Source organism: Bacillus rossius, assembly GCF_032445375.1.
Source record: "Bacillus rossius redtenbacheri isolate Brsri chromosome 4 unlocalized genomic scaffold, Brsri_v3 Brsri_v3_scf4_2, whole genome shotgun sequence".
In the NCBI taxonomy this organism is placed as follows: Eukaryota; Metazoa; Arthropoda; class Insecta; order Phasmatodea; family Bacillidae; genus Bacillus; species Bacillus rossius.
This window is the reverse complement of record NW_026962011.1, coordinates 31432394-31504482: the sequence shown is the minus strand read 5'-3', so window position 1 is coordinate 31504482 and position 72089 is coordinate 31432394. Positions and strand designations below refer to the sequence as shown.

The 72089-nt window shown below is 40.1% G+C and overlaps 1 protein-coding gene across 1 annotated transcript; it reads left to right on the top strand.

The window, feature by feature from the left end:
• Positions 1-20674: 20674 nt before the first annotated feature.
• Positions 20675-54314, top strand: LOC134541818 (mucin-5AC-like). Its single transcript, XM_063385512.1, has 3 exons — positions 20675-20748; positions 46946-47831; positions 54279-54314. The coding sequence occupies exons 1-3, from the start codon at positions 20675-20677 to the stop codon at positions 54312-54314; spliced, it is 996 nt and encodes a 331-aa protein (XP_063241582.1).
• Positions 54315-72089: the final 17775 nt, after the last annotated feature.

Sequence of the window (72089 nt, the reverse complement as noted above, 5' to 3'; positions counted from 1 at the left end):
CGCGGGGTACCATCTCACCGCGTCCGTGGGAGAAAAGGAGGTCGTGTTCCCTGCAATGCACGGAGCACGCGAGCCGATGTATTGGCGCTGGACCCTGGGGTTTCACAGTCACCAGTCACTCGTTAAAAAAAAAAAAATTGGTTGTCTGTAAAGTCGGTTTGCGGACGATAGTTTAACGTGGCAACGTCATAACAAAACATCGATGAAATGATTGCATACTTTTATGAATAAAATTTAATCATTTTTTATTGAATTATCACTATTTTGTATGGATACAAAGAAGGAGTGAAATGAAATCTACAATTTAATTGATAAATTTACTTTTATTTTCACTCATTAATTCAAATATGTTCATTACTTTAACGAAGAGATTATTTTAACTATAACTTTTATACATGTTAGCTATTTAACTTCTTCCAATCTGTGTTATTCTGTTAAGGATAGGACGATGATAGGAAAAGTAGGAAACGAATGGGAGTGTTTCAAGTTTAATGTGCCTCGAAAAAGTCAAATCGATGGTTGTTCCAATCGAGTGGAAGAGAGATAGATGCGGCGCAAGCGTACAATGAGCGTAACTGGACAAATCGTAACGGAACAATGTGCGTAACGGGACATTGAGGCATCCTTTTTCGTGCGTGCAGCCGGCGTTCATCGGTTTATTAGACGTTGTCACGTCAAAAAATATAGTGAAACTTTTAATAATTTCCCTATTAAAACTAATGTTTCCGTATCCACGGAAAGTCTTAATTCGCATTAAAGACAAGCCTAACTTACTCTTAATAAATAAATACATCAACGCTATGTATAAAGATTCAAGAAATATTTACAAAGTCTTTCAGAATACTTTTAAAATCAACATAGCAAGGTTAATACTAACTATATTTTAATCTGTATCAATCAACTCTAAAAACCTTATCCATTGTCACTTTTTACAGAAAATGGCCTCAGAAAAAATGTTAAATCTCAGCTTTACGATTTATTTGTGAGCGCGAATGGACCAACGCATTCTGACGGCATTGTGCATGTCGACGGTGGATTTTTACTGCACAAAGTAATTTGGCAGAAAAATGAAACGGTGGAAGAGATCATAAATAAATATTTTCGCTATGTAGAAAAACATTACGCAGCAAGCAGCTATATCGTTTTTGATGGGTACCCCGAAATTAAAAAATCAGTTACTGTGACATCAGTACCAGCAGCTACTTCAACTAAAAAAGGAGAACGTAGTCGTAGAAAAACCTCAGACAATATTCCAGAGTTTGATTATCAAAACCATACAAAAATACCATTTCTACAAGAAAAATTTTTATCTAACGAGATAAACAAGGACAAAATAATAAAAACGTTAATGAAAAGATTACAGTCACAAGGATTTTCCTGTAAGCAAGCAGAAGAAGATGCTGATGCAGAAATTGTTAAAACTTCGATAGAAATTGCCAGAGATACCAATAAAACTGTCATTGTTGTGGGTCAAGATATTGATATTTTGGTCCTTTTGAATCAATTAACTTCAAATAATCATGACATTTATTTTCTCAAACCAGGTTCTGGAAATGTAAAAGATCTATTTTCCACGTCTAATAGTTTCAAATATGAATCCTTCAAAAATATCGTTGCACTTCTGCATTGTTTTTCTGGTTGCGATACAACATCTGGATTTGCCGGAAAAGGAAAGAAGAGTATTGTAAATTCATTATTAGACGATAAAAATGTGTCAAATTTGGCCAATATTTTTTATAAAATAGATGCAAACAAAAAAGTCATCGAAAAATTGGATTACAATTAATCAAATCTATTTATAAATGTAAAAAAGATAATATAACACTGAATCAATTAAGATTCCAAAAATATCAATTGGCAAAAATTAAATCATCATTCATATTGGCAAATCTCCCACCCAAAGAAGGTGCAGCAGAACAACATTGTTACAGGGCATATTATCAACTTCAAACTTGGCTAGGTAACGAACTGACAGCAACAGATTGGGGCTGGAAGCAACATCAACGTGGGATTATGCCCAAATTTACAGAGAAGGAGTTAATTCCGGAAATATTGCTCAAAACTATTTGCTGCAGTTGTGAAACTGGATGTAACAGTTTAATAAAATGTGGCTGCCGAAAACATGGCTTGAAATGCACAAATTTATGCTCAAATTGTCATGGTTCTGACAAATGCACCAATGTGGAAGAAAAAAACTTACGAGGAAGTTAGTGATTCAGATGAAATTGTGGATGAAGGACCAGTTCAGACTAAAAATAATATTGGATACGAAGACGGTGATGGTCTTGAAGATTTCGACGATCTACTATAATCGGGGAGGTTTGTCGAATCTAACGATGAAGAAATGCCACCGAAGAGACAAAAAGTAATGGATAAGTGATTAGGGTTCAAGATAAGATTTATAAATATGAAGATTAATGCATTTTCAAATATTATTATGAATAATAATAATTAGTATAAAGTATCTAAATTCAATAGTACGATTTACATTTCTATTCATATATTACGAGATTTTCTATGACATAAATGTAATTAGAATTTAATAAATCAACTTTTTTACTAAAAAAAATTGCAGCAATCACATTTTTTAATTGAAATCCTCCCTTTAAATCCTATCTTAAATATTTAGAACAACTATTTTCGCATGTTTCTTCCAATCTTTATGATTTATGGATTTGTAATTTTTTTGTTTATCAATGTAACATAGAATCTTACGTTTTTCAAGTAATTAAAGTGTAAATTTTACTAAATAGCTCAAAATTGTACATAGTGATTAAAAAAAAATTTCGGACGCGTTTTTTTTCTTTTCTTTGCATTTTCTGAGAACATTTACCATAGTAATGTATATATATTTTTTTACATTATCAGAAAGAAGAGATTTCAACGAACAAAAAACTCCCCAACTTTTTTTAAAAAGCTGATATTTTGACGCGAGAATTTTCGATTGAAAATTAGGGTGTTTTTTTCGATATTAAGTCAAAATAAGGTAAAAAAATAAATATTTCAAATCAAAAAAATTACAGTGTATTTAGAACATAAATAGGTAAGTTTTCACAAAATGTCGTGAAAAAAAAAATTTTTTTTGCATAAGATAAAATTAAAAAAAAAACAAAAACTTATTATTTGAATTTTTCACATAAATTGTGAGGTTATGTGAAAAAAGTGTAATTACAAAAGTTGTATGTCTCTTTATTACCTACAAATTTGTCATTTAATTTTTTTCCATAGGACTTGTAGTTTTGCCGGAAATTGAGATACACCGTTTCTTACCCTTAAAAACTCACCCCCTTCCACTTCCCGACCTCAGATCGCCCGTAAATTATTTTTCCTTTCATTTTTGTTATATTCTCGTCCTTTTTTAATGGGTTTCATCCTACTATCATTTTTATTGGTTTCAAAAATTATCGACCCTGGTTAATAATTAATGTCCATAACCTAAACTTCAAAATTTACAAACGTTTATTCAAAACTTTGTGAAATTCTAAATAAAATTTAATAATGTTCTTCAACAGAAGTGGTGAATAAATTGGTTAAAGATCCAACAGCAATATTTTGTTATTGATGACTAGGCCTTTATAATTAAAAATTTAAGAAAGACATGTCGCTAGTCAACATGATCAAAGACTATATATACATATATATCATAATTTAGATATTACTAGCTATGTTCCCGGTGAGAAATAATTTGATTGTCATTTTTGATTAATTACAAAATAACCCAGGCAAACTGTGTCAAAAAAAGGCTCCTCGTTGAAAAAAAATTCAGTAGTCGGTTTTATTATCATTCCTTTTTTTTTTTGCGGTGCTAAATTCGAATATGGAGTTATCCAACAAATTCCCTGGAGCGTTTTGAGATATTCGCAAAAAAAAAAAAACAGAGAAATTCTCGTACTTTTTTGGTTTTCGATTATAAGTACAACAGTATATGTATAGCGAAAAACTTACCCCTACCGTTTTCTGAGAAGACTAAATGTGCCCCAAATTGAGCTAAAGTGCAGCTCTATACGTCCCATGGTTCTCGAGATACAGAACTTCAAACATTTGTCATATTTACCAAAAATTAAATTTTAAGTTCTGAGTCAAATTTTGAGCCATATATTGGGGAACATACTGATCGTACGACGAAAATTGTTATCTGTTGATAATAGGGACGTACTCAGGGGGACGGACGCCTCCTTCCCTTATATATTTTTTGCCAAGAATGGAAATAATTTGAAAGCAAACAGGTAGCAAAGTGGTTCAATCCTCCCCCACCCCTCCAACTGTCAAAACTAATTCTGCGAATTTTTCATGTCCCTAGTAAGAAAGCCACTATAAGTAGACATCAAGAAATTTGAAAGATATCTGTAAAACATGATTGGCTGGAACTTTCACACACACACATCGCAATCGGCCAATGTCCGTGTTGCCGGCCTGCGATTGGCTGGTTGGACAATGCAGTGTCCTATTGTGCATACATGAGCCAACGGAGAGATGAGAACCATTAGTGGCAACGTTTTACAATCCAGTGTGCTATCGGAATGTTTCGCAAAATTTCCCCTGGCTATAGTTATAAAGGCGTCACTGGCTCATACCTCAGACGTCGCATCGCCTCTAAGCGCACTGCTCTGGAACATATTTACGTTGTCAGCTCACGTCCTTTTTTTTTCTACGTATGGGAGGAATGGACAGGTGCCTTAAAAATTATATGTCAAGATTTTATACATAGATACAATCTTTAAAAATTTTCAAAAATGTGTGTACTATTAGAAATCAGTTTAAAGAACTAATTTAGTTTTTTGTTTAAAATACGTTTTTTTAGTCCTAAACCAGTTTTTATTGTGTTATTTATTTGGATCTCAGCACGTTTAAAATGAAAGCCATATAACATCCCTCTTTGTGCCACTCATATTGAACCAGAACAGTTATAACATCAAATAACTGAAGTAAAGCAAATCTGCACATCAGACCGGGACTTGATCACAGAAAGGGTATTTCCCGACAGATATAGGATTCTCCATAGAATGGGTGTTTCTCACAGAATGGGAATTTACAGTAAAGTCAGACTAGAAATTAACAATTGAATATTTTTTATTTTAGGTTAGAAGGGTATTTAGCTGGGTATGATGTATGTACAACTTATTCTGTTAATTTAAATGAAATATATTTATTACATTAATTTTTTTCTCTTGTAAATCAAAAGAAACAATAATCAAACTATTGTTATTAGAGAGGAATTAGACATTTCATTACAAAATCAAGATATTCTATTTAAAAAATTCAGTTTTTTTATAAAAACCGTGGTTTAAACCATTGTGGTTTAAATCATCTAACCCTGGTTATAAACAAAAAAAAATAACACTTCTAGCATTATCACTTAGCTTGTTAAATTATATTCGTACTAAGACGGTGCCCAAAAGTTTTATGTGGTTTGCATATCAACAAGGTGCCCTGAATCCCACTACCCTATCACTAAACAAGCACTACCCTTTTAATAACTCATAAACACATTGAGCCTTTCTTAGGGTAACATTTAATTAATACCTTCACTTAGAGCATTACCTCGTGAGTTTAACTTTTTGTAGGCTATAAATTGTGATTTTCTGGCAAAAATGTTTCGTGTTAAAGAGTTTACTTAACGTTTTGTAGTTGATGTGTGCCAATTATATATTTTTAACTTGGCCTTCAATTTGCTGTCTGATTCACGGTTGTTAAGTATTCAAGGAGTCGAATTTTTCCTTGTCCTTGTCTAATGGGGCAGCAGCCCGTCTCACAAATTGCGATAAGTGTGCGCGCGGCATAATGAAACCCAACCCTCGTTAAAAAATATTTTGTCGCAGTAAGTATCCGAGTTATAATTATGACATAAAATTATACGGCCCGATCCCCCAAAAACTCAGATGGCGGGGCGCCGCCGCGCGATTACAACCCGCGCCCCCCAGTTAACTGCCCTAGCTCGTAGGGGCGACGAGGCCGGTGATTAGCGTGCCGTTGTCGCCCTTGGCGCTGCTCGGAACACTCCGCGGTGCGGTCAGGTGGGCGCTTGTCCCAACCGGCTCCCAAATTACACCCGGCTCGACATTGTGTGTTTCTTTTTTTCAGCATGTCTCCCGCCGCGTGCCTTCAGGCGCGGATGGGGCCGGCCTATAGGCGCGGCCTCGGAAACACTTATTATTTTTTTTCCCCCCCCCTCACTGCTACTTACCTCGCAGTGTAATACGATTTAAATGAAATCCCGGGACGTGCGAGATCTGGCCGCGGCGATAGGCTGCCCGCGGTGGCACGCGCTCCGACAAACCTGTTGCCTAATGCAGGCTTATTTCTCTCCCCCTTTCCGCCCCCCCCCTACCTTCCCCCCACCACCGAGGCCTGACCCGGCTCTACCTCCGCCTACCGCCGCGGCGCAATGTGGACGCAGGAACAGCTGCAGACCGCGGTCCGGAATCGGCGTGTGTATTAAAAAAAAAAAAAAAGGCTGAGCATTCACCATGTTACGCAAAAAAAAATATGTATTCCGAGGAGGGGGGGAGTAGGTAGTGGTAGAACTACTTTCATCCGTGTCGCACGGGGCGTGCAGTTGCCACACCTCGTCGTGCTGGTGTGTGACACGTGGTTCTCCTGACGCGGAGATAGGTGAGGGGGGGGGGGGGTGGTGTCTGACACACGACGATGAGTCCTGAGGCCGCCGTGTTTCGCTGCGCCCCCGGGCGACCACACACGTGCGCCGGTGTTACATCTGCAGAGAAGGTACAGCTGCGTCGGCGAAGGTACACTCGGTTGTCGCAGTTTTGATCGGGAGCAGTCCCGCGAGAACAAGTTTCATTCCAAAATGTCGCCGCCTGAGTATTGGAGTGTTCTATGTCCACTTTTTAGGTTTTTTATGCTATGGACACGAAATTAATATTAGTATTCATTTGTACTATATCCACACACGTCTACGCACATAAAAATGTTTGTTCATAATTTAAGACCAATATTATTTTGTTCTATGTCATGCTATTCATAGTTATTTGAACTTTAAAATGCTTATATCTCAGTTCCTACTTCAATGGACATAGAACACTCCAATTCTCAGGCGACGATGTATATTTATCCTACTACTCGGAGGCATAAGTCACTATGTCATATAAACCATATTTTTCACGAGAGCAGTTCAAAAACTTTTAAATAGCACCTCGCTTGTTTAATCAATTATTTTCTATCCAAAATAGGTATGTGAATTTTTGATATATCGTATATCTTAATGTTGTATGCCACCAGAAAGAACGTCAAACGGTGGTCCAGTTTATGGTTAACAGTTCTTCTGCCTAAACCCGTGCACTTATAATGTGGTCCATGTGTATAGCAACAGAAATCTCACAAGTATCCATAGCATGCGCAAGTATTTTCATTAATTAAATCCGTCGTGGAAACAAACCGTCTCACTCACCAAAAAAAAAAAAAAAAAAGAATCATGATTCACAGACGAAACGCAAGAACAGTAGGTTCTTTCGCTCCCACAGGCCTACGTGTGGTCCATCAAAGTGCCTTAAGTGGGGAAATGTTCACAATGTACTTAACTACAGAATCAATTCGGGAGAACCTGGTTCTCTTAGTAATACGGCAAAGGCTAGAACCAAATCCACAATCCTTAGTGTTGGGAAATCTTCTTAAATATGGCCGCAAAGATAAAGGTCTTTAAATTATAAAAATTGAAACACTTTTTAGAAGAATTGTTATATAATATATAATTATACATAATTAATTTATACATTATTATGTATATTATGTATTATCTCTTTTATTTTAGAGTTTAGCAATGAAAAACGAAAAATCAATTAGTAATCATTATCATTGTGTATTTTAAACCGCATTTTTATTTTATTTTAAGATATTGGTAGATCTTACAAATGAAGTTTTGTTGTTTCTTTCTCTACAAATTATTCTTTGGAAGTAAAGTAATGTGCTAGACTACAGAATTACAGGAAAAGCAATACATTTGCTACCGAGTAGTAAACAGCTACTTCACTTGAACAAGTGCACTTCACTTATATTCAACTCTGTGGACCTATCTCCTCGCGGGAAGCCCTCAAAGAGACTTATCACTCTCCACATCGGTGATGTTCGTGCATGTTCGTGCATGTTCGTGCATGTTCGTGTGCCCCGCCTCCAGCCGTCTTTCCTGCGACCGGAACATTATAATCCGAGCCGCAATTACGCTTTTCACACCTCTTGGCCATGTACGTAACAGCATTTTATACTTGACAGGCCTTCTTTAAGAAGAGCGCGCTGTTTCCAGTCCCATATTTAGTCGAAATATGGAAAATAAGCGAACATGACATGGTTACAAATGCGTTATTTTGACTCCATTACTGAGAATTTTTTTTTCAGTTGCGTTGAAATTGTAGTGAACTGGTAGCTTTATGGTTGACTTTCAAAACCAAATGTTGTGTAGAGTCTTTTTGTTTTCGTTTTTATCACCACGTTTGCGTAAAATAAAAGATAACGATGGAGTTAAAGCTGTGAAATAACACGAATTACAGACAAGTTTCCTTTTAATGGTAACACTTTTACGAAAGTTTCGTCATTCAAAACAACAGGGGAACGTTCATAAAAATTATTTACGGCTCATATTAAGTACAAAGATACTTCCTAATTTTTTTTTTAGACTTGCTTCCTTTGGTTAACTTTAATACCATATTTTATTCGCAACCATGACTTGTATGCAGTTAAGCGCATGGGGAAAACGGTAGATTACAAGCAATTATGCAACTATCGATTACAAATGGCGAGTAGAAAAGTTCGTTGACCTAATGATTTACAAGGTAGACTTAACAGTCAAAGCTTTCTTGAAATTCTGCAAGAGTACAGTTTTGCTGTTATTTCACTGTAAAAACAAATTCGTAAAATCACTTACACAAATATTTATTAATATCTATGTTGAAATACACGAATTGCAAATGCATGTAGAATTACAGATTAAATAGTGTTTTGAATCTTTTAATGTCCTTTTTAACTAATATTCTGTAGTGTTAAAACATACTTATATTATTATTAAAGTGCAGATTACTTTTCAGAGTAAATTTACAACGATATAGTATCTGCAAAAATAAAAAAAGTATTATACCAACTTGTTTTAAATTTACTTATATCTACTGTTTATATTACTTTATTTGAACATTTTATTATCCTTAGTGCACTATCGTTGAGAGAGAAGGATGTATGACTGTCTTATTATTACGCCAGTTCTGCAGATGTGCTTATATCTTAAGGCGCTAGTGACATCTTCCACTCACTCAAGTTCTTAAGGAGCGACCCGGCCACGCAAGTACGAGGCCTGCAGTGAGAGAGACGCATGTTCTGTATTCATATAAACAATCCAACACAAGAATTATTTTATGTGTAAACATCTTAGCTCTTTGTAGGAGTAATTTCGTGAGAATGGAACGTAAATGCGTGACAACGGTGCTGCGTTTGCGCAGAAGTCTCAGTAACATCTAAAAGACGGTGGACGACGTGTAGCAACATTAACACGTATATCGTCACTTTGTTAAACATTAGGGTACATACCAAACGTATTGGTGTGCCAAATGAAACTTTTTGGTAGTTGAACTACCCTGGAATGTACCTATTTGGTAAACTAAAACAGCCATAGTAAAAAGTAATCCCAAGATTTAAATCACCTAAATATAACTGACTTTACGCTGATTATAAAATATTTTCATCATTATTTCCTGACGGTCTTGGTAGCATGGCGGTATGTTTCACTTTGTAATCAATATGTCCTGTAGTAGGTACAAATCTCGTCGAGAAAAAAATATTTTTGTTACTATGTTACTAACATTTTAACTTAATGATATATAATATTGAATCAGCTCAATAATGTTAAAGTTCGTTTGTAGAAATTACAGACGGATTTCAATCGTTTAAGCAAAACAAATACGCAAACATATACTTAGTGATATGTGTTTTTAAATTTTTCAGGTTAATATATTATTGTGGAAAATTTATAGTATGAACTTTTTAAAGAATTTTAACAATATGGGCTGTAGAATTTCGAATTATAAGTTTGTTGTGCAACATGAGAACACATAAATTTGCTCTAGACCAAAGTTAGATGTTTACACATCGCTCAATTTTTTTTGTGCTAAAATGTGTATTTTAAATAGCAAGTGTATATAAATATATTTTTCCTGCACATCAAAATGTTAATTTTGTCAACTTTTTTCTTCTTCTCGAAACAATGATGTATTTTTCCGACACTGAAGTAACTTGCTATCGCTCTCGACTAGACGCTGAACAGCATAAAATTATGAATGGGCAAACAAAGGGGCAGTAACTATTGACATACAAGCCTTTAATAGCAGTTTTACAAGGCTTTGACTGTTGTAACTCTTCGTAACGACCGCATCACATCACCAAGGAAAGCCCTTTCCTTAGGTTTTTATGCACCCCAAAATGACCCTTCTCATCTCGAAATAAGCACAGCTGACTGTCGTGGCATCGCATACATTAGAGACAGTCCGAGTTCAGTATCGGAAGCCCATACGAAGAGGTCGAAAATACCCTGAACGTAATTTTCCTGCGCGACGACAGTTTTACGAAGGAAGGAGCCACAACTGATGGATAGAGACCGGAAAAATTCGCGGGTTCAATGAACTCCAGGATAGACTCCTCTATCCTCTACAAACTCGGGCAAATATGCCAACTGTTCATTGGCTGTTGACTTGTGAGTCGTCTCGAATGGGTAGCCTGTGATTCGACACTTCTATGAGGGAGGGTCTCTAACTGGCCCTCATTACTCCAGATTAACAAAGAACCAATGGCATAAGCAGCACTAAGGTATAATTATTTCAATTGTAGCATTTCACGAAATGAATCCGCGAATTTTTCAGGTCTCTACTGATGGGTAGAGACCGGAAAAATTCGCGAATTCATTTCGCGATAGGTTAAAATAGAAATAGTTATACCTCAGTGCTGCCTCTGCTATTGGCTCACGACTCACCTGGATGACGCTGGGCCAATGAGAAACACCCAACCAAAGCTTTATCGAATCACAGGCTGGGACGTCTCACAAGACATCAGCCAATGAGTGGGTGACATTTGACCGAATGTACGTAGAACTATGGAGTTCATCCTGCAGGTCATTGAACCCGCGAATTTTTCCGGTCCCTACTGATGGGATGGGATATACGTAACTGTCTCTGTCTCTGTCTCTCTCTCGCCGCGGAGCCGGTACGCCACGCTAGTTCTGCGCGGTCTAATATGGCGACGGCGCGGCGGGCGCGCGCGTGTGTGATACTGGTCGGTCCTAGTAGGGCGACAGCGGTCGCAGTGATGCATGGCTCACGTGACACCGTGTCGCCCGGTCGCGGTCCCCCAGCCTGCTAACGAGGTCTGGTTCCTCCGGGTATCGCTTACCAACGAGAGCAAGACGACTTCTTCCAACTCACTTTAGAAAACTTGAGCCACGGCACGGGTGGAACAGTTAAGAGAGCTGTTCGCTTTGAAAACTAATACAAAAAACCTTTCTCAAGTGATGTCCAGTGCTTAGTCAGAGGCTCGACTTACTCTGACCACATGGTAAAGAAATTCATACGCACGTCAAAAATCACTTTTTTTTCAGTTAGCTACATTATGGTTAGAGACCCGGAAAATTCGCGTGTTCATTTCGTGTTATGCTAAAATTCAAATAATTATACCTTAGTGCTGCTTCTGTCATTGGTTCACTGTTAATCTGGAGGACTGAGGGCCAATTAGAGACCCTCACTCATAGAAGTGTCGAATCACAGGCCAGCCAGTCGAGACGACTCACAAGTCAGCAGCCAATGAACAGTTGGCATTTTCCCGAGTGTGTAGAGGATGTTGGAGTCTATCCTGGATGTCATTGAACCCGCGAATTTTCCGGTTCTCTAATTATGGTCGGGTGAAACCCGCGCTGTCCTCTCCCGTGATTTATTCTGGCCATTTGTTCGCAGATTCATGAGCAACAACACGTAGCCACGTTGCTGAGGAAGTTTTCACACACAGCTGGTCTGTAAATCTTTTCGCGAAAAAATTCACGCCCATAATAATACATAAATTTGAACGGTCACCGTCCAAGAAATAGCCACCGTAAAGCTTGCGGCACTCATATAGCAGATGCATGCTGATTGGCCAGAGCCTCCTCCAATCATAGCCGCTTACAGGGACCAATCACAGCACAGCTATAAATGGCGCTATAGGTAAAAAAAAAAAAACTCTGCCAGAATGGCCGCGAAAGTCTACTTTCTAGAAAGAAAACAGTTTAAATATACTTTCACGAGACTTTACCCAGTTTATTTTAAAATACAATTTCCTTTCCACTTACTGTATTTTAACTCATGGAAAGAGTACTTGAAAAAAAAAATCAATACCACACAGGAAGTTGTTGCCTGGATAAAATAAATAACTGGAATAAAATATCTTTATAATATAAAACGTTATATATTAAAATATAAACTAACGAAAATTAGTTTCCGTGATGCATTTCAAGCCACGCAGAAATTTCTTGTCCATATTTGGAGTGGATCCTCAACGTTACGTTACCGATGGTGGAATCAAGTTTTTCATTTCAAGTTTTTAAAGTATGTCTAAAGGGAAAGCGAGACGAAGACAATATAGTGCACGGTACTTTCACTCGCCACTGTGATTTAAGGTGGGTGTTAAAATGTGGCTAAGAGAACTCCTCCAAACTGGGATCCTGAAATGTAGTTTGCAATGGCGAAAGGTCGCGATATAAAGAACCGGAAACTCTGGCGCATGCGCTCGATGACAGGATTGACTTAAAAACATGTGTAAACACACGCAACTGCATTTTCATCCATGAATCTGTGTCTGTTACAGTCTCTCTTCTGGACTCTAAAGATGTAATATTATAGCTGATCAACAGTATTCAAGTTATGAATATGGAACATAGAAACATTGTGCATTATTATATGCTGGGAAAATGAACTCGCCAGTTGTTTTCTTCGTCTTTAAGTCCAGCTTGTTAGTGAGAAGTCACTACTTTGTAACAAACACCATGGCTTTGAGAGTTGAAGACGATCTTTGTCGTGGATACACGAAAATGTCTTTTTCGCTGCAACCTGAATTAGTTTTTTTTTGTAATCGTTATAATAAATAGGAAAATTGTTGCACCTAGAAGAAAAAAAAGTGAGACAAAATTCCCACAACAGAAGATGATGCTTCAAACATTTAAACGTCATGAGAAAACCTATAGCCTATGTATAATGAGTCATTTCGTTAAAGTAAAATAGCAAATTATTGTAGCTGTTATATCAGTTAAGATAGCAATTACACCATTTAGTTTTTTTATTATATTTTTACAGAGTATAGTAATATATTCGTATATAATTTAAAAAAAAATTACTTTGGAGTTACCACTTCCTAAAGTATAGCCAAAATAAACATAACGTTATGTAACCAGAAGGAAAATGTTTCGTGAGATAATGGACCCTTGTTTTCTTAGTAAAGTTTCTGAAGAAAAAAATATTTAACTACTAGTTTTTCATTTCACAGCAAGGCCTCGCAGCCTCCGCCTGAAGTCTGGCGGGGAATTTATGAGGCCTTGGTAATCGATACGCAGACCTTCAGGCTCTCGAAGATTCACCGCGCTCATGAATCCTCAATGCTGAAGTCCACGGACTTTCCTTCTTGTTGTGCTATGAATTACCTTTATTTCCTAGCCTGGGAAGGCATTAATATATCTTTTAAGTCTGCGTGCCGCCAGCTGAAACGTGCATTCAGGGCAACCGCAGCAATAATTAAGGCATTAATATCCTCGACGGACGAGTGCATATTATGCATCACAAAGTAGCGTTATCCTGAAATTAATCAGGATGGCACCATTACTTTTCCCACGTTTACGTCGCTATAATCACCTCCCGTTAATTATATGCAAACTCGTTATTCAAATCCTTTCCATCCTGTTCATAGCTTGCGGAGACGACTGAAGTTAATCCGGTTGTCTGCAAAGGGCGTTGGCATTAACGTAACTATTCTTTTAAAAAAATTACTGCTTCGTTACCAAAATTTCAATTCATTTACTGTTTAGAAGCTTTGGCAATTTGTTAGCAGGAACACTAATCGACGCCACAAGTCATCAGTAGAGACCTGCAAAATTCGCGGTTTTGATGGCCTTCAGGATCGACTGCACTTACCCCTGTACACTCGGGCAAATAACGCAAGTTCATTGGCTGCCGACTTGTAAGTCGTCTCAGCTGGTTTGTCTGTGATTCGATCCTTCTTTGGTTAAGGATTTATAACTGGTTGAGATTCGTCCAGATGAACAGTAAGCCAATGACAAAATTATCTAAGAGGTACATGTGTTTGAATTCTAGCCTATCGCCGAATGAATCCGCGAATTTTGCAGGTGTCTAGTCATCAGTAGAGCCACGGAATTTTCGCGCATTCATTTAGTCGCAAGCTAGAATGCAAACCTCCACATTGTCGCACTGTGTTCATGATTGGACCACAGTTATCTGGACACGCCCCTCTACGACCGTGAGCGAACGATGTCCAGCTAGGAGAGAAGTAAGCGAATCAGGTAGTGCCAAATAACAAGGATAAAAATGTTCTCGCTAAGAAATCAACCAATGGGAATGTAAACATGGGTCGAGCACACCTATAACTTTAAATTCTATCCAGAGGCCAGAGGAATCCGCGAAATTTCCGGGACTCTAGTCATCAGATAAGTAACCAGACTGTCACTCATGTTAAGCCCCAAGCAAGCTCAGACCTCCGCGGCTCCTGACCCGCGCTGCTGGAGCCACAGCGGAGCGACGGGTGCGACGGGAATGTAACACTTCTCTAACCAATCACGCCCGACACATCCGTGACGTCGGCGTGGCAAAAATGGCGGACGCGACAGACTGTCCGGTTCGAATGTTTTTAAATTCCCGTCGTGTCGCGGGTGCAATGTTATTGTAAATAGGGTGATGGTTTAACATCTGAATGTTGGTTCAGCTTGAATTTCCGGCAGGAAAATGCATGTATTTAATCTCGGGTTAAACGTCACTTCGGCTGAGGATTCTAAACCGATTAAAACTTTCAAACTAAGAAACATACAGAGCTGAAATAAATATGTATTAGTATAGCAGACTTTGCTCGTGGTCGTTACGTATGACTTACCTGGTTAACATGTGCAGTGATGACGTAATGAGCGTTGGTGTGGAGCGTTGAATTGAAGTCAGTGAGAGCTGTCACTCCGAGAGTAATGGAGCTGTTTCCGTGATTGGAGCAATAATTTGCTCGTGAGTGAGCACTGAGGGGTGCTAGTTGAATGGAATAACTATAAATTACTAACTTTTGTTTCGGAGCCATTAATAGAAAAATGCCTAAGCGAAAACGGGTTGTGTTGGATGAAAGAAAAAAAAACATGCCCCCGAGCAGAAACAATTAGAATTGCAGAGAAGTGTCGTAGATATCGAATGAGGCATAAAGTAGCCGAGGAAAAAGGAAAAAGAGTCCCCGAACAAGACGCGATGTAAATATTATAATTAATAAAACTGTAATTGGGAAAATTACTTGGGCTATCCCTTACGAAAGAGTTACGTCCTTTAGCTGCAAAGTCGGTAGAAAGGTGGTAATTTTTATTTTATAACATTAAATTATGTTTCCAAGATAATAATTTGGGATTAAAAATTATGGGCATGAAAAATTTGCACACAACTACCATATGTTTCTTACCACTTTCTGAAGTTCAAGACGATATATATGTAATAATATAACAATATGAATAGGGAACACTCGAAATATGCACAGCAAATACTATCTGAACTCGAGGCCCATTATTACAATTTCCCTTAAGTAACTTACTTAAAAAATATTGGTTGTCTGTAAAGTCGGTTTACGGACGACAGTTTAAAGTGACGTCATAACAAAACATTAATGAAATGATTGCATACTTTTATGAATAAAATTGAATCATTTTTATTGAATTATCACTGGTTTTGTATGGATATAAAGAAGGAGTGAAATGAAATCTACAATTTAATTGATAAATTTACTTTTATTTGGACTCATTAATTCAAATATGTTTATCACTTAAACGAAGAGATTATTTTAACTATAACTTTTATACAATGTTTGATATTTAACTTCTTCCAATCTGTGTTATTCTGTTAAGGATAGGACGATGATAGGAAAAGTAGGAAACGAATGGGAGTGTTTCAAGTTTAATGTGCCTCGAAAAAGTCAAATGGATGGATGTTCCAATCGAGTGGAAGAGAGATAATTTGCGGCGCAAGCGTACAATGAGCGTAACGGGATACATCTTAACGGGACAGTGTGCGTAACGGGATACTTTTTCGTGAGTGCAGCCGGCGTTCATCGATTTAGTAGACGTTGTCACGTCAAAAAAAAACATACGACGTGTTCAACATTGCCATCCAGTACGGCATCGCGATAAAAACTGGCATCTGACAAACTGCAGAAGGGAAGAACCAAGCACGACACATTGGCGGCGGGAGAGGCTAGCACCACTCCTGCTGAAGTCACACGTGTCCTTCTGTTCGGAAGGCAGGCCGGTAGTCCAGGTGGTGTTTGCTGGTCACGTGCCATGCCACGTCACGCAGACGTGGCATGGGTAGGGGGGAGGGGGCTACCACAGAGCTCGTACCTCCGCTGCTAGTCAGGATCAGTACTGCATGGCAGGATGTCTACATTGTGTGTAGGAATGTAATGCGCTAGGGACCGGAAGAATTCGCTGGTTCAATTACCTGCATCAGGATGAACTCCATAGTTCTACCTACACTCGGCCGAATGTCACCCAATCATTGGCTGCTGTATCGTGAGACGTCCCAACGTAGCAGCCTGCGATTCGATAAAGCTTTGGTCGGTCGTTTCTCATTGGCCCAGAGTCATCCAGGTGAGTTGTGAGCCAATAGCAGAGGCAGTGCTGAGGTATAACTATTTGTACTTTAGCCTATCGCGAAATGAATTCGCGAATTTTTCCGGTCTCTAGCTAATGCCCCAATACCTAGGGACCGGAAAAATTCGCGGATTCAATGACCTCGAGGATAGCCTCCATTATCCTCTGCACTTCTCAAGTAAACACGCGTGTTCATTGGTTACTAAATTGTGAGTCGTCTCCACTGGGTAGCTTGTGATTCGACGCTTCTTTGGTCGATAGTCTCTCATTGGCCCAGAGAGCTCCAGTTAAAATGCGAGCCAATAGCAGAACCAGCAGAATTGTACACATGTTTGAATTTCAGCCTATCACGAAATGAATCCGCGAATTTTTCCGGTCTCTACCAATACCTTGTTAAAGTTGTACTTCTTTAGGCGCGTTATAAAAAAAATAAGGGATAATTGTAACGATTAGCGCGCAGCAGGCAAAAAAAATTCACTGAATGAAAATAAAAATAAAATAAAGGCAGTCATGGGAACTGTCGACAGAAGTGAAAACTTAAAACTTTGATTTCAATGTGTAATATTACATCATTTCTACGTCAAATGTAAGAAAATGATTTTGGTATTATATCACTAGCATGTCGGTGATGCGAACGTATAAGATTTGTCCCTATCAAGAATAACTTTAAAATGAGAAGAAATGAGGTTTTATCATTGAAAAATAAAATAAAAGAACTTAAATCCACAAATAATCAACATTACCTCTCATAAATCACTAACTTGGCATTTGAAGGAATTCACTGCGTAAATAAATAAAAAATAAAAAAAACATAACCTCAACTTATGTATCTACTTACTAAAAAATTGCCAATGCTCGCAATATGTACCACACATTAGCGTTAAAATTTCTTTGGAATATAAAAATAAATTTAAAATAACAATTTTAAAATAAAAATAAATGAAGTTGTAATTTTGAAAAGAAAACTTAAATCCACAAATAATTAACATTCACTTTGTAAAAAAATAAACAAAAAAAATCACTCAGCGCGATCAAATTAACTCCTCTTACAGGTACTACAGCATGTCGGTGACAAGAACTCACAAGATTTTACCCATCCAAAAATAGTGCAACACGCACATGATACAGTCGAGTATATACAGTGTATTAGTGTTTATATGCGTATACGTGTACACAGGTCGCGAAACCATCAGTTTTGCCCCTGCCAAAAATTTTTCAACGCGGCTAAAGACGTTTTCACTTCAAAAATCTAAACGTATACAAAAAAGACTACACAAAAATAACAATTATATATGTGCTTTAACTCTTATACTTTATTGATTGATAATGCCTGGTTCATATAATAAAAACCTTTATTTATTGTGAATATTAGTGATATAAACTGTACTTACGAAATTATTAAGTGTATTTTTTATAATTTATGTTAGGTTATACTTCTTTGAAAAAAAATGAAGAAAAAAAAAATAATGAAGATTAATTTTTACGATGTGTGCACACCATGGAAAAACATCATTTTTACAGGATAAAAAAGGCTTCATACAAATAAAAGTTATTTAGATGCTTTTAAATCTTAAATTTAAGTGATTTATATTGAGTACTGTTCCACATCATTAAAAAACATTTATTATCGTGAATATTAGTGATTGAAATTGTGTTTCTAAACTTTTTAAAATGTATTTTTTAGTGCATAAGTGAGGTTATGTTCCCGTATGTATTACATAACGATGTCAGGTTGCTGGAAAGCTTCCATTGTAGTCCTGTCATCTTTGTCAAAATTAGGTAAGAATCTCGGAATTTGAGATACCCAGCTGTAAACTCGTATAAACTTGTAATTTGACATCCTAAAAGTTGTCTCTAAACCTACATATGGTAGGGTGTATGCGGCTATTAAAATCTAAAGTCAAAGGTCACAAAAATCGATTTTTTTTGCCCATTTTTCTTGCAAATATCTCGTTTCCTATGTTTTTTTTTTTTTTTAGCTATTTGTATGTATTATCAATATTGTAGAGGATAAAATTCCCTACAAATTTTGTTCCAAAATGTTTTTATACGTTGAATCGTTTTGGAGATAGAGGGAGGGCGTAGAGCGCGCGGTTAGAGCACCATTTGTCAACCGGTAGTCCCGGTCAAATACACGTCATATAAAGATTATTAAATATTTATAAATACATAATTATTAGTTATTTTCATTTCTTATTTGCTATTACATTTATTTAATATTTTTCATTAATTAAATACTTATCTATTCAATAACACTTATAAACGATTCCTAAAATCACAAAATAATTAAGGGAAAAAATTTAATTACGTTCTAATTATATTATCACTTCCACTAATTACATTTTACATAGAAAATAATTTAGTACAGTGATTCTCAATGAAGACAAACTTTGACACCTGATATCACGGAAGACCTGCAGACAAATGTCGTTGAAGACGATAAAGAAGAGGACTTTAAAATATTACAGCGATCTGAAGACGACGATGAAGAATAAGAAGATAATTAAAATTATAAGTTTTACTGCTTGTATTTTTATTAATTTTTTAAATTTCTACAATCATAAATGTATGGAATTATTATTTTTAATAAAAACATTAATTAAGAATTTCTTTTTAATTTATTTAAGAAGTAATTAATATAAATTACATTAGAATTGAAATAAGTATTTTCCTAACAATTGTATAACTACACGGGCTGGTAAGTATTATTAAATAAATGGATACTTAATAAAAAATAGATACGTAAGAAAAATAATGATTAAATATAATTTAATAGTTTATAAGAAATGAAAATTATTAATAATTATGTATTTATCAATAATTAATAAACTTTATATGGCGTGTTTTTGACAAGGACTACCGGTTGACAAATGATGCTCTAACCGCGCGCTCTCCGCCCTCTATCTCGAAAACGATTCAACGTATAAAACAATTTTTGAAACAAAAGTTGTAGGAAATTTAATTTTCTACAATATTGATAGCTAAAAACCCATAGGAAACATTATATTTGCAAAAACTGTGCAAAAAATCGATTTTTGTGACCTTTTACCTTAGATTTTAATAATCGCGTACACCCTACCATATGTATGTTTTGAGACAACTTTTAGGATGTGAAAATACAAGTTTGTACGAGTTTATAGCTGGGTATCTCAAATTCCGAGGTGAACTTACTAAGATGACTGGACTATTGTTGCTGGCACAGAGTCTCTGTGGAAGGTTTAGAGTAGAGTCCTGGCCGTTTTCATAGGAGTGTTATGCTCCCGTATGTTTGATTTATTTTCATTATAAATTATTACATCACTATTTAATATATATATTTATTTATTGATTTTAATTAAAATTAAAATATATATAGATTTTTATTTAATAAATAATTAATTTTATACAAATGTTTATATTAATATTGAATACTGAGTATTTATTTTAATTTTTAATTTTATTGAATTTATATTTATAATATCACTCCAGTCCTTTTATGACTTCATTTCTATTAATTATTTGAATGCAAAATTAAAGTTTTTTTTTGTAACGCCATGTAAGTATAACTTCTAACACGCATGTAAAAAATTTTATTTTTCAAGTTGGCATGAGCAGGGGAGTCAGCTGGCAGATGAAGTAAAACAAATGTCTCGAGCGGGTGTTAGTAAGTGATTATGCGAGTGCCACAACAAGCAGTTTGTATTTATATACTTACTGTAAACACATAATATAGTAGGACAAAAAAAAACCTTTTTTAAAAGTAAGGAGTGGACTGAATACCAGCTGGACTGGTACTCGCTTCAAACCGCTGTGCTGTACGGCTCGCCGCTCCTAGGCGCGTGAGTAATGGCGCCGCCGCCGTACCAGTTTGTCGCTCAGCTGACGTCTCCGGGGGTCGCTGCGGACTCGTGTCTGCTCACGTAGCGCACGCAGCACTCTCCCGGGGGAGGGGAAGAGGGTGGAAGACTATAAAATAATTAAAGGTGCAAACGACACTAAGGCACGCATTCATTGTTCTCTATACTTTCCTCGTAGAACTATGGCGATTTTCAGAAGGAAAGAAAAAAATTGGTTGTCTGTAAAGTCGGTTTACGGACGATAGTTTAACGTGACAACGTCATAACAAAACATTAATGAAATGATTGTATACTTTTACTGTATGAATCAAAATTGAATCATTTTTATTTTAACAATAAAATAATAAATACTTGAAATTATACTAGTAATCAGATTTTTAAAATGCAAGAATAATTAACCTTTATTGCCGAAATTGTTGTTGTAATAAGCAATGAAAACCACATTAACTTTTCACTTCACTTTATAAACAGTCGAAAAAACAGTTCACGTGTAGATGACTTGTAATTAATCTTAAAAACTGGCGTTTAGCTATAAAGTTTAAATATAATTATGAACAAGTTTTCATATAAATAAATTGTTATCAAATATCTATCATCAATTATATGAATAACCATACATTTTTAGTTAATTGTAACATAACATATTATTACTACACTCGCCGACAGCATAACGGAACACAGCGTAACGGAGCGTAACGGGACACAGCGTAATGGAACAATGAGTGTAACGGGACACAGCGTAACGGAACAATGTGCGTAACGGGACACTTTTTCGTGCGTGCAGCCGGCGTTCATTGATTTATTAGACGTTGTCACGTAAAAAATTTTAATTTTTGTTACAATGTTACCAATTATTCAAAATTTTAAATTTATGAATGATAGTCAACTCTGTTAAATGACACCTCCCCGTTCAATGCTTGACTGACCCAATCGATAATGCTTTTTTAACACGCTTTTATTAGCTTCATATGTATGTATGTTAGTATGTAACGGAAACTTTGAACCTGATTTTGACCCCCTTCAAAATGTCGGATTAACTCGAAATTTGACATAATTACATATCAAGGACCGATGACAATTCAATATTTTAAACAGTTAGACCCGTTATCCACTAGGATAATCAGGATTAGCGATATTTTGTTTTCCTAAAACTGGTAGTGTCTTTGCGCCAAGACCAAGAAGGGAAACTACCAGGCGCGCCGATCATATATTTCTCGGATAAGTTACCGACTTTGAGTAAGATGAAATTTTCGAAGAGGGAACCTGAGAACCGCCTATCTCATCCAAGGGAGGCAACAGGCGCCCAAATTACTCATTTCTCGGATAAGTTACTGACTTTGAATAAACATCAATGACTTCCCAAATTTTATTTAAAACCATTGATTTTCATAGTAGGATATTGGAAATCTTGTGTACTATAGTTCTTCAACACGCTATTTCGAATATATATTTTAAAAGCAGTCAATATCTACTCAAGCTCACTCTAATATTAAATTGATGTAATAAAGAAAATCCAACTAAAAAAATAAAAAAATAGCTTTAAAAAACTAAAAAAACACGCTTTTATAGAAAATCCAACTAAAAATAGAAAATAAATTTGAATTAAGAATAGTGTAAATACGAAAAAAATGTACTTTATTGTAAAAAATGCGTGGGATGCATGGTGTCAATAGTTATAAATATTTTATTGACAGATATGAGTAGAAGGATTATCATTTTGATAATATATTATAAAGCAACCCAAGGTTTTTTTTACAATAAAGTACTTTTTTTTCTTATTTACACTATTCTTTATTCAAATTTATGAAAATTTATTTTCTATTTTTTTTAGTTGTATTTTCTTTAAAAGCATGTTTTTTTAGTTTTTTTTCCTTCAAACTATTATTTATTTTTTGTCCAGATAAACATTTTTTTTTTTTTTTTCGCTCGTCCGAACACCAAATAACCGTCATGTTTTGAAAAGCGTGACGCTGACGCAAGTGAACGGGACGCTTGTTCGCCGACGGGACACGGAATGAATGCCGCCGCATGGCCCGTGTACTTCTGACAGCCCCGGGATGTCGCATCTCCGCGCCTCGTGCGGGCAGCCGGCGCGCCTGTCTCACGATGACGTGGGGGGGGGGGGGAGTCTTCAGACGTCCCGCCTGACGGCCCGCGCGCACGCAGCCAGTTCCCGGCGGGCCGACCAGGCAGCAAGCATGTCCGGACAGGCCACGAGGCAGTGGCGTAGCCAAGATTTGTGTATGGGGGGTGTTAAGAAGCATGCCTCCCCCCCCCCCCGGTATTAAAGCGGGGTGGTCCGGGGGTCTTCCCCCTGGAAAATATGTATTTTAAGGTGTAAAATAGTGCTATTTTAGCAGTTTTCGGTACTTAAATTTTAATATTGTTATGGTAAAATTTTTATTAATTTTAATATGAAATTTGTTTGAGTGATGAATAAGAAATTAATTAAAGATTTGGTGCTAAAGGGGGGGGGGTTGAACACCTAACCCCCCCCCCCCCCACACTGGCTACGCCCCTGGCCACGAGGACAGCGAGGTGAGTACCGCCCCGCCCTGGGAGGCCGCTCGCTCGAGCCGTCGGCACAGGAAAACTATTTCTGAAACCAAATAGAAGTAAAACTGCCTGTATCTCTGCAGCGTGACAGCCACGACTCTGTAAAAAAAAAAAAATTCCCCAGCGGTTTACCCGAAACTCTCTCTAGATGAATTTGTCAAATTATGCTCCAAAAAACCTGTCTATAGTGCCGTAAGCCAACTTAAAAACAAAAAGTAGTCTGATTCAAGTTTATTTATTTAGATTAAATTAGCTTCTCTCTTATATGAATCACATTACTTGCAAATTACTAAAGCATTATATCAGATATAAGTTATACATTAATACATAGTAACGTGTGTACCTGCGTACACTTGCAAAGTATTGTACCCCTGACTTTTCACGGCATACCACCTGCAACACAGTGAGCTGGGCAGGCTTCCCCCGAATAGACGAGACTATTCTTCTTCCAGCTCGTCTGGGAAACCTGCAAGTATAAAAGGGCATGCGCCCAGACTATCAATAAGCAGAACAACTGGGACATCCAGCCAGCAGGCTGCTACGCTGCTCCGACACCGCTCGCCGGCCTACACCGTCAATCGCCGCGGAGTTGCTGCCGCCCGAGGACAGACAAGACATCGACTGGGTGAGACCTCTCCGAGTTGTAACCCAGGATATAGACAGTACGAGTGGAAGCGTCGCTGGAGTAAGCATAAAATCTTTCAGAACGAACATTAACTAAAAATTACGGTTCAGCCACAAGGGCAAAGAGGGCGGGCATTAGCAAACTCCGTGAGGGCCGAGCGAGCGGAAGTATTGACACAAGCACGACACTATCAGGACACTATCGCGACCAGATCGCTACACAGTTTGGACTCTAACTCTACCGCCGGTAACGAAGAATCGTAGCCACAAGAGACAGTGAACAAGATAACGGACTTACGCGTTACTACGGGAATGCGGAGAGAACTTCACATGGTACCGGGGGAAGAGTAACGAAAACCTACCCATAAATATTGACAGCGTTACACGACTAGTTGCGTGTATATAATTATAACCTCTGGCAGTAACAATCTGTATTTGTGTTACGTGTAACATTCAGTAATATTAAGATTAGGTATGGTCCTTGTAACTTTGTAAATGGTATAGATTTAGTAATTGAAATTGACGGCGTTTTGATCGTTAGCTGTGACGAGCGCACGGCTCGCCACAATTAAGGGTATTGTTTTGTTTTATGTTAATTGTTCTGGAAGCGATCACTTAGCTTTAATTCGTACGTTTTGTGTTCTAGAGCGAACTTGCATCAGCAGGTCGTCTCCACGAGAACCCGACATGTTTAAGTGTTATGTCAGTTTGAGAATCCATGCAATTCCTTTTGGTGTTATTAAGTTTGTCAATAAATTGTTATTGGATCGAATTTAACTTAGAAACTAATTTCATAACCACCCGCAAACGTCCCTTTTTCCTCCTTGCTAGGGTTTTCCTTTGTCCTTAGTAAAACCCGCGACAACATTAATTATTTAAAAAAAAAAGCAATTGACACAGTGATGAGCTTAAAAGTAAAAAAATAAAATATTGTGTTTTAAATTAGAAAATACCAAAAGTCATAAAAGTTTTTAGTATAGATTTCGATATTTCTTTTTTTATGTAGTAAAGCACAGGAGTAATTTAAAATGTTTTATTTTCGCCTGCAGTTACATGGTGCTGGTACTATTGGTGGAAGTTGATCAATAGCCACACAACAACGACAGACCACACCGGGAGTGTGGTGAGCGAGAGGAACGACGGTCGGTGAGGCCCGTGGGAGGGTCGTTGCCCCGTCCTGTGCCCCGGGGGAGGGGGGGGTACCGTCTCGGTGACCTCGCCCCCGGAGACGAGCCCTGACCCCCGCCCAGCCCGGCTGCGCCGCCACGGTTCAGGCGTGATCTCGTTCATGAACTGCCTCGATCATGGTGCAACCACGTTCCCTGCTTCGCCGCTGTTTTGACGTGACAAAGTCTAATAAATCTATGAACGCCGGCTGCACGCACTAAAAAGTGTCCCGTTACGATGTGTCTCGTTACGCACATTGTCATATTATGCAGTGTCCCGTTATGCGGTGTCCCGTTACGCACATTGTCCCGTTACGCACATGGTCCCGTTACGCACATTGTCCCGTTACGCACATTGTCCCGTTACGCGGTGTCCCGTTACGCTCATTGTACGATTGCGCCGCATCTATCTCTCTTCCGCTCGATTGGAACAACCATCGATTTGACTTTTTCGAAGCACATTAAACTTGAAACACTCCCATTCGTTTCCTACTTTTCCTATCATCGTCCTATCCTTAACAGAATAACACAGATTGGAAGAAGTTAAATAGCAAACATGTAAAAAAGTTATAGTTAAAATAATCTCTTCGTTAAAGTAATAAACATATTTGAATCAATGAGTGCAAATGAAAGTAAATTTATCAATTAAATTGTAGATTTCATTTCACTCCTTCTTTGTATCCATACAAAATAGTGATAATTCAAAAAAATTGATTCAATTTTATTCATAAAAGTATGCAATAATTTCATCAATTTTTGTTATGACGTCACGTTAAACTATCGTCCGTAAACCGACTTTACAGACAACCAATTTTTTTTCCAGCGCTGAGCGAAGATCACTGAGGACTTGCAGATGAACCGACGGTAGTGGCGGTTCATGACCATGATCCCGGCTGGACACGGTGCGAGCAGACATGTTTGGAGGCTGTACGGACTTTATGGGGTTTATTTTCGTAATCACGAGTCAAAATTATAGAAGGATATTACTAAATTTCAGATCATATATAATAAAGGTAATACACAATTCCGCTTTTTCTGGCGTTACAACCACATTCTATATGTAATACCTAGAGACATGCAAAATTCGCGGATTCATTTCGCGATAGGCTAGCATCAAAAAAACTATACCTTCGTACTGCTTCTGCGATTGGCCCACATTTTATCCGGGGAACTGTGAGCCAATGGGAAACACTAAACCAAGAAAGTGCCGAATTACGAACAGCCTAGTTGAGACGTCTCACGCGTCAGTAGCCAATGAACAGGTGGCGACAACATCGACATGGCACAAACGATTGTAGCGACTCCATACCGTTCCAGCCGCACCCATAGGAATGCACCTAACTGCCCTTCGACTCTGCTGCCGCCTGCAGCCGCAGATTCAGAACGTATTGACTTCGGTTCACGCGAGCGAGGATCGTGTAAACGTAGTGCGTGCTGAACGACAGAATGGCGCAACTGACCATTGAAATTCTAGGCAACCTTTCACCCCCTAGAGCCACCCTGGAGACGAGCTGAGACCTCCACGAAGTCCCGTGGCGCGGTGGCCTAGCATCCAGACGACACTGCTGCGGGACTCTCGCGGCATTTGCCTCGAGAGACTTCACGAAGCGACGATCGCTCGTTGCCGCCTCAGCGAGGGGTGAAGCTTGCAACAAATACCAAAATGCGAATAGGTCTTTACTTAATTCACCTGTAACTTTATACGCCGACAGTTTCTCTATATTTAACTAGTAGTATAGTAGAAGATATTAGAGATTTGTAAATTAGTAATAAGTCCTAGCTACTAAGTAATACTCATAAATATATATATTTCTAAAATAATAATTTAAAAAATTTAAAAAAACAAAATAAAAAATAATATTTATAGTTATTATTTTAGTTTTATCTTAAGCACTGCACGTCCATCCCTGAGTTGGGTGTTTGCATATTTCGTAACTAAATGCCTAGTTTGTAAGTCATTTATCTTTTTTTCTGTCTTAGTTTCTTAGTTTTTTAGGTGCTGACTGGTGGCGGAGTGAGTGGTCAGTGTAACCACTCACCACCTGGGGCGCTTGCGTCCCTGGTCAAATATTCCCGATACAAATAAAATTCAAAGCGGACCACGAGTCCAAGTGCCCAACCCCCCGCATGGTAGACTCTTTGCTACTCTGTCCAACAGTTCATCCAGACCATCCTCTGTCTCCTGTAAATTCCTACATGTAATGCATGCCAATTTGCATCCCGCATGAATGTGCCCAGGGTTTTCCCTGTGTCTATGCAGGTTTTACCTGGACCCAATCTATCTCTAGTTATAGTCTAGATTTAAGAGTGAGGGGAGTTAGTCATGGCGCCAATCGTTGCCATGGCTGGCCAATCCCCTCCTGGCACATGATGCATGCGACTCTCTTCCTGCATGGCTAATCCCAGCATGACTAGGTGGATAGGCTTCAGCCTGAGACGCACCTAGGTCCCTCCCTAACCCGGACCCCTCCAAAATACACTTAGTTTTAGTTAGGTTAGAAAAAAATCGGTGTGTCTGCGTCAGTGCGACATTCGCGCAGTATCTCAGAACCGGCGCGCAGTCTTCTCGTCGTGCACAGGTCAACTGGGAGGTTTCAGTGGTAACTGTTAACCTGATTGGCGGTGAAACGAAGATAAAGATGTAAGGCAAGTCCCTTGAGTGCTTTCAAGAATCCGCCCCGGGTGTTTCATGCCTAAACACCCTTGTTTTAGCCAACTTCACTCTTCTAAAAAAAAATTGGTTGTCTGTAAAGTCGGTTTACGGACGATAGCTTAACGTGACAACGTCATAACAAAACATTGATGACATGATTGCATACTTTTATGAATAAAATTGAATCATTTTTATTGAATTATCACTATTTTGTATGGATACAAAGAAGGAGTGAAATGAAAACTACAATTTAATTGATAAATTTACTTTTATTTGCACTCATTAATTCAAATGTGTTTATTACTTTAATGAAGAGATTATATTAACTATAACTATTATACATGTTTGCTATTTAACTTCTTCCAATCTGTTTTATTCTGTTAAAGATAGGGCGATGATAGGAAAAGTAGGAAACGAATGGGAGTGTTTCAAGTTTAATGTGCCTCGAAAAAGTCAAATCGATGGTTGTTCCAATCGAGTGGAAGAGAGATAGATGCGGCGCAATCGTACAATGAGCGTAACGGGACTGTGTGCGTAACGGGACACTTTTTCGTGCGTGCAGCCGGCGTTCATTGATTTATTAGACGTTGTCACGTCAAAATGCCTTTTAAAACATCCGCCTTCATCGCATTCTTTAATGCTTTTCATGACAACCACCACTGAGACCTCTTGAGCAGTTTTCAAATAGCGTGGTGTTCTCTGAAGCTCTAAGCACCATGTGGTCCCGGCGAGATGTTGTTGTGGGTGACTCTAAAGAAGCTAGTCGATGCTAGTCTACGAGTGTGAATATGAGCTCCAAGTCGGTGCGTCGTATAGGCAGCAACTACACGTTTGCTTCTTTCACCACGAGAAGGGGGTATGTCGGGGTTGACTCTGATCACTGACTACCTTAAGGAGGTGGTTCACAACTAGTTTTAAATTTAGATTCAGGCTTTCACGGCGCAAGCAGCCAATACCTGTCACGTACTGCAAGTCGCCGCCACGTCCAACTGTTTATGCCGCCTCGCATATTTATTGGCGCGCTTGCAATAGTTCCATCTCAGGTTCGTAATTGCTGCCAGCGTTACGCGCGGGACATGAAACCAGTCATCTGGGGCTCCACGCTCGTATATCAGCGATAAAACCTTTCCTGTTCAGAGGAGCAAGTTAACTGTGCCACGCCGTCATGTAATGGAAATGAACATTCTGCTGGATTTTTATTCTCACACGTATAAAGAAAAATACATTCTTAAGAAATGTTCACACACCAAATTGATTACATTATCATGTAAGTAATTTTGAATTGCAATACATTTATTAATTAGTTACTCAAAATTATTTTAATTGGCTACAAAAGTAAGAGATCGTTTCTTTATCTCTAGCCGTGCAACATGTTAGACCGTGTCATACAATCGAATTTCGTTCTTTCAATTTATAATGTAAGTGTTTGACCGTTATTTTCAACAGTACTGATATAGTTGTAGATAAATGCTACATTGTTTGAATGAGTGTCAGGCATTCAACTGGACTGTTTTATACTTTGTAGTTCTCTTCACAAAGAACTTTGTAGATCTAATTTCTGCATTTCTACATAGAAATTAATTTAATCGTCTTTTTTTACTAAAACAACATAGTGTCGCTTATGTGCATAGTGAATGGGCATGGTACTACACACTGAATGTTTCGTCCAACCCAATAAAATGCCATTATTTTAATTTATCGTATCGTTTCAAGAAGATGTAAACAATTAGAAACTTAATTTTCAGGAATTATTTTTTTATTAAAATTAGGCCGTAAGTATAACAACATAATTTTGCGCGAGAAATTAAGAATCATATCTTTTCGTTCAGAATCCCTCGATTTCAAAATCGCAATGCAAAAGTAACCGTTTAATTTTAAGATGTTTATTCTAAACATGTAATTCAAAAGTTTATTGAAATGTGCTATAAGTGTATTTAGACACAGTTCATGGTGTAAATTTATTTTAACGGGATGAGTGTCCTGTTTAAACGTAGTTAACATGCACACTTTTAAAAATTACAAACTTTCCATCGAAGAATTAATCTGAAAAAAAAACTAAGAGTTCATCGTAATTTCAGGTTACTGGTTATTCGTGAAAACAACGAAGTATTTAAACTTCCAACTTTTGTTTATTCAGTATAAATAGGGTTAATACACACATGAAATCAAATATTGTGTTTTTGCAGTAGTCAGACTAATTAATAAATCTTGTGTTTATAAACCAATATCATTCGTTTAGATTCGTTTTCAAAGTGAAGATTTAGTATCCATAAATTTACGTAGATAAAAATGCACTTGCGAAGATCACGGGATAAATTGTAACCAGATTTCATCATAAATTTAAGGTGAAAATTTTTAAAAGTGTACACTTTTGGGGTTACTATAACACACTCTAATGGACGATAAACTTATTTTACTAGCAATATTTTGTCTAGTGCTTTGTTTTCCTGGGACGTATCAAGGCGTTACTACAGGGTGCGACAGCTCAAATAGGCGGATAACAATGTAGCTTCAACAAAGTGATAAAAAAAAACAGCAGATATGTTTACACATTCAGAGGGTTGCAAGTCCGGAATGCCAACGCCCTTCGTAGCTGTTGGGCCGGAGACAGGCCTTGTCCGGTCGCAGATCGCTATCGAGTCGCGAGGCTGTCTGTCTCGGTGGCCACTCCCGTCGGACACCGCGCAGCCAATGCCAGCGCGCGTAACGACACGCGAGGCTTCCTAAGAGTGATGGAGCATGTGCCGAGTGCCAGCGCTTACCTTAACCCCCCCCCCTCCCACCCCACGCCACACTAGCCGGCGGTTCAATGTCGGCGGAGGTTTGGCGTTCTCATTCCGCGTCGCGTCTGACCCCCGCAGGGCCGTAGAGACGATGACAGTGTGACCAATACTCTGTGGAAATGCGTTCGCACACGTGAATTACATTCAACACAACAACAGCCATTACTAGGGGCAAGCATTATTCGCGAATAAACCTGAACGCCCATTAGACTGCAACAAGGTACACCCGCACCAGCGGTTTCTTCCTTGTGATTGGCGGCCGTCTGCGAGAGAAGTCGTTGCCTTGTTTGACCGAGCCACTCAGGACGCGTTTGCTTCCGAACTGAATTGCTGTGATCGGTGTTGTGACAGTCGTCGTGTACCTGGAGGAAAGACACCCAAAAACGGAACACAGACGATGCTACAGTGTTTTAACTTTCAGCTAGACGAGGAATATTTTCGCGAAATATGCATGCCCCTATAGCCATTACAGTTTTACGCTGTTTGTCACGGAAAAAAAAATCAAGAACGCAAAATAAGAAATGCAAATGAAAACATAAATTCACAGAGAACAAGCCTAAATCAGTTGATGTCAAACAGATGGGCCCAACGAAGAAACCAAAGGACAACACGCCGAAGACACGCTGTGTTCTTCTGTGCGGTTAATTTCTTCATGACTAAATTCCTTCCAGGGAATTCTTGTGCTGTCTGATGTTTAAAGTTCGAATGTGTTCGTCTGTGCGGTCGTCAATGTGTTGTCCATAATACCTGTTTAGTCTCATCGTTGGGTCCATCTGTTCAATATCAGCTGATTTTGACTTGTTTTCTATGTGTTTGAATATTAATATTTTTTGTCCGTTCTTGATGTTTCTCTATGACATACCTACAGTGTAACCAGCAATAGCGTACTGTAATAATATATAATTTAAATTATTTAATTTATGAGCGAGAATATTTATTAAATTATTCTTTGAAGTAAAACAACTCAATGAGTGTTACCATTTTGTTTTCAAATTTACCATCGATATTTTCTATGTACCTACAAAAAAATGTAAAAATAAAATTGTGTAAATATTTGGATTTTTTAATAGTATTGAAAAGTATTAATATTTTTTTATTTTTTTATTTTATGATCGATAGTTTGATTCGGTCCATAGTTATATTAATTTTTAGGAATATATAAATGTAAGTTTTTGCTTTAAATGTTTTATATGATTGTTATTTGCAGTATTTAGTATTAAACGTTAAGTTATTAGCAGTATTCTTTATAATCACGTAATTGAACTAACAGCAGTCTTGCATTAATAACAGTCGTCGCTTTGTGCAGAGCGAATCCGGTTCCGCTCGTTCGAGACGCACTGTCGCTTTCGCGCGTCCTGAAGCCGTGTTTTTTTATCCGCGCTGCGCTGTTGCAACCCCCCTTTCCCCCTTCCCAACCACCCAACACCCGTCAAGGGTGAGACAGTTGTGCCAACTGATGGATCGTCTGAACAGCTCGGCTGTCTGGGAATCATTTGCTAATGAGTGACTTGAAGTTCCAATTAATCAGCGCGTACACAGAGGGGGGAAAAAATAGACGGGCTAACAAGAAGCACTTCCTGTTGGAACAAAGTATCCTCTCAGAGAGCCTGGAAGGAGAAACAAAACAAGTGTGACATCCCTGGGAGTAAAGAAAATGTACAGTTGGCAGCCCTGCCACTGGCATTGCAACGGGTGAGACATCGCGCATGTTCCTAAGCGGACCATGCTGAGGAGTGGCTTATGAGCCTTCGAGCCTTCAAGACTAACGCTTCTTGAACTGAGTCATCGTACGTAAATGCATTTATTTAACTCGGTAAAAATGTTTTCTCTCAGTTCCTCATAAATATTAATAAATGTATCATTTTGAAGGACTTATAACTCGTCCAATAACTAATTTTAGTAAGTCGATGCCTGGCGAACACAAAACACTGAACGTTTGTGAAATAACTACTGAAGGGTCATATTTGTGTTTCTTTGGAGCCGGGATGAAGGCGTTCTTTGACCTTGTTTTTGGTCCTCATTCTGTGCCTCGTAATTCAAGTTAGCGTGTGTCTTGTTACTAACATCGTTACGTCGATGACACAAAACTGTGTACGTAAATGTAAACAACAACAAAATATAGATTTATATGCAAAATTATAGACGATTTGTATAAAAGGAAAATAAAGTATCCCAATAGCCACGTATTTAAAGAAGTTTTTAAGAAAGCTACTAGAGATTGATTAGCCTTGTCACACCTCATTGACTAACTCAGTATTGGGTACACAATATTGCTTGCAGTTTCGAGCGAAGGTCATTTCAAAACTGTTCGTGATAGTGTGAATTTAATCCAACGAGGTTTTTATAGTGATTAGAAGACTGACGATGTCCAAGCCAAGGGTAACCTAGCCCGTGAAATATCAATGTACACATTAGCCACGTGGCCAGCTTAAACCGCGAATGGCTTTCAGCATAAGTAACAGTTAACTGTGTGTCTTTCGCGATGTGGAAGATGGCAATATTTCTTTGTTCAGATAAATCGATGATTTTATAAATTGCACAGAAACGTATTATACAAGATTAAACGTTATATTTGTAGCGTTTTAATAAAATAATTAGGCCACCATCCCAAGAATTTACTTGTAAAGTTACAGTGTAATCAACTTTTGATTGGTTCTAGTCGTAAAAAATCTGAAACAGTTATATGAATAAGCGAATTTATAGACGTTGAGCATTACTTAACGAACATTTGCTAATTGTCAAATCAATGAAATTCACTGAAAAACAGGATAAATGAAGTGGGATTTATTACAAAATAACTGGGAGCAACTAATAAATTAGTGAACTTCCGTCACTGAAGTACAATAAAATTTAATTCCATATATTTATTGGAGTGTCCGCTATTGCAGATCTACAATAAGTTATAAAAATAAGTTTTAAAAAAAAAGTTTTCCCAGTGACGAGGTTTGAACCCCGTTGGAAATTACCCCTTGATCTTATCAACCACGCGTCATTCCAAGCGCTATCGGGACTTTTGGGTTTGTGAGTGAGACTATTTACTATCAATAATTTTACTTATTTATAGCTTGAGGTTACTTTTTCTGTCAGCATTTTAGTTTACCAAATATCTTCTAAGGGTAGTTTCACTATCATAAATTTTCATTTGGCACATAAATACGTTTGGTATGTTCCGTAGTGTTTACGAAAGTGATTCTCTCTCTCTCTCTCTCTCTCTCTCTCTCTCTCTCACACACACACACACACCTATACAGGTGTGTGTGTGTTTTTTTGTTGCTACACTTATTTCCATCATCTTTGTGTCACATTTCTGTTAATCAATTTCCGTTCCATTTTCACGAAATTACTCCTACCAAAAGTCGTATAACGAGATCTTACATGTTTACACAAATATCCCAGCACTCAACAGAAGTCGTGCCCCTTGACTTGGAAGCACTCGGAGGCCACGACAAGTAGACGGGAGTCTTTATGTCGCCCGCCGTTGTTTTTGGAGTTTGAGAACAGGGATGTAGCCGGAAGGCGGGAGGTCGTGAGCGGGAATCACGACAAGGTGAAGCTAGTGCATTTGAGAATATCACCCCTGATCACTCGACCCCCCCCCCCCCCAAAGTAGGTCAGTTTCGACTCCCGGATGTTTTACGTGTGCGAAACGTAACGGACGTTTCCGCAAACTGGTGTTTTTTTTTTACCTTGACTCTCTTGTTTCCCCATTCATCCATTTTTTTTTCACCACTCATCAGATGAGCTCAAAGTCGACGAGGCGTTAAGCCACGCAGGGGCGTAACAACTAAATTTCCAAAGGGGCAATACACCTTTTTATAAAGAATCATCGATCCCCCTTATTGAATCGGGGGTGTCCGGGGGTCCTCCCCCGGGAAAAATTGTATTTCAAGGTGGAAAATGGTGCTATTTAAGCAGTTTTATTATCTAAAAATTTATTACACAGCACTCTCTTCGCCCCCGTTTGCCCCCACTTCAAGGTTTCAGAGGGGGGGGGGGTGAAAAATACCCTTCCCCCCCTGTTGTTGCACCCCTGAAGCCACGCATGCCGTGCTCCCGGTCGGAGCGGCTTCACCGAGACGGCGCACGCACGCCTCTCCGGCAACGGATCCTCCGAGGCCGGCGACCAGATGTGTATCGGCCGCTAGGCCCCTCCCCATCCCCGCGACCTGTCAATCAAGGCCCCATCGACGAGGCGCGGCCCGCGCCGTGAGTTACCAACTGCGCGATCCGGCACAAGGACAGCTGCGTCCTGTCTGCAGTGGTGGGTGTCCTCGCCGCATGGTGCGCTGCTTGTCGCAGGCGACTCTTCGGCGTCCCTAGCTCCCAGCTCATCTGTACCGTCATTTCCCAGTTGGTGAGCGGACACACGTCTACAGTTTTGTTTGCTGAACGTGTGTATTCGGTGCAAAAACTTCTACATAAATGCTACCAATGTATAGAGCCACGGAAATTTCGCGGATTCATTTAGTCGCAAGATAGAATGCAAACCTTCACACTCTCGCATTGTGTTCATGATTGGACCGCAGTTGTTTGGACACGCCCCTCTACGACCGTGAGCCAACGAGGCCCAGCTAGGAGAGAAGTAAGCGAATCAGGTAGTGCCAAATGACAAGGATAAAAATGTTCTCGCTAAGAAATCAACCAATGGGAAAGTAAACATGGGTCGAGCACACCTATAACTTTGAATTCTATCCTGAGGCCAGAGGAATCTGCGAAATTTCCGGGACTTTACCAATGTAAACAGTCGAACAGTGTGCCAATAACATAGTAAGCCTTATGAACAAATTGGCGAATCCAAAAGGGGCATTCCCCCTCCCCCAAACCCGAATAATTTTATCATAATTTTTTATTATAGTTTACCAAACTTCCGTAAATATGATGTTACTTCAGTGCTATATATTTCGATTCTAAATGTACTAAAATGGTACCTATTACAAAATTTAATTTGATCCTCATCTGACCATCATTCTTGATCCGCCTTGTTATTAAAGTTGATTTCAGTATTACTAAGCCGTTAAAATTACCCAAAAATAATTTGAGGAGTATTTGAAACAGGGTAAGCTCTGAACACTGTACCTCGTGTCAGTTATATAAATTGTAGCTTCAGACATCACAGCTGTAGAAATGCAGGGGAATTCGATGTGATAAAGGTGAAAATACACACCCTTCAAGACCAGTATTCCGTTTGAAAACGGTTTTCCAATTTTATTTCACACAAGTGCCCGATTAACGAAAGTTTGCAACTGGCTCAGGAACTCCGTAAACACAGAGCACAGACTAGGAATATTGTAAAACGAAACTGCAACAATGCTCCACGCGCAAGTATGTATAAGTCAAACAAATAACAGTCGGACCAAGATGACAAAAATTAGAACACTAATTACATCATGAAGCTACTCGAGCCTTATATTCACAGATTTACTTGTTACAAGTGTAACGAAAAGTGCGACGCTCAGTAGTGAAGCGCTTGATAATGGAGAGGGGGGTGAGGGGATATTGAACGCCCCACTGCTCACTATTGGTCAAGCGTTTATGAAGTGACGCTATGGCGCTGCATTTTCCGTTACTCTGACGACACACCGAGAGACACTCGGCCTGCTGACCGCAGTTTCATAAACACGTGGCGCTAAACCCACTTATGCCGACTCCTATAGCAGCACATGTCCTAGACATGATGGTGCCCACTATGGTGTTGTGTACTGTACTATTTAGTTTCATAGTTCCAGTTGGATTTTGAAGAGTAATGTTTCACTTCAAACGGGCGCGGTTGTCACGCCCCCAGTTTTCATTGGTAGGTAAGTGCAGAAACTCTGTAAATCCTATTATATATTGGCGTGAGGAGGGTTGTTCGGTTCGCAAGCCATTTACCGCTGCAGCCACTGGAATCAGGTGGAAGCGTTTATTTTCTTTGAAATTGAATTAAAAATTGTATATTTTAATACCATAAAAACACCAAATAAAATAAATAGATTATAAACGCTGGTAACCACCAGTTGGCAATATATAATTATGAAAATAAAATAAAATTTAGGATGGTAATTTAAGAAAAAAAACTCTGGAACACACACCATGCATTCATAACCTTGTACGCCAGTTAATTGATGGACCTCAGCACCAATTTAAGTTGTAATCCGAGGTGGCGCGAGCGAGTTTACCTGCGTTAACTAGCATGGCGGCGCGTAATTAGCATAAACCTGTGACTCTTAGCCGCGAGCAGACTTCCTGACCGCCCAGCAAGCCTACACCTCCCGGTCGTCTTGCATCGCAACGCCCTGTTCGATGGCCTACAGGATAGACTACAAATTCCCCTGTACACTTGGGCAAAAAACGCAAGTTCATTGGCTGCTGACTTGTAAGTCGTCTCAGCTGGTTTGTGTGTGATTCGATCCTTCTTTGGTTGAGGGTTTATAATTGGTTGAGATTCTTCCAGATGAACAGTAAGCCAATAGCAAAATCATCTAAAAGGTATATGTATTTGAATTCTAACCTATCACCGAATGAATCCGCTAATTTTTCCGGTCTGTAGCAATAGATAGGGGCGTGTGTTTTTCATGAAAAAATCCCAACGCTCATTAGACCGGCAAACAAGTATGTTCGCGTTAACAGTTTCTTACTTGTGATTGGCCAGGCCATTCAGGACGCGTTTGCTTTCTCACTGAATGGCTGTGATTCGTGTGGCGAAATGAGACATTCACCCTATCGCGGAAAGTATATCATACTGGGTACACATAGGTGGGATTGGGAAAATTCGTGGTTGCAATAACTTTTAGTTAGAGACCTGCAAAATTCGCGGAATCAATGACCTCCAGGATAGACTCTACTGGGTCATTTCCATATGAAATCAACCAGAGGCCTTAACCTCTACACCTTAGATTTTCATGATTTTTGGATATTGGTAATATCAACTAAATACATTACAAATCTATTTTTTCTAAATTTTTTTCGAGGATTTTCTTTGTATAAATTTTTGAAAATTGCAAAAATAGCCAATTTTAGCAATGTTTTGGATCACTGAAATACTTGTAGGTTTCCAACCAATGGTGCTAGAAGGCTGTTTGATAGATCATTTTAAAGTTCATTGAATGAATCTGTTTAGTATATATTTAATTATTTTTAGTTTTCACTTAGGTTGTGGAATACTTCGTTCAAGCAGGCGTGATGTCTCTACAATCTCTTCTTTAGAAAGTGTATAAGTTCTCCCAGTTGCTGTACAAGGTTCAACCTTTTTAAGAAGATCTTCAGTTCTAATGTCTAGTATATCGGCTCTTGGTGTTGGATAAAAAAAGGAAGCAGCAGGTCCTTTGGGATGTAAAAAACTGACTTTAACTTCATTATTCTCATTATTTTTTTGCCAATATAAATGCAAGCCACCAAAAGTTATCATATTTCACAGTAACATGTTTTGTCAGTTATAACTTAGGCTACATCCTTTCAGCAAGATCATGTGCTTTGAACTTAGGCTACATCTGTTCAGCAAGATCATGTGCTTTGTATTATCATATTGATCAAATGTTTAATCAAATAACACTGGATGAATGTAAGGTAAGATTTGTTATCCGTGTTTTATATTTTGTAAAATGTTTTTAGTCTATAACAATAAAATTTCAATACTTTACTAAGTCAAAATTTGATGTAAAATTATGCTACTCTTCCTTGCTGCAACTATTTCTTAAGGCGGCATGGTATCTAAAACAGAGCTAAATGCATTAATTAAAAACTGAAGGTTACTTGAAGCCAAAACTTCTGCCTCGGTAATTTCGAACTTTTAATTGCTGCGGAAGAAACAACGCTCGAGAATTGTCATTTTGGGACGTCTGCTAATAAAGTAGGCAAATAAAATTATGTAGGATTGTTGTTTTCAGTTTTTCAATGTTGACTTCCAAAAACCTATAACGTCCAACTGACGCTTAAAGCATTTATTTATCTACCATGCTCCCTTAGGCCTAAGCATCTACTAAACTTCTCATTTTTATTTACTCATGATCCCATCGATTCTCCACCTTGAAATTTGGCACAAATCTAACCAATATATGTAGGAATAACATACTTTTTTTCAAAAAAATATAATGAAAATGGTGTTTTTTAGAAATTCAAACGAATTAATTTTTGAAATTTAATTAAAATTTAAAAATTTTGAAAACAATTAAAAACATTTTTTTCTGAAGTTGGTCATGTTACATATCAAATTGAATCCCATTCAATGACATTTAAAATGAGCGGTCTAACAGCCTTTTTAGCACCATTGGTTGGAAACCTACAAGTATTTGAGTAATCCAAAACATTGCTAAAATGGGCTAGTTTGGCATTTTTCAAAAATTTAATACACAAAAACTACTCAAGATATAAATTAAAAAAAATGGATTTATAATACTTATATTAAGTTCTTATTATCAAAATACAAAAAAAATCATATAAATCTGAAACATGAAGTTTCTAAATTAATTTTTCATTGGTTGATTTGATATGGAATGACTCTACTACACTCTAAACACTCGGGCAAATGCCACCTGTTCATTGGCTGCTGACTTGTGAGTTGTCTCGACCGAGTGTCTGTGATTCGACACTTCTTCGAGCGAGGGTCTCTAATTGGCCCTCATTACTCCAGATTAACAGTGAACCAATTGCAGAAGCAGCGCTAAGGTATAGTTATTTGAATTGTAGCATATCACGAAATGAATCCGCAAATTTTGCAAATCTCTACTTTTAGTTAAGACTCCACAGTCCTGTGCGCAATTGGGAAAAAAATACCTACCTCATTGGTAGAGACCTGTAAAATTCCCGATTTAAAATCCCTAAAGGACAGACTCCATGATTCTCTATGCACTCGTGCAAATTACATCTGCTGATTGGTTACCGACTCGTAACACCTGTTTACTGGAATGATCGTGATTTGCTCATTCTTCTGTTAAAAAGATTTTTCATTGGCCCAGAGTCCTTCAGATAAACTTTGGCCCAATCACTGAAGCAAAATAATGTCAAAAGTATTTGGACTCTATCCTATCACGAAATGAATCCGCGAATTTTACAGGTCTCTACTCATTGGTTGCTTAATTGAGACGTTTCTAACCTGGGTTGCCAGTGATTCGAGACTTCTGTTGATGAGGGCTCGTCATTGGCTCAGAGTCCTTCACACAAACTGTGGGCCAAACACAGAAGCAGGTCAAAGGTAAAACTGTTTGAATTCTGGCCTACCGCGGAATGAATCCGCGAATTTTTCCTGTCTCTACGTATAGGTTGAGAAAATTTGAGACGAAACATTCATGTAGGAGAGAAATGTGGGAAAAGATTTAGAGGAAATACCCATTAATAAATTGTAATGACCAGAAAAAGAAATAATTATAATAGCGTGTGAGGCCGAGTCTTGGATCGAACGCACAGCGCACAAGTTTGACTGAGTGGCGCGGTGCCTGAATGAGAGGTCGCGTCGGCTAAGGCTACGAGAGTCGCGCGTTCTAACCCACGCTCCCGACACGACTGGCGCGCGTCAGGACCGAGTCAGGACCGAGTTAGAACCTAGTCAGGACCGAGTCAGGACCGAGTCAGAACCTAGTCAGGACCGAGTCAGGACCGAGTCAGTACCGAGTCAGAACTGAGTAAGGACCAAGTCAGGACCGAGTCAGGACCGAGTAAGGACCGAGTAAGGACCAAGTCAGGACCGAGTCAGGGCCGAGTCAGGGCCGAGTCAGGACCGAGTCAGAACCTAGTTAGGACCGAGTCAGGACCGAGTCAGGTCCGAGCAAGGACCGAGTAAGGACCAAGTCAGGACCGAGTCAGGGCCGAGTCAGGACCGAGTCAGGTCCGAGCAAGGACCGAGTAAGGACCAAGTCAGGACCGAGTCAGGGCCGAGTCAGGACCGAGTCAGGACCGAGTAAGGACCGAGTCAGGACCGAGTCAGGTCCGAGCAAGGACCCAGACAGAACCGAGTCAGAACTGAGTAAGGACCAAGTCAGGACCGAGTCAGGACCGAGTAAGGACCGAGTAAGGACCAAGTCAGGACCGAGTCAGGGCCGAGTCAGGGCCGAGTCAGGACCGAGTCAGAACCTAGTTAGGACCGAGTCAGGAACGAGTAAGGACCGAGTCAGGACCGAGTCAGGTCCGAGTCAGAACTGAGTAAGGACCAAGTCAGGACCGAGTCAGGACCGAGTAAGGACCGAGTCAGGGCCGAGTCAGGTCCGAGCAAGGACCGAGTCAGGACCGAGACAGAACCTAGTCAGAACCGAGTCAGGACCGAGTCAGGACCGAGTCAGAACCTAGTTAGGACCGAGTCAGGACCGAGTAAGGACCGAGTCAGGACCGAGTCAGGTCCGAGCAAGGACCGAGTCAGGACCAAGACAGAACCGAGTCAGAACTGAGTAAGGACCAAGTCAGGACCGAGTCAGGACCGAGTAAGGACCGAGTAAGGACCAATTCAGGACCGAGTCAGGACCGAGTCAGGACCGAGTAAGGACCGAGTAAGGACCAATTCAGGACCGAGTCAGGGCCGAGTCAGGGCCGAGTCAGGACTGAGTCAGAACCTAGTTAGGACCGAGTCAGGACCGAGTAAGGACCGAGTCAGGACCGAGACAGAACCGAGTCAGAACTGAGTAAGGACCAAGTCAGGACCGAGTCAGGACCGAGTAAGGACCGAGTAAGGACCAAGTCAGGACCGAGTCAGGGCCGAGTCAGGGCCGAGTCAGGACCGAGTCAGAACCTAGTTAGGACCGAGTCAGGACCGAGTAAGGACCGAGTCAGGACCGAGACAGAACCGAGTCAGAACTGAGTAAGGACCAAGTCAGGACCGAGTCCGGACCGAGTAAGGACCGAGTAAGGACCAAGTCAGGACCGAGTCAGGGCCGAGTCAGGGCCGTGTCAGAACCTAGTTAGGACCGAGTCAGGACCGAGTCAGGACCGAGTCAGGGCCGAGTCAGGACCGAGTCAGAACCTAGTTAGGACCGAGTCAGGACCGAGTCAGGACCGAGTCAGGTCCGAGCAAGGACCGAGTCAGGACCGAGACAGAACCTAGTCAGAACCGAGTCAGGACCGAGTCAGGACCGAGTCAGAACCTAGTTAGGACCGAGTCAGGACCGAGTAAGGACCGAGTCAGGACCGAGTCAGGTCCGAGCAAGGACCGAGTCAGGACCGAGACAGAACCGAGTCAGGACCGAGTCAGGACCGAGTCAGGATCGAGTGAGTCTGTGCGTGCCTCATCCTCGGAGGTCCTGTGTCACCGAGGCGGAATGGCAGGTGTGACGCTCGCTGCTTCTAGCTCTGGACTGCAGCGCAGTCTTCTCCCAGTGCGTAGTGCAACCGTGCATGATATCTGAGCGGTGAACGTAACATAAGTTGGCGGAGAAATTAACATAAAGGTGTAGGTAAAGCAAGTCCCTTTAAGTGCCTCCAGGTATCTGTACCGGTTGTACTACTCTGAAAACACGCCTTTTAGCCATTTTACATATTATTAAATCACTGTTAAAACTTAATCTGTAAACAAAACTTACCGGCCTTCAGCGAATTCTTAAATGATTTTCGTAAACAGACCCACACGGATATCTTGAGTTGTTTCAAATCGCGTTGTTTTTCTTTTCTTTCAGCGCGGCCTTAGGGGGCAAGGAGAGGAACTGACAGATGTCAGATTGTTTTCACTTGTTTTATGCCACAATAGATTTTTATCGTTTAGTACTGCCTTTTGTTAAAACATAGGTGTCGTGGCTCTATGAATAAAATATCCGTCAGAAAAAATTTCCACGTGTGTTGTATGAATATAAAATCCTTTTTTTATATCGTTCGCTTGCACGTAATGTGTAAACACTTGCGAAATTCGTGTTTCCATTTGGAGACTCACTAGAGTGTACATCATAATATGATATTATCATATGTTTATTTAGATATGCAGTTCATCCATTTATGATTTATCGTGTTTTATCCACAGTTTTTTTCTGTCAGAGCCACGGTCTTCGATTTTGGAAGTTTCACATTATTCTATATTGTGCTCAAGTTAATATCTATTTTTTAAAAGCATTCTCATTTTCTGTCAAAGCTGGTGTTTCTAGTATTATTAAATCTTTCCCCTTTCATTACAAAAAATTAAATCAGCGTATTATATAAAAACAACTAAGTAATATTCGTTTATTCTTATGTTTGAAAGATTTTAATAATCTATATATTATGGAGATATTTTCAAATGGCATAGCGTAGCGCCTATATACAGTATTATTATTTTCGAAATCATTTCCGAAAATGAGTTCAAATGTAAATGCCTGTAACTTCACAGGGTGAACTATTTGTAGCATCCAGTCACTATTAACGTCAGGCATGACATTAAATACATTACATAAATTATTTAACGAAGCCAAATTGGGAAAATCGAATGACAGAAAATGGCTGTGGCTTAGTAACTGTTGAAACGAAATTGGCGCCTATTGATATGCATCCGTCTCCCTTAAGCCTCCGAGTATATACGTACGGCATTGCCAAATTCTAAAGGCCGATTGTTTAGCCATTAGTAAGGATTTTATAACATGTGTAACCAAAACAATTTTGACAATAAATGTTCATTTCTTAGTCATTGTAGACGTTGGCCTGAATAACGTCTAAAGTATTAAAAGTCTTAATCTCTCTCTATCTCTCTCTCTCTCTCTCCCTCTCTCTCTCTCTCTCTCTCGGTGTTTGAGTGTGGAGGCACTTTGTCAGGCTGAGTTTATAAACTCTGCAAGTGTGCAAGGATGCAAGACGCGACAAACGCAATAAATCTACGGTTGTTTATAAAAACGCACGCCTCAAGTCATCATCGGCTCTACAACTGGAAACTGCATAACTGCAGAAAAAACCGTTTCTTCGTCGGACTTCTTTTCGTAATCAACCAGTGACTCGCCCCGTCCTCGCACGGATGTGATCTACTAATGTGGCGTCATTTAGATTTAGTAAGTAAGTACTTAGAAGTATCAAGTTCTCGTAAGTGTCCGGTGTTTTCAAATATTATATACATACTAACACGTACTGCCCATAACTAAAGAATTTATTTGTAAACAATGTTGATAGCTTTTATCTCATGAGACGACACAAGTAGATTTTGTTTAGAAGTCAATATGGTTTAACATATTGTTGGTCAAAATATCTTTGATATAACTCATTATTTTTCAACCAGTTTTGAAAGGTAGAAATGGCTAATGTGGGTCATATTTAGAAAATAGACATTTACTATTGCAGACTTTTCTGTATGCCTTTTTAAGTCCTGCAATTCTGTAGTAGATTAATTTGCTGTATCAGTCATATATGTCAGCTTAAGACATGCAAGCGCCCCTAGAAGCGTCATTTTACATCTTGTTTACAAAACAACGAGATTTCTCAACTATCTTTAAATTTATCATGAATTTATTATACATAGGCCTATATACCTTCCGGAATGAATTCACTAAATGATGGTGAAAATCGATCACAATCCATTGTTCAGTTTAGAAAAAGTAAGAGCTAACTAACATACAGATAAAGGATAGCGAATTTTTTTTGTAGTATCTATATTATAATTATTTATTTATTTAACAAAACACTTTAAATTCGTAACAATTAGTATGAAAGGCGTCTTTTTTACCCTCTAGGTGATAGTTTTCTAAGTTAAATCTTGATGCTTCCGAAGAAAAAGGAAACTCATTAAGTCCACATTTTATAAAGTTTTCGGAACACTTAACTTCAAGTATAGAAGGTATAAATGCAAGCTTAAACGCGAGAAGTTGAAATTTGGCCGATGCGTTCGTTGCGTTTTTTGCGTCTTTGCGTATTGTGTGATTTACAAACGGGTATTTGAATAAACATTTGGGTGTTGCGTTCCGTTTCTTGCGTACCTCGTTCCTAAACCCGGTGTTGGGTGCGCTATCTCGCCATGTACGAGGAAGTCCGGGTTCGCTTCCCCTTGCAAGCAGGCCGACGTATAACCTGCTTCTGGCTGGTTTATAAACTACTTTAGTATTCAGGCTCACGAGCATAAACAGCTGGAAACATTAATTTATGTATTTGTTACATATAATTAGTTATTGCAAGAAAAACTGATTATAATGAACTTGAGCAGTTATTACTAGTCTGAATAGCATTTGCAGTTTCGTAGCATATGATTTAAAAGCATTCTTTTTTTCTTAAGCACGTTTGTGCATACACCTATTTAAGTACATATACAATATAAGTAGGGGAGAGTAGGGTATAACGGGGTACTTAGTATAAATCGCTTAAATTTATTGTTTTAATATTGCGGTATATGTATGAAACCATCAGCATGCGTAGATTATAATGTGAGTTTAATTCTGCAACTAGTACCGTGTCTTCTGAAATATTATTATTGCAGAGATTTTTCATTATTTGAATGTATGCACACTACCCTGTTTTACCCAATTGGTTGGGTAAAACGGGGTACAGAAAGCAGATTTTTAAATGATTAAATATGTGCATTATAAAAAATTCTAAACAACATGTACTGTGACAAATAAATACAATTGTCAGTAAAAATATGAGAATTAAAAAAAAAAAATTCATTTATAAGCCTTCACCTTACATGTTCCTCTATATTTGCAGTAAAACTTCACAAAAACATTGGTTTGCGGAAAATCACAAACATTGTTTGAACAACAATAACACAACACTGTTAATTTTGAGGAAGTGGTTAGTCTAATAGCATAATCTAATTATGTATAATACAACCTTGCATATGCGGTTAACCCAAATATCTGACAAAACATATGATTGTTTAATTAGCCTAATATGGCTTAGTAGGCCCGTCAGAACACAAAATAAGGCCAGAGTCTATATTCCAAACTGGCAGAAATCACATTCACATGGCCTACAGTCATCTGTGTCTACACCAGCACATCCTTCATGGCTCCAAGAATGACACTTTAAGCATTGCACCCAACTTTCGGCTGATTTTGAAGTGGAGAACTGTTCAGCGCAATACATGCAAGGAACGTCATCATCATCAGACACACGCAAAGTTACTGTTGGTATGGATTTGTTGCTGTCTTCTTTATTCATATGTTTTTTAGAACTGTTTTGAGATTTAGACACACCAGCATTTTTCCTTTTTAAAGATTTTGGTGAAGCTGACTGAATAATAATTAGTTCGTTCTTATATGGCGAGTCGGTCAGCACAGCTGCCTTGCCACGTCGTCGTCCTCTTCCTTCTGCAGGATTTCTTTTGGCATGGGGAATCGGCATCACTGTATTCGGTGGATTGTGAAGCTACTGTTTGATGAAGCACTTCGATTGTTTTTATAAGATAGGCCTAAACGAGATTCAGTTGGTGAAGATACCAAACCAGATGTCCCAGGAATATTACCAACACTGTCATTTCCACTCGCTTCTGAAGGCCTGGAGTTAGCTCGGTCAGTTGTTGCAGCAGTCAGTGGAATATCACCGACAGTGTCATTTCCACTCGGTTCTGAAGGCCTGGAGTTAGCTCGGTCAGTTGTTGCAGCAGTCAATGGAATATCACCGACAGTGTCATTTACACTCGGTTCTGAAGGCCTGGAGTTAGCTCGGTCAGTAATTGTCTTTTGGGTGACTGTATAAATGTACTGTAGGTAACTCTGTATAACATTTAGTGTGCATAAAAATACTATTTTTAATTTTTAAAGTCATTTGCACAATTGATCGAAAAGATGGTTAAAACAGGAAACTGGTTGGGCAGACGGGGTACTACCCCGTTTTACCCATTACCTGTGTACCCTGTTTTACCCTACATGCAGGTTCTCAAGCAAAAACGAAAACAGAAAATCTTAACACCCGTCAATTTCATCGGTTACTATGGCACAACATAGCAAATATAATACTTTACTTGAATACAACTTACCATAAAATATATCTGCAACCACTGATTAAATATTGTATAGCCAATACACGCTAAACATTTTAGTGAAACATCATAAATTTGTAATTTCCATTATTACGCACGAAAGAATACTGTGCGACACTTCATACTACCTCACTCTAGTGACGACGTGTAGATGAGTAACTTACCAAACGTACACACAGATAGCAGCACGTGTACGGAAAATAACAGTGGTACCCCGTTCTACCCAACTACCCTGTTTTACCCAACTCTCCCCTACTTATTCTAACTAAAAGTGCTAGTATAGAAATTATAAAACTTTAATTTTATTTTTCAATATTTTACTTTACAATAAAATTTAAAAAAAACAATAAATCAAAAATGAGCCGACTGAAATTACAATATAGATTTATGCTTCATTAATTTATTCACATGATTACAAATCACTCCAAATCACTGTAGTTAGGTTGCAAATCAATTAAAGTTGTTTATTGGACAGCCTCGGATCTGTAATCTACGCGTCAATAACATGCGAGTGGGGAAAAAAAACAGCTTGGCGGAAACAGCTGCATCCTTGAATCCGTGACAGCGGCCTTCTGGCATCGCTCGCTTTGTTTTCTTCCGCCTTTCGCTCCCTTCTGCTCCAGCGAGGCGCACCACACGCGCGGTGGTGTCACCCCGCGAACAGCGCCACCCGCGCGGTGGTGTCACCTCGGGAGCAGCGCCACCCCGCGCGGCGGTGTCACCTTGGGAGCAGCACCACCCCACGCAGTGGTGTCACCTTGGGAGCAGCACCACCCCACGCGGTGGTGTCACCCCGCGAGCAGCACCACCCGCGCGGTGGTGTCACCCCGCGAGCAGCACCACCCCACGCGGTGGTGTCACCCCGCGAGCAGCACCACCCCACGCGGTGGTGTCACCCCCGCGAGCAGCACCACCCCACGCGGTGGTGTCACCCCGCGAGCAGCACCACCCGCGCGGTGGTGTCACCCCGCGAGCAGCACCACCCGCGCGGTGGTGTCACCCCGCGAGCAGCACCACCCCACGCGGTGGTGTCACCCCGCGAGCAGCACCACCCCGCGCGGTGGTGTCACCCCGCGAGCAGCACCACCCCACGCGGTGGTGTCACCCCGCGAGCAGCACCACCCCACGCGGTGGTGTCACCCCGCGAGCAGCACCACCCCACGCGGTGGTGTCACCCCGCGAGCAGCACCACCCGCGCGGTGGTGTCACCCCGCGAGCAGCACCACCCCACGCGGTGGTGTCACCCCGCGAGCAGCACCACCCCACGCGGTGGTGTCACCCCCGCGAGCAGCACCACCCCACGCGGTGGTGTCACCCCCGCGAGCAGCACCACCCCACGCGGTGGTGTCACCCCGCGAGCAGCACCACCCCCACGCGGTGGTGTCACCCCCGCGAGCAGCACCACCCGCGCGGTGGTGTCACCCCGCGAGCAGCACCACCCCACGCGGTGGTGTCACCCCGCGAGCAGCACCACCCCACGCGGTGGTGTCACCCCGCGAGCAGCACCACCCCACGCGGTGGTGTCACCCCGCGAGCAGCATCACCCGCGCGTTGGTGTCACCCCGGGGGCCAGCGACGGGAAGCCTTCTTTCAACAGACGAGAGAGCCAAACGCCCGATCGTGCATCTTCGGTTTTTTTTTGTTCATTGTAACTCATGATAACTAATGGTCAATTAGGTTAGGTTAGCTACATTATAAATACTTTAAAACATCATGGACGGTTGATTTCGTTAGGATAGCTACATTAAAGATACTGTGAAATCATGTAAACGGTTTCCTAACCCTGGATAGCTACATATTAAAACGTTATTTGCTAAGCAACCATAAAATGATTTTACAGTATTTTTAATGTAGCTTTACCTACTTACCTCATATAACCAACCATCCACAATGTTTTAAAGTATTTATAATGTAGCTAATATATCCTAATCGACCGCAAAATTTAATGCCACACCGGTTTATACAAGGAGATAGACGAAAAAAAAAAAAGCTAGCATGAACTCCGGGGAACTCTGGGTGTGGCTCTCTCGTCTGTGAAATGGTTTCCCGCCAACGACACCGCGGGTCGCGGGTCGAGTGCTGCGCGCAAGAATGGGAACCCAGCTGAAACAACAACGTGTTTATTACTGAGTAGTTGATGCAGGGCCGACGCTGGTTGGAACCTCGGTCTCAACTCGCCATGTTGTCCGATTATTTTTTTTTTAAGTTATTATACGATGCGCGTGCTCTATACAACGAAATTTTCACAGAATGAAAAAAATTAATAAATAAATACAAATAAAAACTATTTTTGTGCTTTTAATTATTTTATTTATTTATTTATTGATATTGAATGTTGTCCGTGCAATAAAAACCATTTATTTATTGTGAATTTCAATGTTATAAATTGTGTTTATAATATTTTTCAAGTGTCTTTATATAAGTGAGGTTATGTTACCATATGTATAACTATGTCAGGTTGCTTCTAAGCTTCTATTTTTGCTTACAGGGTGTTTTTGTGGAAAGTTTAGTAGTCTCCTCGCCGTTTTCATAGGAGTGTGAGATTATGTTCCCGTATGTATCATTTGTTTGCATTATAAATAATTTCACTATTATTATACAATAGTTTTTTAATAATTATTCAGTATACATTTGATTTTTATTAATAATTAAAAAAATTCTTAATATTTTAATAAATTAAATAATTAATTATATACACATGTCTATATTAATATTAAATATTGAATATTTATTTAATTTTTCAATTTGATTGCATTATTTGTATGTAACCTTTTTTCCCTGTGTTAATTTAGTTCCATGTTGAGCGCGCATCGTAAAAATTCACTCTCATTTTCTTCACAGCGCACCTAAAGAAGAATAACTTCAATAACTTCAAAAAATCTTGGTAATTATGCCTTTGGTATTGACAAATTAAAAGAATAATTTCCACTTTTTACCATTAATTCACTTTTGCAGTGATTTTGCAATTAATAGTGTGCCTAATAAGGGAGTTGTGAATTTTTTGTCAATCAACCCCTGTTTATTCCACCCCTCGCAGTCATTGTAGGTTAAACGAAAGCATCTTATAAATCCATACAAGTTTGTTTTAATTATTTGTCACTGGTATTTAAAGAAAAGTAAAGCGAATGTAAATTTCGTCTTTGTTGCCTCTGCTAGTTTTGTATGTATCTGATTAATAAGTTTACAATTTGCAGAAGTTTGAAATTGCCGATTTTGTATGAGAAAAAAATTATTTATCATATTTTTTTTAATTTTATCTTTGTAAATATTGCCAGTTGATGGTAATAAATGATAACAATTAATAATTGGTTAAAGTAAACGCGTAGCTAACTAAAACACGAACTCTCACTTTGGATAGGATGTAAACTCACTTTTGATTGGAAAACCATCGCCACTCTAGCTACCGGAACTGAACCTACCACCTTCCGAATGCAGGTAAAACTACATTACACTATTTCATTCATAAAATTTTGACTTCTTAATTTTATCAATTCCGAGCTAAACTTCCCCTACGTATTGACTGTTAATATTAATGCATCGAATTTTGTTGACATTGCCATTTGCCATTACGTATGAACAAAAATTAAAACTATATGTTTATATAGCTTTGAAAATGTGTCTTTAAAGAAATAAGAAGGTCTAATTATAAATAAGATATCAAATAATCAGAGGTGCTCACCCCCCCCCCCCCAAACACTATGAATCCCCCCCCCTAACCTAATGATGCGCCCCCCCACCCCCCGAAATTTTTTATGCCATTTTCTCAATGATTTACTCAATTATTTTATAATATTATACTTGTTTAGTATTATATTTTATCACATTTTTCATTAATTAAAACTTATTTTCTAATAATAATTTTGATCATATCGGGTAATATTTCCATCCTGAACCGACAGATGCCAAACTGCTTTTGTTAAGAAAAGTGCGGGGTTGCCAATTTGATTTACAAGATCCCTTTCAATTATCAAAGCACCAGAAACGTATTTTCACATTAGAAGCTATAATTATGTAAATAATATATACATTTTTCTCGTATTTTAACCACCCCCCCCCCCCTGAAATTTTAATGACGCAGTCTGCGTCATTACCCCCCCCCCCTTGTGGGCACCCCTGAAATAATATTATCTGGAAATTACCGCTAGGTGATTATCAATCAAGTTCTTTAGCAACTGGCCAGCATAAGTTTTAAAACAATTATTTTTTGTTTTATTAGAGTTTAATTTAAGTGGATTTTTGTGTTAGACTGATTACCAATGTCCCAACACGAAAAAAATGTCAAACATTAAATTAAAAATGTATTTGGATGGATACTTAGCCACATGTTTTCTTTAAAACAGCTTGTGGGAGAGAGGGAGGGGAAGAAGTGCAATAAATCTTCTGCAACTGGTTCTTCAGCAGATACGCTGCGAGAAGCCAGCCTGTTATTCGCCCATCCAGATGCAAACGAGGGCGCATGTGGCCAATCAAACTGCTGTTGCGAGCTGATAAGATAATTACCCGCGAGGTTGGTTTCAGAATGATGTCTAACGCAAATTTTGCGAAATTGTAAGGGCGCTGCGAATTTGTCACGTTGTCGTCTGATCTGACATGACACACGGCGCCTAAACATGTCGTCCTCTTCTGCAAGCCTTGCATCAGCAAGGAAAATAAGAAAATATTCAATATTCACTAAGTTTTATGCTAAAGACGTACTTGAGTTACACTAAACAGTTCGAGTGCCTTTTTCTTCCAGTGGCTTACTGTGACTATTCACAGTGATTATGATAGCAGGACGGAGAATTACGCCATGAAAAAAATTAAATCTCTCTATTACAAAACAAAACACTGCCCAAGTTGATAGCAACAATAGGTCAATAATATAAAACGTCTAAGCACCACGTAAGTAAGCTGGCATTCACACATTGGGATGCTGATCAAGTTAGTTTGAAATTCCATTGTGTGTTTGCCAACATCACACACGTTATCACTCGTTATCTCTGGGCAATTTCCCACACGCATTTCCCTACCTGTGCTGCCTGAATAAGACAGTCTTCTAGTTTAGCTAAAGAAAACGGATCGAAGTTCAGACGGAACCTAATTAAAATGGTAACAAAAAATACTAACTACATTGGAGTCAAAATTATTTTAAATTTTATTTCTTCTTAATGTTTTGACATTCACGTAGCAGTCATCACAGTTTTTGCAACAAAAAAAATGTATGTACAAGGAAACTGTCTGCAGTCCAGCTGGAAACCTGTACATATCATTTAAGAGAGAGAAAATCATTACTTTAAATTTCCTTGTGAAATATATGGCTATATTACTTGCAAAATTACGAAACTATATGAGTTCATGTACCTGCTTATTGAAAATTAATAATTTTAATGTTTTAGTTAAATATAAAAAAAATTCCAATCATTTAAGCCACGAAACATTACATTGCACGCCGAAAGAAGAACGGAAGTATCTTATTTCAAATAAAATATTCATAGTTGATTCTCTGATGTAAAAATAATTTCACAACGACTAATTCATTCAGTGAATTAACATAATCATTGTATTAAGTTGTCGATGATACTCGAAAATAAAGTGATTCGTTTTGTCAGGTTGGCGATAAATAATAAGTTCGTCACAAATGCCTCGGGGAACTTCTTGTTTCAAGCAAAGTTTCCTTGTCAAGGGAAAATTCATTGCAGGCGTCTGGTGTTACGTGAAATTAATGACTATATAGTTTACTATCTGTCGCTCCAGGCGATTTGTTACTATTTTGAATAACTAAGTGGTTTAAATATCAAAAAGGGACCCTTTATTATATATAAACGAACATGCTAGAATTTTAATCATAAACTTTAATGGCACGCTACAGGATTTAAAAAAAAAATTCTGTCGAGGAAAAATATTTTGATCTAAGTAATTTTTTTTTTTTTGCGTAAAATGATTTCACAAATAACTACACATGTGCTATTGCATTCTAAACGGTAGCTTGTAAAATTATTTTGCTGTTTCCATCCAAAAAAAATTAAGGTAATTTGATATATTTATATGATTATTAACATGCACTGACACGCAACAGCGTTTCAGAAAAGGTTTTGTTTGTAAATAAAGGATTTATTTGCATTACTGGGGCCATTTATGGTAAAGGAACAGTACTCTGTGTGTGAAAAGTTACCCTCTGCGAACTGCCTATATATATTTAAAAGTATATATTTCAAAGCAATGACGCCATGGCGGACTGTAGGCTGGATTCACAATTAAAAAAATTACATTTATAGTGACAGTAGGTCTTGTGCACAAGATTGGACCGCCATGTTTTCAAATCTGCTGATTCACAACATGCAGATCGGTCGTGTGCATGGGAGAGAGGTAGTGTGCATATGAGGGGAATGCATATATTTGTTTATGTTAAAGACTCATGGCATAACCAATGAGAGCAGAGTATGATGCCATTTTGGCGTGACTATAAAACTGTTTTTTTATTAATTTACCAAATTGGGGTAGAAAATTAATGAGATATAAATTCACTAATGTAATTCTTCCTTTAAAAATTATCATCATTAATATTTAGATAAGTCTCTCATAATAAGTGTGTGTAAAAATAGCTAAAAACTTGTATTTAGGTTACTTAAATATTGTTTACTAAAAAGTTTCCTTAACGTATCGTAACCAAATTGAATAGGAGTTTAAAAAAAAAGTCATTACAGGCTGCTTGTCAGCTAGTCGGAGAATCATACTTAAAATATTATATGTATATCACGAGGTCTGCCATGAATCCGTTTGCCATTCACAAAGGCTCGTGATCACGTTACGCCCCTCCTACTTCATCCTCCTCCCCCCCCCTTTTATTTCACCATTCCTCAGCCAATCACGTAGGACTCCGAATTGTTCACTTACAGATTCGGTGCGCATTATTACGAGTCATGCTGTGATATCACTTTTTAACTGTTGCTTGCAATAATCTCAGATATCTCGAGACACGCCGTTTGTTTCGAGTAAAACATTTTTCAAAATTGAGTTGAAATATTTTTGGAATAATACAAAGCCGTAAACCCGTAAGAGCACTTGTATAGTTCCTTTTAACACATAAGCTTGTCTGGCGGAAGATAACAGTGGTTACGGGGAACAACATTTCGGAGTGTTACTGTTCGAAAATTAGAGGTGAAACGGCCGTCATCTGGTGATACGTTTTGGTTTCAAATTTTCAAAATGGAGCACAGTTTACTTTATTATACTAAAAAAAAAATACCTAAATTTAAAATAGCTTTGGACGTTGCGTAAAATAAATATGTATTTATTTGTAAAATTTCCGAAGGATGTTATTGAAAATAAGCCAAAGTGTGCAAATGACGTTGATCTCTGCTACAGTACATATGCAGATTTTTTTTTCAGAACCACGATATATATTTTTTATTTACAAAAGAAATATATGTTAAGATACTTGTGAAAAATTATACTAAGAAAAAAAAATTCTCTCTCTCTCTTCAGCGAGCGAAATTAATTTTCTCTCGTGTGAGTAACGACACAAAAATTATTTTGAAGCACTGCGTAGCGAATGCAGCTGAACTCGGCAGTTAACGGTTACTTCTTCCCGCGGTTTATCGCGCGTGTAACTCTTCGGAATCGCTTCCACGCTGCCGGCGAAGTGACGTAAGGCCCCGCTCGTCTTTCCGGGAGAGCGTTCGGCTGGACAAGTGTGGAACTTTAATGCCGCGGCGTGGACTCGTAATGCGGTTGTAAACGAGGTCTTAACCGGGACGATTTGCATGCGGCCGCCGTATTTCCCCGGGGCCCGGGAGACTTCGTGCGGTCTCTGGCGGAGTGACCTCGGCGGCCGAGGGCGTTAGGGCGCTTGCCTTCGCCCCGCGAGGTTCCGGGTTTCAGTGCACAGCATGTCCATAAAAGAATCTTGTAAGCGTCGTAAGAGTGTTGGTTCTAGGTCACAATTAAACAGCAAACCAAACGGATTCAGACAAGCGCATGCGCGAGTAGGTACTGCTTTGTCGTTTTTTCGCCTGCAGCGCCGCCTTCGCAAAAATGGCGACCCCAGAGCGTAAAGCGTTTTGTGTCCTGCAATTCGCTGAGTGCGAACCGGTAATATCAGTTCGTCGTGCGTTTCGTTCGAATTTAATACCGGTTACATTTTGCTACATGCTTTAAAGCCAGATGACTGTTGGGTTGGTCGTAATGGTCGAGACGACAGAGCTCTTTTTTTTTTCGCTGGCCTCCACGTTCACCTGACATAACGCCATGCGATTTTTTTTTACTTTGAGGCTTTATAAAAGATCGTGTCTACATACGTTTCGCCGCCAAGTAATGATTTTTCCAGAGTTGAGACACAGAACTGAAGACGAATTGGAATTTAGGTTGGATATGTTTCGTATAACTCAAGGTGAACATATTGGACATTTGTAAGAAAATCTATGTAGTTTACCTTCAATTTGATGTATGATTTGTTGTAAAGAGTATATTTTAGACATTGGAACTAGGACATTATTTTATGAACATGCTGTATATGTGCTCGTTTCCTTGAGTGGTAATCTTATAAGTAAAAAATGTTTGTATTCACATCGCAAGGCTGCGAGACTGTTGTATCCTGCGATCAGGGTGCTGACCGACTGGCCATTACTTTGTGGGGTCGAAGACTTTTCAAGCCATTATTCTTCGTCCCGGGGACCGGAATTCAGTGTTGTGTTTTCCCTTTCATCTCGAGCTGCGAAAGACAACGAAAAAGCTTCCTCCTGTTTGATAGTAAATCGATCTTCATAATCGCATGTAAAAAATCGAAATTTTGCAAAACAAAATTATTGAAGCTGGAGGTGCTTAATATACCACGTGAGAGTGAGGGAGTACACGTCAGAGAGATATTTAAATACAATGGCATGTAATACAATAACAAAAAAAAGAACGGTCGGTTATGCAATCGTTCACGACGTTCGATTGGATTTATTTCAGGAAGACAGGCACGAGGAACCGAAATCAAAATAGATGGGCTAGGAGTCGAACGCGGGTCAACCGAATGATGTTGGATTTTTTATGATGATAAAAATTATCAGTGAGCCAACAATCCCTTTTTTTTTTGCTCCCTTGTTGAATTGTTTATGTTTATTTTTAACACTAAGTATTTTTTTATGTTTAGAATTTATTTCAATTAGACCTTTCCAACCGTATTTATAATATCACTCCAGTCCTTTTATTGATTTATTTATATTTATTATTTGCTTGCAAATTAAAAGTTAATTCAACATTAATAACTTCTAACGCACGCAAATAAGTACACGAGCCCTTTTTTTGGACATATACCATTACCTGTTATACTGCAAGTCATCGAGAAACGTCCCAATTTGACAACATATGAATACGCAAACACACAGAAACAAAGCCAAAATCAGATGACGTCAAAAAGTTAAAAACATGTAGGCCACACGCTTAGAGTTCAGTGGAAGAAATTAGCTAAGAAAAAATATCACAACACAGACGAACTCAGCGGTCTGTCAACGACGGTACAGTTGCAACAATTACAGTAAACAAAGACAAAAAAACCGACATTGGACGACACGAACTCAACGACGTCACTAAACAGATAGGTATTATTCACACCACAACCAGTGGCGTAGCCAGGATTTGTGTGTGGGGGGTGTTAAGAAGCATGGACCCCCCCCCCCTCCGTATTAAAGCGGGGGGTCCGGGGGTCCTTCCCCCGGGGAAATTAGGATTTTAAGGTGTAAAATAGTGCTATTTTAGCAGTTTTCGGTACTTAAATTTAAATATTGTAAATGGTAAATTTTTTTATTAATTTTAATATGAAATTTGTTTGAGTGATGAATAAGAAATTAATTAAATATTCGGTGCTAAGGGGGGGGGGGGGCTTGAACCCCTAAAACCCCTCCCCTGGCTGCGCCCCTGACCACAACTATACAGCTACCCTCAGCCTAGCGCGAGAGAGAGGGGCGTTGTGCGGTCAAGCCCCGGTACCTGCACGTGGAACGGCGACACCTCTCGGGACAGCTCTCCTCGCGGCAGGACCCGGGACCTGGTGGGAGGGGCACGTCGCCCACACAGTCCCAATTACAAAGGTAACTACCGCAACAATAACTTTTGCTATTCGTCGGTCATTCGTGTATCGGGCCAGATCAGTGATTTTTGCGACGACGTGACAAATAACTTTGTTGCAGAGAGTTCAGGCCAAGCGCAGCTCCAGAGGAAGGGCGCGCCCAAATTTTACTTCTTATTTTTTTTTGTGGGGAATATTAATGTCAACTTAAATACTTCCGTTAATGTGCTAAACTCTTCTTTCAATAAAAATTTGTACGAAAATACTAAATATCAGTATTTGAGACCATGTATTTTGTGAATATCCCAAGGGCAATGTCATGATTATCAACTGCATCCTCCTGTGTGTGAGAGCCCTGCCCGATAGGTCTTCCTGGAGCCGCCATTGGTTCAGGCACGTGACTGCAAAATGTACGAATGTCACCAAGAGCTGGTGTAATGAAACCGACGGATCAACTTTCTGTCTCCACCGCACTCCGTGTCGATACCGGCCACGTAGAGGAGTGATTGATACGTCGCTCTAAAAGGAAAGGAATGCATCCGCAAAATCCAATTAGTTATTCCATGTGATTTTTTTTTTGCCGTGATTTATATAATGGCTGCTGTACATTAGTTTATGCGATCTGTTTCCAAACGAGGCCGCACAAGGTTCGAAATAATTCACTTCAATGTTGTTTGCATTGCGAACTCTGTGGCGTTCTTTTGTTACCTCGGGAGCCACTTGAAAGCGTGATTGATCTGCCGAACCAACTAGCATCCCATTTGCATCTGTCAGTTCTAATACTGACAATATTTTAACTCGCTAGCATACTTTTTTTTTCTCCCCCGCCAAACGTTCGCAACGCATGTCAGCGCAGCTCGTGCTCCAGACCTGATGCTGTTGGTGCGCGAAATTGGGTCGTAAGCGGAACGACGAAGCGTGCACTAACGCGCGGTACCTCGGCGCACGGTGCGCACGAGTGTGGTACCGGAACACGGCCTCAGGCCTCGGCACGGCTCCACGCCGGAGCGCATGATAAGGAACGACGCAGCGTGCACTTGCGCGCGGTACCTCTGGCGCACGGTGCGCACGAGTGTGGTACCGGAACACGGCCTCAGGCCTCGGCACGGCTCCACGCCGGAGCGCATGATAAGGAACGACGCAGCGTGCACTTGCGCGCGGTACCTCTGGCGCACGGTGCGCACGAGTGTGGTACCGGAACACGGCCTCAGGCCTCGGCACGGCTCCACGTCGGAGCGAATGATAGGAACGACGCAGCGTGCACTTGCGCGCGGTACCTCTGGCGCACGGTGCGCACGAGGGTGGTACCGGAACACGGCCTCAGGCCTCGGCACGGCTCCACGCCGGAGCGCATGATAAGGAACGACGCAGCGTGCACTTGCGCGCGGTACCTCTGGCGCACGGTGCGCACGAGTGTGGTACCGGAACACGGCCTCAGGCCTCGGCGGAATGCTCCGTGCGGTCCGTGCAGGGAAAGGCAGCGCAGACACTGGCCTCCGCACGAGGTCGTCCATACGTCAGCCTTCTGGCCGCGGGTTCCGGGTGCGAAGTCCGGGTGAGTCAGTCAGCTGCTTGCGGTGTTGTTCCCTTTTCTGCGGTCGCCAGGTTATGCTCCTAGTACGTGACGTAGTGGGAGAAGCAAGCCTATGTGCATATCTGATGAAAATTCGATGGCTTCGACCAGGAGAGCAAATCTGTAGGATTCGCAAGGAGGGACCCTCAGAAATTATTTTAAAAAAACAGGGGTTGGGGGAGAAACGTGTCTCGAGAATTTTGCGCGTGTGTTTTAACCGACACAAGTCTCATCTGGATAGGCTGCTTATACGTTGTATACTGCCCATATGTTGGTCTATATGGATGCAATATGCAGAAAACTTTAAAATATGCTGAAAGTTTTCCATAAAACATGGTTTTGACGTTTACGTTGACCGACCCCGTTTCACAGTTACGATTTTGCAAGCGCAGGTGTACCCCTTTAGTGAGGGGCTTCTTAGCTCCAGGAAGACCCGGGCTCAGCTGCCATTTACGCTATTGGCTTCGTCTGAGTTACTCACGCAGACTTGGGAATCAGAGACGAGCATTCTACCTGTGCTCCACCAAGAGCGCTCGTTGGTGATTGTGCCTAGGTACGGCTTCTGCAAAAATAAATAATTAAAAATATGGGAATGTTATATATATATTGGTTCCTCTTAAGTAGTTTGTCATTTGAACGGTTGGTCAGATTAGAAACAGTTAAAATACTTACACTGAAAGAAATTTTTGTATATTTTACAAGAAAAATCCTTGGAAACCCTGCTGCCAAGGATATTTCTTGTAAAACTACAAGGCAGAGCTTTGTACGATGTGCGATTTTGCAAGGCTCTGCCTTGTAGTTTTGCAAGAAATATCCTTGGCAACAGGGTTTCCAAGAAATTCCCTTCTAAAAGTACAAATTTTTTTTTAGAGTGTACTGTATAGTGATATAATTGTTGGTTGGTAACTAATTAACGTTTTTTGTAGGACAGTCAAGGAAAGATATCGCAAAAAATATAATTTCCTGAATATTTTTTCTTAAAGGAAAAGCCGCATTTGTGCAAAATATCACGCTCGTTTATCCCGTAGAGAGTGCAGCGCTACTGTAACGTACGTTTTGTCCATGAAGTCCTGTCAGCGGGACAACGGGAAGTAGAGTCGCACGCCCAAGTCCTTAAGCACGTGCGGTGGCCATATGTAGTCGAATGCCGCGACGGTATGAACTAAGAAAACAAGCATAGAACTTAACATGCACTTACCAACTCGAGATGGTATAAAGTTTCCCTCCGACTTGCGTCGCGGCATTGTGGACTATGTAGACCACGTGCCAGTTGTTGTTCGTATGTGGCCACACTGCATCAGGTGTCTGCTCTCGTCACTGGGACGTGGCTGAGCGCCGGCAGCCCTGACAGAGCCAACCGGGCGACGGCGGGAAGCCTACGATTCACTCGTCCTTCTGGACATGCCCGAATACTCACGTTGGCAAGCCTTCTTTCAACAGACAAGAGAGCCAAACGGCCGATCGTGAATCTTCGGGGGTTTTGTTTTGTTCATTGTAAATAAATATACAACTCATGATAACTAATGGGAAATTAGGTTAAGTTAGCTACATAATAAATACTTTAAAGCATTGTGGACAGTTGATTTGGTTAGGATAGCTACATTAAAGATACTGTGAAATCATGTAAACGGTTTCCTAGCGCTGGATAGCTACATATTAAAAAGTTATTTGCTAAGAAACCATAAAATGATTTTACAGTATTTTTAATGTAGCTATACTTACCTAATATAACCAACCATCCACAATGTTTTAAAGTATTTATAATTACTTCTTGCTAATTTTAAGTATGACATCTTATAAGATAAACCCGCGCATTTGGAGAATAAATGCCCGTGATTTTTTCCCCCCCAAATAAATACACCTGTTGTGGTGCGGAAAAAAAAGCGTACATGAACTTCGGGGAACTTCGGGTTTGGCTCTCTCGTCTGTGAAAAGAAGGCTTGCCAACGTGAATATTCGGGTATGTCCAGAAGGACGAGTGAATCGTAGGCTTCCCGGCGACGGCAGGAACCCCGGCGGTCGAGGGGCATGCCTCGCACCGAGGAGATCGTGGTTCGATTCCCGGCGAGTGAACGTGACGGACGTTGCCGTCAATCGGCGGGGGTCCCCCTGCGCCCTTCCACCGGTGCGTCACGTCACTGCTGTTTCAATCCTCGTCCGTCTTCCTACTTAACCTCGATCATTTCAACTGCAGTTTTGTTTGTAAGTACTAATAACACTGATGAAATCAGGCTGCTAGGCAGGTAAGTTTCATCAGCATCGAGGTTATTTCGAGAGCAGCTGTCTGCAACGAATAGGATCAGTACGATTGTGCCTGATGACGGGAACAGACCTCAATTCCAGAAACGTCACAACTGTTTTGTCTTAGGAAGTCTACTAGGCTCGTGTGTTCTGTAGTTGTGGTGTCGAAAATATCTGTTTAGTAACGTCGTTGAGTTCGTGTTGTCCAATGTCGGTTCTTGTCTTTGTTTACTGTAATTGTTGCAACTGCCGAGTTCGTCTTGTGTTGTGATAATTTTTCCCGGCTAATTCCTTCCGCGGAACTCTAAGCGTGTGGCCTACCTGTTTTTAACTTTTGACATCAGCTGATTTTGGCTTGGTTTCTGTGTGTTTGCGTATCTATGTGTTGTCAAATTAGTATGTTTCTCGTTGACTTACAGTATAACAAGTACCTAATGGTATATGTCCAAAAAAGGGCTCGTGTTCTTATTTGCGTGCGTCAGAAGTTACTTACTTGGCGTAATAAAAAATTAACTTTAAATTTGCAAGCAAATAATAAATATAAATTAATTAATAAAATGACTGGAGTGATATTTTAAATACGGTTGGTAAGGTATAATTTAAACAAATTTAAAAAATTAAATAATACCTAGTGTTAAAAATAAACATATACAATTCACCAAATTTTATTAGTTAATTAAGTAAAATAATCGAAATTAATTGTAATTATAACGAAAACCAATAAATGCGCTAAATGTTTATTCTTATTTGTTAAAAAATGTAATACCTAAATTATGTATTCGCGAATATAACCTCACTTATATAAATAAACTTGAAAAACAAAAGTTTTTTAATACAATTTATATCACTAATATTCCCAATAAATAAAAGTTTTTAATAATATGGACCAATTTTTAATATCAGACACTAACTATGAGATTTAATGTCACGTATATAATATTCATTTATATGTAGTATTTTTATCATCGTGTGAAAATTTCTTTTCATGGTGCGCGCGCATCGTAAAAATAACTCTCATCTTTTTTTTTTTTTTTTTTTCACAACGCGCCTAGAGAAGTATACAGTATACACTGACGATTATCCGCGAAATTAAGTGGCAGGGCCACCGCGTATAGTGAAAATCGCGGATAATCCGCGAAAGAGCCGAAAATGGGAAACAAAAAAAGAAACATTAATTTCAACTTAAAAATCTAAACATTTATTTATGTACAGTAAAAGTTAGAATTAACAGTAAAAAAATTTAAGTGATGCTAAAATTGTAATATTTTACTGAATAACTAACATAAAATACATTTCAGTAATGTAAACATAAAAGTGCTCAACAATACGACTAGAAACAAAGTGCGACAGAGACGAAAATAGCAACGCATGCCAGCCTACTTCAAGAGTTCCGAGAAGGCCTGTGGCGTTTTTACTGTACACTGCACGCAATACACTCGTCAGTAGAGTTCAAATTTGCTCACTTGTAATAAAATACAGATTCACATATGTTATGTATTTTTTTCGTTGCATGCGCGGATAATAGGGAGTTTACTGTAACTTTAAAAAAAAAAATTTTTTTAATCAATCCTCCGCAATTCAAGGAATCACTCGTTAAACGAGGAACCGAGCGGACGAGTAGTGGAAGGACATGCACTCCCGGTGACACAGCGCCGTGGGCAGGTCCGGGGTCGAATCCTTGCTCCCACGCAGAGTCCTTCGAGCGCCCTCCAAGGACTGCCACTGCGTCGCCGTCACTCCGTCTCGTTACCCCTCTCTCTCCCCCCACCAATCTCTACCTCTGCAGCCGCCCCTTAGAGCAACGAGCGAGCAATGCCGAGACCGAGACGTACTTTTCTGAAGTAGTTGTGGGCCCACCCACCAGGTAGCAGCTTTCATAATATATTACTAACATACCTGCATTGATTGCGAGAAGATATAGCTACGTAAGCTATTATCAGGCAGACAAACTAGTGAGAAATCATTTCCTTTATTCAGCAGCCACCATATTTTGTGGTGTGGCATACCAGAAGTTACGCATCTCCTATTAATTTATATAGAACATGATTATTTTTGAAGTTTAACTTCTTTAAGCGCGTTATAAAAAAAAATGATGGGAGGAAATGTATTCAATGCACGCGCACCATGCAACAACACTTTTACAGGATGAAAAACATACTACATACTATAAATAGGGACCTGAAAAATTCGCGGGTTCAATGACCTCTAGCATGAACTCAATAGTTCTACGTACACTCATTCAAATGTCACCCACTCATTGGCTGCTGTCTTGTGAGACGTCCCAACGTAGCAGTCTGTGATTTGATGCTGCTTTAGTTGAGTTTTTCTCACTGGCCCAGAGTCATCCAGGTGAGTTGTGAGCCAATAGCAAAGGCAGCACTGAGGTATAACTATTCGAATTCTAGCCTATCGCGAAATTAATCCGCGACTTTTTTCGGTCTCTAACTATAAGAAATTATATATGAGCTTTTAAATCATTAACTTTAGCGATTTACATTGAATAATGGTCCATATATTTAAAAACATATAATACTGGAGAATATAAGCGATAGAAATAGTGTTTATAAACTTTTTCAAATGCCTATCAAGTGTATTTATATAAGTTTGTTCATGTTCCCGCATGTATTATTCATTTTCATTATATATTACCAATCGTTACGTTATTTTTTAATAATTAATTAAAATTAATAAAAACAGAATAAACAATCAGCATGTTTATTTATGTTCGTTATTAATTAACCCTCTACAAATCATTCTTCTGTACATCTGATTATTTTACTAAATTGAGTAATTAATTTCTGGGTTTCAACCTCCCGTCCGAATGATTTGCAAGTGGTTGTGGGCTCTCGCGGCAGATGGCACCACATGGTTGCAGTCCCCACCGCTTCCTGTGCTGCGACCACGACTATGGATATGCCCTTATGTCATTCAACATTTCTTCCAGGCCTTATCTCCCTGTATTGTATATAGTTGCTGCTTCAGCTGTACAGGTGACCATGTCGACAGTAACCGGGGGTTGCTTAATTAGTAAATGCTTTAGAGACAGATGGCTACTGAAGGGTTTACTGTTGAGCTTTACAAGGAATTATATTAGCGATAGTTCTTCCTACGTTCAGCGTAAAGTGTTTTGAAAACGATCTCGAAACTCGAACAGGTGGCCTTTAGTGCCCGTGATTCGGGGATTTAGCCTCCCCTCCCCCCCCCTCCACAAACCCTTCCCCAAAAACCTTTTCGACTGCCCCGTGGTACTTCGCCGAAGTGTGTGTTTTCCCCCAAAGGCTCGGTCTCAAATACGCCTGCAGTCTTTCCGTTGACAACCGACCTACGAGCCACTTTTCAGCGGAAGCCTTTATTTCACAGGCGAGAGAGCCAAAACCCGAAGTTCGTGCTCGCTTTTATTTTTCCGTATCTTTAATGTAGCTATCCTAACCAAATCAACCGTCCACAATGTTTTAAAGTATTTATAATGGAGCTAACCTAACCCAATTGACCATTAGTATCCTTTTATCAACACATTTACAATGAACAAAAAAAAACTAAGATGCACGATCGGGCGTTTGACTCTCTCGTCTGTGAAAAAAAGGTTTCCCACTTTTCAGTGGCGACCATGTTGTTTCGTTTTCTTTCGAAGTGCTCGTTGTTCTTTTCGAAGCTCAGCACAGCGCACTTACGACTAGACTAGACAGTAGAGGCTGTCTCGCCCACTTCAGCTCCGCTAACTGTGTGACCCCCACCTCAGTCACCCACTGAGGAACAACTACACTAACATATATTAAGGAGCTCTGACCACTGCCTCAAAATCTCATAACCGGCTATATTAAAACTCTAAGTAAAAAATACAAGTAAGTTGACAGTAATATTGTATTGCATTTAACACTAAGTATTTAGAAGCATAATATATATATTTTTTTTCCCGTATGAGTTTCTGCGGAGTGTATTTGCGTGAAGAAGTGAGAAATGGACCACTGAAGGAAAGAAGGCAAATGAAGTTATAGAAAGTGCTATAGAGACTAATGCCAAAAAAGTATGTTGATAGATATGGAAAAAACGAACAGAACTGTACCGGAATGTGTTTACCAATCAGGGCCGACGCGTCCATATATGCGAACTAGGCAACCGCCTAGGGCGCCAAGTAGCTGGGGGCGGCGCAGCACGACACATAACGACTGATATAATATGTTTAACGATTATTGAAACTAGATGAAAATGGATTTTTGTAACAGTTTGGAATGTTTATATTGATATAAGTAATTTTTTAAAGTCCACGGTGACCTGTTTATGATTTGTAATAAGTAAAAAGGAAAAACACAATCCTGCTTACATTTGATTGTTGACAAAATCTTAGGCTTACGTGATGTATTTTGAGGCAAGGATTTTTTTTTTTGGGTGTCCGGCCCGTGGGGGGGGGGGGGGGGAGGCATTAAGGTTTTTCGCCTTGAGCGCCAATTTACCTTGCAACGGCCCTGTTACCAATGTGAAGTGAGAGTCAATGTTTGAGTCACAGAAGATGTTATGCTTGTATACATACATATACTGAAGATAATCAGAGTTGCTGATTAACTTTGTAAACTGAGCGAGGGGAAAGTGTGTAAGGCAGGTGACGGGTAGGCATGACAAGCAGAATGCGGCAGATGTACGATGTGCTAGTTACGGGCAGATGAGGAGATTAGATCAGGCGTGGGGAGTGACGCAAAACCGGTCTGCGGACCCATTACTCGAGAAACAAGCTCCTCGTCGGAACTTTCCGATCGATCCTCGCTTGTTTTCCCGTTGTGCTGCTGTTCGACATTTCGCACCGCGAGTGGACAAAACTAACAGCCAAATACGAAGTAGTCATCCTCGTAAGTGTGAGTGTACAGAATATAATTAGCCATCAAGCCTGAACTGGAGACCAGGTTAATTACAAACACGTATTGATATCACCTAATAAATTATGTTGTTCAAATTTCCCATTGATAACTGAGCATATTGTCTGTCTATATATTTAGGGTTAAAGCCGTCTATAATTGGGTCCTAATAAAAGCAAGCCTTGGTGATGCTCTGCTTCACTTGCTCGCAGTAAGTCGCAACGGAGAGCGCCCAAATAGTCCCTCAATGTCAAAAAGAAACATCTCCCAGAATGCGAGGAGTTTCCTTTGGTCTCGCTAACAGCTCGACCACCGCACCGCAGGAGTAACTAACGACTCGTTTAACCTCTCGCAGGGTCCATGATTATAGAGACGCCAGCGCTCGTGCGGTTAGTACCTTGGGTCCAACCCCCAGCATTCCAGTTCTAGTGGGTCGTAGGTCACTGTAATCAAAAAAGGTGCCGTCATCTTGACCCCCTGTGTCCAACACACCGCGACCTCGCATCCACAAAGTGTTCAAACTTGTTACAAGCACGCGGTGTGTCTCCTGCTTCGAGCCGCGCGCGCGATGACCGAGGAAGTGGGTGTGAGATGGTTCGAGCCTGAACTCGCTCTCCCGATCGCGCATCTGAGCGACCAGGCAACAGCACCGCGCTTTTGGGGCGGGCTGAACGCCGCTTTACATACCTAATGCGGCTTAATTCAAACGATTATCCCCTCCCCGCCTCCTTGATCGATCACGTGGGCGGCTCCTACGCCCGACGCCGGGGTAATTGCGTGTCCCGGGCTCGTCAGGAGTCGCCCCACGTGCCGGATTACCGGACTAGGCGTCGCCTTATCGCGCTTACAGGTGTCCTGCTCGCGCGGAGTGCGGAGATGAGTGGGCGATAAGGGCGATCATCCCATCGCCTCTACTCTCTACGCACTCTTATACCGTCCTTTTTTTAGTATCATTTGTCTTACGAAACGGTCTGTTAGAAACATCTAAGATACTTTGATAGTGGGTGAGATGACTAATAGACTAATCGACTAACCCTAGCCGGGAATAAAATCTAAGAACAAACAATTATTATAACTCAGCTTTATTCACGATAAAACTACTGGGCCCACCTTTGTGGTTGATTTGTCTTGAAACTTCCTGCAAAGCCCTTAAAATTTTTTGCATAGATTTCCAGTATTTGTAGGAATGATTCAATATAAGCTACAATTTGTTTTAGCGTTAAAGGCCTTAAAGGTAAAGATTTTTGGCATAACAGTTTTGAATTTCTCTTTTCTAAATTAGTTTGAAAGGATTTTTATTTTTTATATATATTATATAGGTGTGTATGGTTTTGTAGTATAGTTGACAGCACTGACTTTGTGTGGCCCCGAGAGTTTTGGGTTCCAAATTTTAAGGTTAGGTAATCATTCTGGTCGTAACCTCTCTCCCCTCTCTCCCAGGACGCGTAATCGGAAGTTGCCAGCGGCTACCTGTTTTGGTTTCCTCCGGGTTATCCCAGTTTCCACACCAGTCCACTTCCTCTAATCCCTATCCTGCAAGCACTACAAAATCCGGTAACAGTTGTTGACTAGATCACGTCCAAGTCGGAACACTTCGTGAAGGTAGTTAATGCTGTATGCTGTCATGTTCCATTGATAGAGAGACGGAATTTTCGTGCATTCATTTAGTCGCAAGCTAGAATGCAAACCTTCACACTCTCGCACTGTGTTCATGATTGGACCGCAGTTATTTGGACACGCCCGTCTACGACCGTGAGCCAATGATGCCCAGTTAGGAGAGAAGTAAGCGAATCCGGTAGTGCCAAATAACAAGCATAAAAATGTTCTCGCTAAGAAATCAACCAATGGGAGAGTAAACATGGGACGAGCACACCTATAACTTTGAATTCTATCCTGAGGCCAGATGAATCCGCGAAATTTCCGGGTATCTATCCATTGACTTTTAACGTCAAGTATTTTAGCTGAATGGAACGACAAGGGACATGGGTGTAGATCCCGGGGAAAAGTGCCCCCCCCCCCCCCCCTCACTGTGGGATCCGCTTGCGCTTGCAACATAGTGACTGTGGAACGGGGTTGATGAACGTAAACGTGAAAAAAAATATGTTTTTATGGAAAACATCCAGTATGTATTAAAGTTTTCTGTTTATTTACACATATAGGCCAACATATGGACATGCGGCATACAATCACCCATTCAGAGATGACTTGTATCTGTTAAAACCCTCACGCAAAACTCTCACCCCTCAACCTTTTTTAAAATGATTTGCGCCACTGGCAAGGGAAATCCACCTGTGTAAACTCACTGCAATTATTATATTTATAATAATTTTTCTTAAATGTTTTCAATGAAATATATAAATTATCATATATTGGTGTCCTAAAGGATTTAAATTTCGGTAAAAAAAAAGTTGCAATGCATCCAGCCATGTATTTATATCTTTAATAAACTTTCTCCTGTTCCTTCCTTTATGAAAGTTATCCAGGACTTGATGCGTACATTACATTACAGTTAACAGAATTCCAGAAACGACGTAAAAATAAAATATTGTTTATGGCGAATAAAACTATAATTAAAACGGCCAAGTGTGATCCTCAAAGCTAATAGCCACATATTATTTCCGTGATGACCTATATTAATAGTGTTTATTTAATAATGGGCTCTAATTTGGCGTGTGTGAAATATTGTCAAAATAACTTAAATATATTTTAAAAAGTTCAAAAGAAATTAATTTAGAAGTATAAAAGTGTGTTGCTGATTTTAATTAAGCGTGTTCGTAAATCAATTATAAAATTTCCCGTTAATGTTTTGCGTATTTTTGTTAAAAAAAAAAATTTTATGGGTTCAAGTAAAAGACCGCTTCAGCACTATAAGTTATGATAATCATGACCAAAAATATCTTAATAAAGGCGAATTACATAGGCATGTGAACAGGTTTATAGCTGGTGGACTGAGCCCTTAATTACAAGTTACTCGTATTTAATGTCCTTCTCAAAATGCAAAGAACCTGATCGCGGTTATAATTATTGCGGCGCCCCGCCCTCTTGAAGCGCTAATCGCGTGTTTCCTGGCGGAGGTTTTCTTCCTCCGATGTCTCCAATGACTGCGATCGGATAGCACATAAAATATTATTGGGCTTATTGGTCGGTATGGTAATCAGTGTGCAGGGGAAAAAGATGGATTACCTAACTTTAAAAAAAAAAATCATAACTGCAGCTCAGCTACCGTCGTGCTTTGCTAGGATTAATTTTTTTTCTCAATATTTTCTGTGATGCATATATACCACAAATAATTATTACATTAATTCATGAGTAAGATGTCCAAACGATCATGGTCAACGAGAATCTGAAGACTTGCGTGAGTAAGATTTCCACTAATAGCACACATAAATCTGAAAATATTATAAATAAAAATTAGCTATTATTTCGATATTATTATTATTAATTTTACAAACATTTTTTTATCGTCATAAAGAGATTCACTCAGGAAGACAGGTCTGGGAAACTTGGGATCATCCAAGGAATTTCCTTGGAGTGATTTCGAGTCCTGTTCCTGTGGGACGCGAGCTCACACAGAGAGTCCGCGCTGAACAAGCCCTGAGGCGCGCATGCGCGGTCACCGGCCAATCAGCGTTAACAAGACTGCGGCCCGCCTCGATGGAGCTCTACGCTTGGTGCAAATACACCAGTGGCTAATACCTGACATCTCTGTACTAACAGCAAGGGCGACTGTGTTGAAAAATAACCTAGCGGCAAGAGGTGCTATTACTGAAATATTTAATTGATAAATCGTTAAATTACACATTAAATTTTCTGGTGTTTCTAAAATATTAAAGGAATGGAGTATTATTTCTCCCATAAATCTGTATAGTTTTTAAATATGTTTTTCTAAGAGATAAGACAGTTATTTTCATTGTCATAACGTTGGAATCGTATGTATTAAACAGCTACATTGTTAAGATGTAACAGACTAATACTTCCATGGTTCATACTAGGGAATACCGTCTGACATATATCGGACTGACGTGAAACCAACGTCAGGTTTTCACGCAAAAATCTTGGAGCTGTCCGGTATTAGTGCGTAGTGTATTTGGTTGGAGGTGACAAAAGCGCAGTGAGAATGGCAGTAACTCGCCGGCACACCTCAGGAAAGACGAGACGAGGTGAGGTGGTATGAAGGGGTGTTAGCAACAACAGTACCCGAGGGAACTCCTGGCTAGCGGCAACGTCCAAAACTATTCTCTCTTACGAAAAAAATTGTTTACTATTTTCCGCTGTTGATCTTGGGTGGCAGGGCGTCACTCTCAAAGGCTCCCTGCGGAAGAAAATGTAATCCACTATTATTCAATTTGTTTCTGACAGCTGCCCTCGCCTTTATTCAAAAAACCCGAACTTGATCCGCCGCCAGGAAAGTGTTTGCGGTTTTGTGTTAATTCGGGCGGTCCCGCAATTACGTGATCGATTTCAGGAACGTGCGTGGAATGTTCCTGGGGCGAGCGGGTAATTAATCCTCGCCGTCTCATTCGGGAGTCAGGACACAGTTTTGTGTCCAGGCGCTCGGCTCTGCACGCACCAGGTCTGTGACCGCGCTTGTCCGTGCTTGCGGACATCTGGACATTGAATTCCCAAAGGCTCAGTCCACTTGCCTGAAATTTTTTTACTAAATGATATACGTTCATGTTGAATGCATATTAATGTTTGTCTTTATCAGCCTTCTTTCAGCGAACAGACTACTCGGGATTTTTGATAGCCAATCAATACACTTATTTCATCTTTCCTCAATTATCGCTTCATAGGCGCTCGGTGTTTGGGTAGATGATCGCTAGCCTGCTCGGTGTTGGTGTAGATTATCGCTAGTCTGCTCGGTGTTGGGGTAAATGATCGCTAGCGCGCTCGGTGTTGGGGTAGATGATCGCTAGTCTGCTCGGTGTTGGGGTAGATGATCGTTAGCCCTCTCGATGTTGGGGTAAATGATCGCTAGCCCACTCGGTGTTGGGGTAGATGATCGCTAGCCTGCTAGGTGTTGGGGTAGATGATCGCTAATCTGCTCGGTGTTGGGGTAGTTGATTGCTAATCCGCTCGGTGTTTGGGTAGATGATAGCTAGTCTGCTCTATGTTGGGGTAGTTGATCACCAAGACTCTCAGTGTTGGGGTAGATGATCGCTAGTCTGTTTGGTGTTGGGGTAGATGATCGCTAGCCCGCTCGGTGTTGGGGTAGATGATCGCTAGCCCACTCGGTGTTGGGGTAGATGATCGCTACTAGCCTGCTCGGTGTTGGGGTAGATGATCGATAATCTGCTCGGTGTTAGGGTAGATGATCGCTAATCCGCTCGGTGTTGTGGTAGATGATCGCTAGCCCGCTCGATGTTGGGGTAGATGATCGTTAGCCCTCTCGATGTTGGAGTAGTTGATCCCCAGGACTCTCGGTGTTGAGGTAGATGATCGCTAGTCTGCTCGGTGTTGGGGCAGATGATCGCTAATCCGCTCGGTGTTGGGGTAGATGATCGATAGCCTGCTCGGTGTTGGGGTAAATGATCGCTAATCCGCTCGGTGTTTGGGTATATGATAGCTAGTCTGCTCGATGTTGGGATAAATTATCGCTAGCCCGCTTGGTTTTCGGGAAGCGTGAGTTTGAAACCCTTAAGTTAAGAGGAAATTACATACATAACCTGCTCCCAGACGGAAAATAAGACTATACGATTCAACTTCAGCTAAGCCTATCGGCAATAAAAATATCTTTAGTATGATTATCAAACTTATCAAACTATTTTTGGTATATTTTTTCAGTTGGTGCATTTAACGAAAATAACCTTATGCATTAAAGTATGACTGCATATTTTTTTCAACCATGGTCACAATATATTTTCCCTTGGTTGACACACGCTCTAGTTTCTTAATCTGGACGCAAAACTGGTTTCGTTCTACCGACCTAATGCAGAGTTATATGAAATTTTACATACAAGGGAGGCAAAATCTTTCAGCTTGACCCTGGAATGTATAAAGAGATCATTTACATTCAGCACAAGGTTTCTATTTCCCGTATCAGTCGGAGGCCAACATTTTTCATAGCTCACGGAGCTAGTAGAGGTAGAAGAAATTAATACGTTCACATGATATACCTACTGTCCAACAAACGGATGTAATTTTATAAACTCGTACTGGCCTGTGTAAAGAGCGTTGTGATTTTTTTTAAATTTGCCCATGTGACTCGTGTATATTAGAAACGTTGATGTATATTAGAGGTATAACTGTAAGTGGTGTGAAGTTGAGTACTTCGAAAGAGTGCAATGTTTTACTGGATAGTAATATATTTTCTGCTAAACATGAATCAATCGCAAGGATGAGACCCCGCTAGCAGGGCCACTACCCCGTTGTCTCCCACGATGGCTCGACGGTTGTGTGCGGGGGTCGCCTAGTGTAAGAGGCGCGTGCGGGGTCGCCTAGTGTAAGAGGCGCGAGAGGCCTAGTGCTTGGGCGAGTGCGGGGGCGCCTAGTGTAAGAGGCGCGTGCGGGGGACGCCTAGTGTAAGAGGCGCGTGCGGGGTCGCCTAGTGTAAGAGGCGCGAGAGGACTAGTGCTTGGGCGAGTGCGGGGGCGCCTAGTGTAAGAGGCGCGTGCGGGGGACGCCTAGTGTAAGAGGCGCGTGCGGGGTCGCCTAGTGTAAGAGGCGCGAGAGGCCTAGTGCTTGGGCGAGTGCGGGGGCGCCTAGTGTAAGAGGCGCGTGCGGGGGACACCTAGTGTAAGAGGCGCGAGCGGTCTAGAGCTCGACAGTCTGATGGAGTGGCCCTCCGCCGTCTGTGCGTCGTGTTTATCACCGCGGCTTTGTCGTAAACAAAGTCATCTCGGTGGTTCACCTTCGGGAAAAAAACCCACTTCTCCTGTCGCCGAAACGGTTCGCTGCGACCTGTTCCAGGGATAGTCGGTTCCCCCCGCGGTGACCTCTGCACGCTTCTCCATTAACATAAATAATTATATGGCAGCAAGATAAAAATATTTTTGTTTACGGTTAAAACGCTAGTATTTAGATGGTACTGATCTTCCGTCAAGCTGATGGTACCGTTGTTTTAGCGAGCAGAAAAAAGTTACCACTCAATTTTTGATTCCCTCATTTTCTAGCTGTC

What these genes read in the sequence shown, in the direction of transcription:
- LOC134541818 (XM_063385512.1), top strand. Translation starts at nt 20,675, where the DNA reads ATGGCGCCGCCGCCGTACCAGTTTGTCGCTCAGCTGACGTCTCCGGGG. An exon ending in GCGGACTCGTGTCTGCTCAC is followed by an intron (nt 20,749 to 46,945) that starts GTAGCGCACGCA and finishes CCCCGCGAACAG; the next exon opens with CGCCACCCGCGCGGTGGTGT. An exon ending in GCGAGCAGCATCACCCGCGC is followed by an intron (nt 47,832 to 54,278) that starts GTTGGTGTCACC and finishes TTTCGCCTGCAG; the next exon opens with CGCCGCCTTCGCAAAAATGG.